The 71,011-nt window shown below is 41.2% G+C and overlaps 6 protein-coding genes across 7 annotated transcripts in view; 4 read left to right on the top strand and 2 right to left on the bottom strand.

Annotated features, from left to right (window-relative positions):
• Positions 1-2,650, bottom strand: part of LOC109624118 (forkhead box protein P2-like) — an 11,700-nt gene extending 9,050 nt beyond the window's left edge. The window contains exon 1 of the mRNA XM_069528464.1: positions 2,488-2,650. Coding sequence (XP_069384565.1) covers positions 2,488-2,646 — 159 coding nt within the window. The 5' untranslated portion in view covers positions 2,647-2,650. The remainder of the gene's footprint in view (positions 1-2,487) is intronic.
• A 2,932-nt stretch (positions 2,651-5,582) lies between these two features.
• Positions 5,583-11,997, top strand: ppp1r3ab (protein phosphatase 1, regulatory subunit 3Ab). The gene is made up of 4 exons (XM_020078510.2): positions 5,583-7,466; positions 7,877-7,947; positions 8,040-8,119; positions 8,602-11,997. The coding sequence occupies exons 1-4, from the start codon at positions 6,586-6,588 to the stop codon at positions 11,632-11,634; spliced, it is 4,065 nt and encodes a 1,354-aa protein (XP_019934069.2). The 5' UTR covers positions 5,583-6,585; the 3' UTR covers positions 11,635-11,997.
• A 3,755-nt stretch (positions 11,998-15,752) lies between these two features.
• On the top strand, positions 15,753-24,603 carry samtor (S-adenosylmethionine sensor upstream of mTORC1). Of its 2 annotated transcripts, none has more exons than XM_020078988.2 (5): positions 15,753-16,021; positions 19,704-19,845; positions 19,961-20,089; positions 21,225-21,339; positions 22,110-24,603. In XM_020078988.2, exons 1-5 carry the CDS (start codon positions 15,862-15,864, stop codon positions 22,740-22,742), a joined length of 1,179 nt encoding a protein of 392 aa, XP_019934547.2. In that variant the 5' UTR covers positions 15,753-15,861; the 3' UTR covers positions 22,743-24,603. The 2 variants fall into 2 exon arrangements, with proteins under 2 accessions (XP_019934547.2, XP_069385098.1); XM_069528997.1 differs by lacking the exon at positions 15,753-16,021 and adding an exon at positions 19,084-19,504.
• A 182-nt stretch (positions 24,604-24,785) lies between these two features.
• On the top strand, positions 24,786-31,308 carry LOC109624380 (transmembrane protein 168-like). Its single transcript, XM_020078987.2, has 4 exons — positions 24,786-27,186; positions 27,807-27,949; positions 28,377-28,651; positions 29,707-31,308. Exons 1-4 carry the CDS (start codon positions 26,062-26,064, stop codon positions 30,252-30,254), a joined length of 2,091 nt encoding a protein of 696 aa, XP_019934546.1. The 5' UTR covers positions 24,786-26,061; the 3' UTR covers positions 30,255-31,308.
• Positions 31,309-32,318: 1,010 nt separating this feature from the next.
• Positions 32,319-52,413, bottom strand: ptdss2 (phosphatidylserine synthase 2). The gene is made up of 13 exons (XM_020079200.2): positions 52,186-52,413; positions 51,343-51,707; positions 46,679-46,780; positions 45,126-45,208; positions 42,959-43,026; positions 42,028-42,162; positions 40,977-41,027; positions 39,965-40,078; positions 38,679-38,797; positions 37,996-38,110; positions 37,356-37,501; positions 36,316-36,501; positions 32,319-35,553 (listed from the first exon to the last, which is right to left on the bottom strand). Exons 2-13 carry the CDS (start codon positions 51,573-51,575, stop codon positions 35,400-35,402), a joined length of 1,506 nt encoding a protein of 501 aa, XP_019934759.1. The 5' UTR covers positions 51,576-51,707; positions 52,186-52,413; the 3' UTR covers positions 32,319-35,399.
• Positions 52,414-59,838: 7,425 nt separating this feature from the next.
• Positions 59,839-62,165, top strand: cdkn1cb (cyclin dependent kinase inhibitor 1Cb). Its single transcript, XM_020078410.2, has 3 exons — positions 59,839-60,688; positions 60,845-60,962; positions 61,443-62,165. Exons 1-2 carry the CDS (start codon positions 60,157-60,159, stop codon positions 60,958-60,960), a joined length of 648 nt encoding a protein of 215 aa, XP_019933969.1. The 5' UTR covers positions 59,839-60,156; the 3' UTR covers positions 60,961-60,962; positions 61,443-62,165.
• The last annotated feature ends 8,846 nt before the right edge of the window (positions 62,166-71,011 follow it).

The raw sequence follows: 71,011 nt of genomic DNA, 5'->3' as shown, positions 1-71,011 counted from the left end.
ATCATAATGTCGGATTGTGTCATTGACCCCAAATGAGATGGGAGATGGGCTGACCAGTTAATTAGCAACACAATTACACGCTTGTTGTGACTCTTAATAGAAGTGTATGGGTATTAATAAAGGCAAACACTGGCAGAATAATAACTGATCTGCACTGTTACTGATTGAGCGTCAAATAACAGAATGATTGTCTCCGTCTCCTGTTTTAGTCAAACAGAGGCAGCGGCAATTGCCATGACAGCATTTTCAAAACAACAAAAGGTGCTTACAAATTTGATATATTGTATTACAAATAATCCTAAGAAATAGTACAAATATAGAATAGAATAGTTGTTTGCTACCAATTTATTTATTGGAAAAATAGAGGTTATTATTTTATTAGTTTAAATTATAAATATCTCTTTATTTCCACACATAAAATCCAATTTTCTGTGCATATGTGCAGAGGCTGTGACCTGATTATGTTCTTCATAGGTTTCAGTAAAAACTCACTTTATCTCTATTGGTGTAAAATCTTGGATGTAATAAAATAAGATGTTTTTGAGATAATCCCACAGAAACAACACTAACAGTAAATCAGATTATAGATCTGCTGTTTCAGCACACACAGTATCTGAGTATCTGAATGACCTGTATCTGTTATTCATGATTTGGTCATATTTAAGATAACAATTGTTATCTTATATTGTTATTGTTAACAATTGTTATATTGATTAATGCACTGATCAACTAAAGAAAATCAAGCAACAACAGTGTTAATGAGTTTTATAGTTTCATGAAGCATTTACAGCCAATTATATTTGATTGATTTATTTTTATTCTTGTGTGGTAAATTTACCATTATATAGAAGAAGAACAAAAAAGAAAGAAGGAAAACAAAGCATCAATATTAATACTAAACAAATGCAAGCACACCAGAACATTTCTGCTTTTGAAAGGTAATTTAATGTAATCAATAATTTTAACTCATTATAATAAAGGCAAAACAGAAGAAAATGTGATTCATTCTGAACCTCTCTCAATTCACACAACCTGTTGACTTCAAGGTCAAAGGACGGAATACTGTTCTAGCTGTGCAACTCAACACCTATGACTCTTTAATACATCTGCTATAACACAAAATATCTTTTAACTATTCTTCTTCAAATGTGGCAAGTCACTTTCTTCTAATTGTGTTCAAACTGCATGTTAAATTATTACTATACATATGTTGTAATCATCTTTTCTCAAAAACAGCAGTAAGATCTGTTGCCAATGAAGAATTGTGTGATCAATTGCAGTATTTATTCAACTATTTAAAGTGTATATGTACACAAAAACTGTTCTCTACATGTTGGGGGAACAGGAAATCGTTTTTTTACCTAATTTAATATAACCAAATTTACCCAAATCATCTCATCTCAATAAACATCATCGCTACAATATAAATAATCACGTTATTAATTATCATAGTACTGGTTGCACCAGTCAACAAACCTGGTGTTTCTACCAGAAGTTAGCAACATGTATGAAAATGTGCAGGGTAGTGTAACTGAACCCAACAACTACTTTAAAGATGCTGCCTTAGACTGGGGAAACGGTGGTGGACAGTTTTATACATTTTGTGTATCTAATGTATCAGGAAAAAAAACAGCTGCAGGTTTAATCTTTTACTTTCTGTGTCTCTCCTGAATTTTCTTTTACGCAAAGTTTTAAATAAGGCACTGATACCATTTAAATGTGTGGTGTGCGACACAACACATTACACAATGAGGCCCTGCTCTTTTATGAGAGAAGCCCACTCTTCATTGGCAAAAGTGTAACACTGTAACATTTTAGGGTTTAACATTGAAAAACGTTCATATCACAAGTCATTATTATGCTTTGAAGACTGGAATCACGACAGACAGCATCGTCAACCGTGGCAACCATTAAGATGAAACCATTAGTTTTGCACAGGAGCAATATTTTTTTAATATTGTTCAAATATTTGAAGGTGTTTGAAGTTTAAGGCCTTTACAAGTCCAGGTTTTCAAAGTGAATTAGGAGAACAGGATGAGACTGTCAGGATGAGGAGCAGTCTGAAGGAGACGGAGACGACCACACACTCATTATCTTGTTGTTTCAATGATCCCTGAGAGTAAGATGCCCAGGGATGGAATCGACACAGAAAACCATAAAATGATCTTTGGCCATGCTCACTGCACTTTTCACTGCCACTTGTTTGGCAGAGGTCTGTGGACAGTCACTCCTCCAGGCTCTGACATGCAAACTAATAATTAAGTACAAACAGAGTTGTCTGCATGTCACCTCCCAGCTTGGATCAGATCTCAAATAAATTCCCTGTCACTGTCCACAGAACTGCAAGCTTGTGTTTGGTGTCCTGTCAGAGCGTGTCCAATGTGGAGCTGACTGGTTTGTTTTTCTCCTGACATCTGTTTGCCAAAGACTGGGCTATTTCTCGCTTATGAAGAGGAGGAAGGAAAAAGAAGAGCAGGATGAAGGTACCTGTTTATGGTGGAGACTCTGCCAGTTTTCACCACTCACTCCACGGCAGGAGTCCCCATTAGCAACTCTCTCTGCCGCACTGTTGTCTGTGTGACTGAGCAGGCTGCTGGCTGCTGGAGTTTGACGGGCTGCCGTGGGACTGAGAGGAGACTCAGGCATCCCAGCTCAGGTCCTGAAAGAAAATATTCAACATTAAATCACCGAAAGACATCGATGATACACTTCAGCATAGCTGCTACGTCACACCTTCATGTGGCTTTGCACTGAACACAAGGCAAGAAAAAATATAGACTTTGTGATATTTAAAAATACAAAGCAGGGCAGTTCTATAATTGGCAAACAAAGAGAAAGAAAAAGAATATTTGCACAATTGAAACAAATAATGTAAGGTTTGAAATGTAATGACATGCTGTGGATATAGTTTAAAGAACCACACATATGAGCAATAAAATCCAACCTCTCACATCTTAGACTGGGCACAAACAGGAGTTTTACAACACAAGAAGAAACCGTCATCACATGTCCATAACAGAGAGCGCTGTGATGCCTTTAAATCTCCCAGAATAACATTATAAACACACTCACCATTTAGTCGAAGGCAGAGCAGCCGGGCAGAGTTGGTGTCTCCCACTCATACGGTTTGGAGTGAGGATGGGGGAGAAAGTGCTCCTGCTGTGTGTCTACCTGAGAGGGAGGAGCCACAGCTTCAGTCACTGGATTAGACAGACAGAGAAAAGAAGTTGATCACCAGGTTGTGAAAAAAGATGGTTAAAAATCAGCCTGAGCTGCAGATCATTTTTTTTTATTTTGGGGCTTGAAATCATTAAAATAAGAGAGTGCACCTGGTGAGTAGTGGAGATTTTTTACATTCAAGCTTCCCTAGAAATTCACACAAATCAATACACAGCACATCTAAATAATACAAAACATAATTTATATTGTAGCATGACAACATTATCATTAACTTTTGTGTATGTATAATTGCATGAGCAGAGGTGTATGTGGAGGACTGACCTAGTTGTTTATCTAAAAGGGCAACTTTAGGTTTATGATGATAGCTTAAGAAACTTTATAGCCTTGAGAAACCACAACTTTATGCTATCTCTTGGTATCTCTGGTTGGGATCTCACTTCAGGGGTCATCCACAAACATGTAAACAACGTAAAGACAGGAAGTGTCCTCCACTGAGTGAAACAACGGGAGGGTAATAAATACCTTTGCATGCTTAGAGGAAGAGGGCTGCATGTGAGTTATAAGTACACAGATTCTCCTATGTTCTTTGCTCATTTATACATGTCATTCAGGTGATGTGTACAGTGAGTCCATCTGCAGATGCTGAATTAAACTAACGGAAAGAAGTATTTGACTTTGTGCTTGTTTCACAGAAATTTTCCACCATAGAATGCATTCATTTTCTTTGTTGATATTCATAGACGTATGCAATCAGGTAACAAATATCCTCAATCTGAGCATCGTTTATAGTCTTTAATGGTTAAAAGAAAGGGCCCTTTGAGAAAAGACAAGTATAGTTGTCTGTGACTTTATTTAGACATAAGAAATTTAAACAACAAAAAGCTCTGAGGCTTCAACTGTCAAACTGTTATCAAAGAGCTATTTACAGTAGGGTAGTGCACTTTTACTTGAACAGCACATTAATGTGTCTTCGACAAACAAATACAAATATGTTACTCAGACCGCTGATAAACACCTGGAGTGCAGAAGCTCAACACAGACACCTGAAACGACTCTGATATAATAAAACTTGTTCATGCTTTTATATTTGTTTAGAATTTTTCATTCTCTTGTATTCTTCTATGTACTATTATGTATTGGGGTGGCTGTGGCTCAGGAGGTAGAGCGGGTCGTCGACTAACCAGAAGCTCAGCAGTGCAGTTTGATCCCAGTCTCCCCCATTCTGCGTATCCAAGTGTCCATGGGCAAGAAACTGAATTCCAAACGGCCCCTGAGTGTAAGAGTAACATGTGATAGAGAAGGTGCTTCATATAGATGCACTGTATGAGTCGTGTGTGCATGGGTGAATGGCAAAAACTGGTCTGCAAAGAGCTAAATAAATACAGACCATTTATTTTTACTTTTCTTTTATGCAAACCTATAGCTGTTTTTCTTTTAACGTCAGCTCTTTATTGTGGAGCATGTTTTACAGACTGCAGGTGCAGCAGAGGCCAGGCTGTTCTAACATCAAGACTCGTTCTCCTCTGCGGAGATGAGAGGGATATCAAGGTAAGGAACAGAAGCCTTGAATACATTATTTTCATTTCACATGCTTTTATATTTCCGTGTTTATTTCTTGTCGTAGTGCAAGTATGCACAAACAACATAAATATACAGAGTAATATCTCGATCACATGTCAAAGATTAAACTATTTTTATTATGTATGTATTTATGTAAGAGACAGTTGAACATTGAGGCCAAAATGTTTTTTTCTCTGTTTGTTCGAGCAGATATTAGAGCAATTAATGATTGAAATGTAGATATTGTTACCAAGGTAACTTTCTGCCACCTACTGGATCAGTATTTACCTGTCCTGAGGCATTTATTAGAAGAAAAAAGTAGCACAGTGTGTTCAGTGTATTCAGCCGCAAGGATAAAAACCTTGCTGAGCAGCTCAAGGGGTGAAATTAAAAGTTGACTCTGTGAGGCAAAGGTTTGATTGACTCTTTCGGGATGAGGGTCACACATCAGCAGCCAGGAGTCCTGCAGGGTTGTCCCGGTGGTGTTGTGATGTTATTTGTCTTCATACAGTGCAGTTAGGAAGGCACGGGTTGACTGTTGTGTGTTGTCCCAGTTGTATATTGCCACATCAGTATGGTTGACAGAAAAACAGCACTGTCTCATTCAGCTGGGGGGATGTACCCAGCCCACATGGACGCTCCAGGGCAGACAGCACGGTTGAGTCCAGTCCTATGAACTCAGCTGATACCTCCAAGGTTCCTGCAGAGGGCTCCAGAAAACCCAAACACCTCATCTCACAGATCTTCCCCACAAAGCAGCCGCTCTCCATTCAACCCTGTCACTATGTTATCCCTCCTCCCTCCTCCCACAGCGTTCCTGTGCCGCCTGAAGTCTCTCAAGTGAGTTTGGTGGCGACCTCAGAGATGGCCCTGCAGAGGCTCACCTTCACAAAGGAACCTCTCCACCATTGGAGAGGATGACTGTGGTGATACGAGCAGCATAGGAGAGCGAAGGTGAACGGCTGTGTATTCTTAGGAGAAGGATTGTCTGAGGAGCTATTCGTGGTCTCTGGAGGATGGACTGGGTCTGTGAGGAAACTCCCATAGGTGCTGACAGCCTCTAGTATGGTTTTTTTTTTCAAAGATGGCTCCTGAGGTCGCATCCTGGTAGGACAGATAGATGTTGTCTTATTCTTCCTATCCCTAGTATTTATCTATAATTTTTACTATTTAAAGTACCCTGCCTCTATATTTTCTGTATAACTTAACATGCCTTTATACTGTTTATATCTGAGGGTGGAGGTCAGACAAAACACTGTTACTCACTATTAAAATATGCATTATATTTGCTCAGTAAGATTATGAATTAATCATTTTGGTCATGTCTTAAACTTGACATAGACAAAGGAAGTAACACAACAGTAAACTGTGTGATTCTAGCATCCACAGTTTAATCTCGATGGGAAGAGCACATTAAGGAATAAACCTATGAGGGAAAGTTTTTTCTCCCCATGTCAGACTCAGAGAGTGAGTGATTGGTCAGAGGTGAATATTTGACCTATATATTTGAGACCTGAAGAATATGTAAAGGCCATTTGGTCTGTTTTAGACCTCATGTGACCCATGGGGCAAAAGCAACAAAACACAAATAGCCATCAAGGTAAAAGACATAGGTGTCCTGCAAATACCATCCTCAGAGAGCGATCAGAGCAGTTGGGACAAAAAAACTTAAAACTTACTTTGACAGAGTTTTACAGACAGCAAATAAGATAATCATTGATCTATATTGCAGATATATCACAACGCTCTGTCTCAAAGAGGATGATATTTTCTCTTCCTGAGCTTAGATTACTAAACATAGTTTAAGTCCCCTCTGGCCTATTTATAGTGTTGGCCCTTGCAACAATGTCATCTGTAACTCGACTCCATCTGTTAAGTCAGAGCATGTTGAATGTCAGTTGCCAGAAGCAGAAGCACTGCAAGTCATTTCTTGCTGACTCTCTCACAAAGAGACCCATGGAGTTTGTGGGACAGCCGAGACTTTCCGAGACCAGTAACCTCTTAGAAGTGCCAGGCCACAGCTCCTTGGACGTAGACAGTGATGAGGGTGAAGTGGTTATCGGGATCAGGCCCAAATCCTCTCCCCTCCCACGGAGAAGGAGCTCTTCCACTGACGACGACTCAGAGCCCGAGCCACCCCCCTCCGGTTCCAGGAGAGTGTCCTTTGCAGACACCAAGGGCCTCAGTTTGGTGCAAGTGAGGGAGTTTGACACACTTAATGTACCCAAGCTGCCAGGGTACGGCACCTCTGAGGGTGAAGAGGCAGAGGAGTACTTCCTGTCTCCTCACACATTCACCCTTCCGTTGTCCACTGAGGAGCTGTTCGTCAAAGTGCGGGACCAGAGGTTGGAGCTGGAGACAATCGAGTTACTTCCGAAGACTACGATACTGAAAGGCGTTATCCGTGTCCTCAACATCTCCTTTAGTAAGGCAGTGTATGTACGAACCACGTTGGACACCTGGTCCAGCTACTTTGACCTCCTGACAGAGTACATCCCCGGTTCCAATGACGGTCTGATGGACTGCTTCTCATTCAAGCTCACCTTGGTGCCCCCGTTCGGAGAACCGGGAGCCAGAGTCGAGTTTTGTCTGCGGTACGAGACTCCTGTGGGGACGTTCTGGGCCAACAACAACAACAGGAATTATGTGCTGTTCTGTCACCAGAGAGTCAAGGATAAACCGCAGAGGGACAATGTGAACAAGAAAAGCTGCCTTAAGACAGTCAGGTGAAGAGCTGTGTGTTTAACTGTGAAGGATTTTTAATGGATGGAAGAATAGACTGCCCAATTTCTGCCATTCAAATCAAAGAATATTGGCTATTCAAGCACCCGATGAAGTTAATTGAAGTTGTTGTTGCAAGTATTGTTTGAATTTTGTTTTTTGATTAAACATTTAGATTTTATAAGCAGTTAAATTGAACATGATGTGATAAAAAAGATATATTAGGCAGGTGTATTTTAGGTTTATCTCAGATTGTTAAACTTGAGACAATGTGAAGTCTACATTTTTGTTAACGTTTGAAGCAAATTATTTCATATCGTTAAGAAAGCTCCTCTGTAGTATTGTGCATTGTCTTCGTCATGGTAGAATGGTGAGAGGCACACAGAGACATCATTTTTATTTTTTCAATTCACAGTCAGAACTTCTTTGCGGAAAACATCTCAACCATTGATGCTTCACCTGAGGAGAATACTTCAGCTATTTCAGGTGAATATTTATTTTGCTGATTTTGAACCGAAGAAAATATAAATTTATTTTGAAGAATGACAAAATAAATGTGCAATATCGCTTTTTTCCAGTTGTGTCAAAATATGCAGAGGAAGCGACTATGATGAAAGCCAAGCAAATCTCTGATGGTGAAGATGGACAAAAAATAAAGGTGAGTAAAAAAGTTTTTTCCACTATTACTTGACACAAAACATAACAAACCAGTTTACTAACACATTTAGTTTTTTGCCTTCAGACTATTAAGTTGCCAAATGCATTTTAATAAACAAGATTATACATTTCGGTTTGCAGGTTTGTTACACTAGTATCTATGAAAGGGAACTTGAACACACCATGGTGTGTTTTTGAGGGACAGGAGAAACAGAAAACTTAATATGAGCCTGGGTGCACTTTCTGAGAGAATTTCAAATGACTGTAGCAGGAGAAGCTCCAGCCGAACATCATGCACTTTGCACCAACAGGTCAATAAGTTCATGCTGTTTGCATTTCCCCTGTGTCTCATATTTGACATGCATGCATTTTTTAATTCAGTATTAGAGAAACGCTGTGTGACTTATAACTTTAAATGCGGCCCACTCCCTTTTATCAAAGCAGCATGGCCAAAATTAATCTTCTCTTGTTGTTGATGGACAGACCGAGAATAGACGATTCAGCAGCCTAAGAAGAAGTAACAGGAAGGCCGCGCGGATGGCTCGGGTGAGGGACCACTTTGCTCAAAAAAGGATGGGAGGGAGCGACACTGAAAGGGATGAAACCTCTCTAGAAGCAAAACAGGCAGCACGAGAAGAAAAGCAGGTGGAAAAGCATTCAGAGTCTCTGGAAACACTCAGCAAATCCCTCCTTGATGTTCTACATGATACGTCACTGGGGAATGACAGCGCATCTAACAGTGAGCCAGAGAAATCTGAGAGCAAAGATGTGACTGACTCTGCAACATTAACAGTTGGTGGGAGTGCCACAGATACATCAGATAACCGACTGCATTCACATGACCAGTCTGCTCCTGCAAAGTCTGTCTGCAGAGCTGAGGGTGCAACTCAGGAGCAACACACAAGTTATGAATCCACTAACAACACTGCAGTAGTGACTTCAGTAGTGACCAGCGAAGGCCTTGTTGGCCAAAACACCAGCTTCACATTTGGAACTGTGGTGGCTCCACTGTATCAGCACATGTTTGGCAGAGCGGGAAGTGAGAGTGAAAACTTAGATGAGAGGGGAAATCCTATTCGAGCAACACTGAGTATTGGAGAATCAACTTATGATTATCCTCACACTGAAGGAAAAGAGAACTGCTGCACTCCGATGAACACCCAGGAATCAAACCAAGAGTGCTTAGATGCCACTTCAAATAATCCTCCCAATGAGGAAGAGCAGGCACGTTTGTGTGAGACAGCAGGTGACATTCAGGACTGTACAGAAAATCTACAGCATCCAGGTGAGGTCGTACATTTAGATCAGGGGTGCAAAAATACATCTGATGTTCTGTCTGGAGATGCAGAAGTAAACATTTTAAATACAGATTTGTTAAGTGCACAAGTACCCACTCAGAGTTTGCATCAGCAGGAAGACACGCAGGAAGACAGTCTGTCATGTGACTTCCAAAACCAAAAAACTAAAGCAGGAGCAGCAGAGGCTCAGCCTCCAGAGAATACAAGTTCACAAACTAAAACTAATAGAGAAACAACTGAAGCTGTGAATGTCATGGCCAGCGTCAAAAGTTTGCTTCTGCCACTTCAGCCTGATGGTGATGAGACAGTCCAACAAACCAACAAGGGTGGAGAAAATGACATAAAGGATGGTCAACACACAACATTATCAACAACCAAGGCATCTCCAGTGATGGATAACCTTGTAAAACCTTTATGTGATTTGACTCCCAACCCAATCCATCATTCAGCTCCAAAGGAAACTGAGAATATCTACGTGTCTGATGATGAAGATGCTGAGGGAAATTATTTCTCAACACCCGGGAACTCTCAGGAAACTCAGACAGAATCTAGAAATGGGGAGGAACAAAACAAGTCGACTAACAATCTGTGTGAGGATGAAATAGGACATTCAGGTGAAACTGAGGTCAACAACGCGGAAGATGAGTCAATGACAAAAGCAATAATGAATGACAATGAAACATGTGACAATGATACATTTATTGAGTCGAAAGAGGAAGAGTCCTTTAAAGGTGAACCAATGACAGCAGCCTTACTGAAGGAGGATTTTAGTTTAGCAGACACTACTGAAGAGGAAAACTGGGAAATGATGGTTGCAGAGGATGAGAAGAATATTTTAGCAGATCAAGAGGAAAACAAGGCAACATGTTTAAAAGCAGACACTGAGACAGACCAAAGAGGACGGTCAGAGGACACAGAGATAGAGAAAGGATTAGAAAACAGAAATTCATCAGAGAGGGAAAAAGACCTGGCCGAGGAGCTCAGAGGTGCAGGGGAGAACGGGACTGAGGCTGATGCCGAGGGGTTTAGGGACAAGGAGAGAGATGGAGAGGAAATGTGGAAGGTGGGAGAATTAGAATATGTTCAAGCCAAAAATACAGAAGAGAAAGAAGCTGAGGAGGATGACAGAGTTGGGGATATTAAAGTGGAGAAGGAAGAGGAGATAGAGTTAGAGAAAGAAAAATACTTTGCAGAAATGAAAGAGGTCATTATCGGAAGGATAGATTTCCAAGAAGGGGAGGAAGAAATGGAGATATATTGGAACAATGGAGATGATGATGGCAGGGTGTGGGACGATCAAGTAAAACCAAGAGAGGAAAACGTAGAGGAGAAGAATCCAAATTACAAGGTGGAGATTGCAGTGGATGGAGCGAAAGACTTAAAGGTTGGAGATCCAGACTCAGAGAGCATGACAGCAGAGGATGGAGAAGATGAAGTGTCATGTTTTGAAGAGATGTTAGACGTCACACAAATCAAGGAGGAAGGTTTATCTGCTCAGATGAACCGTGTGCAGGCCAAGAGAGTAACTGACAAAGACAGGGAGGAGGGAAGTGCACACATTCCAGCTGAGATAGATCTTTACAAAGAGGAGGATTCTCAAGGCGGCGAGAATGTCACAAATAACCAATCAGAAGCTGAATGTTTGTCCTCGGCTGCCGAGGGAGACTCGTGCATTTTAACAGATGAGCCCGAAAGTCAAACAGGCCACGACAGCGCAGAGTCTGACTCAGACGACGAGGTGGAGTTGTACATGCACTGTCTCAGGGCTGTTCACACTGGGGCTCAGGCCAACAAAGATAAAAACAAAGACACAGGTTTCAGTGTGGGTAAAAGGCCGTCTGTAAGCAGGGGCAAACTGCTTTCCACGCCCATGCCCTCCATCACTGAGTCTCTGGATGAAGAACCACAACTCAGCTGTCATCAGGACATTCACGAAGACACGGATGCAGCCGATGTCCAACCTGCAGCTGCAGCTCCGTCATTGCTGAGTGGACAGGAGACCCTGAATACAAACGTTTCCTGGTGGAAAGAGACTTTTTCCTGCAGAAACATATCAAAGACTTTGTTATGCATCACATTGATGGTGGTTTTCTTTGTCGTGGCTTACCATTATGATTTTCTCGCTTGTTTTGGGCTCTACTTGATATCAGTGGTTTGGCTCTGCTGTCAAGGAGAGAGACAACCAGTGAAGAATAACAACAGAATTAGGTTGAAATAAATCATCCAAACATTAAAGCTCCACCTGAACCAGGATTCAAACCGGAAACCTTCTTGCTGTGAGGTGACACCCTGCTATACACTGAAAGTCTGTTTCATATGGGATAACGGATTTATGAGGTTTATGGATATAGAAAAGGCTGCGGTGATACCGTGGATTTTAAACTCTCCTTTTGTTCTGCACACCATCACCATCATTTCAAAGGCTCCGACAAATGTGGCTGACAAATGCGTCCTTCCATCCCTGAGAAACCATCCTTCCCAGCCCAGCCAATTCCAGAATTCATTGCACTTCGGTGATGAACCGTTTTTCAACGAGACACCCAATGCTTGAGTATCAGGCTTCAACTCACTGCCTATATCCTCCTCATTAATGGCCTCTATGAAGACTAGAAATTACGCAGTGAAAAATAATGGGCATTGATTTAAAGAATATATCAGGGTGAATCTGGTGTATTCCCCATGGGAGGATGTTCACTCTCTGTTGTCAAGAATATGAACCAATTTTCTTAATACTTCACTGTACATACAACTTAGTGTCGACTCAGCCAACAGGCTGCGGACCAGTGCTCAAACTTCTGCAGAGCATTACTGAAGTAAAACCCGTCCATTTGCTGTGTGCGTGAATGCTACCTATAATATCTTAGTATTTGTGTTAGTTATACATAATTTGGAATTAATAAAATGAACTATAGATGAATAATTTAATGTGTCGGTGACTTTTTATTATTGTTGGTGGTCACAGCTCTTATAAAAGACTAATGATAGCAGCCACCTGAGAGTGAATAAAGTACGTGATTTAATTTAAAGTTGTGCAGTTAATTCTATATTTGCTCTTAGATTTACTTGCTTACAAAAACAAGCAGGATTTGTATCCCTGGGATATTTTTCTCTAAAGGACTTGTTTGGCATCAAGCTGAAGAACATGAATATTAACCTGTATTTTAGATGCTGTGGGGTTTTCAAGATGAAAGTTGATATTTGGACATTGAAATATAAGCTCCAGGGACAAAGTAGGAAATAGTTTTTTTTTTATGAATTATGCGTCATCTTATTCTATCTTTTTTTATCTTTCTCTGGGAAAGAATGTCAGGCGGCTTTCCAGGCTGAAGTTGTTCCAAGTTGAGGATAGACCCTGAGCCAAGTCTGTGCACATTTCCGACATGTCTGTCTGTTGAGTGTTAATCCTCAACATTAAATCTAGCAAAGGGTTAGCAGAGAGTTCACCTCTGACAGCTTCAAACGCCTGTTCAGAGTACAGGTTGGTGATTATTTTGTCTCAGAATAAATCAATGCAGTCAAATACAGTCACTTGCTGCTGAAGCACGTAGTCTCTGCTCCCTGTTTAAACTCTGGACACAGCTGCAGTAATGTACTCGCCTGGGGATTCCAGGGCAGCCCGCCATGAGGATTACCACTGGCTTTTGCCAGAAAAACATATTTTAGTCTCCCAAAGAAACACACCAACATTTCTGACAAGACTGGACACAGAAAGGACGTGTTTATCTGTTCAAATAGAATGAATGAATGTTTCATACCTTCATTATTGTTTTAATTCCAAATGAAGCCTTCAGGTTATGCAAATACACTTTTTAATATATATTTGATATCTGTGACTTGAGTCCTATAATTCAACACAGCTGGTGTTTCTGCTGTCTTATTTAAACCATGATGGTTTAAAGAGCAGTGTCAGATCACACACAGAGAAACAAACTTCTGTTGGTCTGGTTGTACAGTTGAGTTAATTTTTTGTGCGCTGAGTTAGCTGCAAACAGGTTATTGTTGTGTGTGTGTGTTTGTTTGTGTGTTTGTTTGTCAGTTGGGATTTGCTGGATGGAGGGATTATTGAAATATAAAAAAATCTATACAGCATACATATACATACACATACAGTAGGTGCATTACTTGTTTTATACTTTTCATTAAACATGAAATCATCCTGTTATTTGACCTGATACAATTTGTTTTTGGTATTGCAGTAATCATTATTCTTTATTTGGTCACGTATCATTAGAGCATGTTGGCTGAACCCAACACTAATCAGATTACATATACAGCCAACTGTCTGTATGACCTCTTTTCATACTCGAGTTCAGTGATAAATCAAATGTACCGTGAGTATATAGACCAACGTTCACAGTCAGACAGTATTATAGTTCCACCTTCAACATATTGAGCTTAAGAGACTATTTCATGTCAATCAAATTAAATATTCACACTAAAATACGTGATTTATGGTCTGAGCTACACTGTGAACAGAAAAATTCTAATTAATACAATAAAAATATACAGGCTACAATGTTAACCAGTGATATAAATTATAACTTATAAGGGAAATCTCATTTCTTTTCCTGCTTACCACAAGCAGCCTTTATGTAAGACCTCACATGATGAGGCTCCATTAATACCTAGAATAGCGTTATGGTGTAATTACATCCACCACAGCATCACAGAGAAAGATGCAGGCCTACTATATGTGTGAACAGTCCAGTGGCAGTCATGTGCTATTTGACTATTAATAATCATTTGTAACTTAACTCTGGATAAGAGATAATCACAGTTGTCCTAAGTTCAACTCTTAAATCAGGACAAAAGCACTGTTGGAAGAAAAACTCCATTCATAAATAAAGAACTATACCATATTTTCACAGCTGTAACAAGTGAACCACTTAAACATTGTCAACCTGATTTTTTTTGATGAACGTGGAATGTGTACAGAGATATGAACATGGCCTAAGTAGAATGATGAAGAGGACAAATATCGCGAGATGTGTGTTTGAAAATGTAGGGTCCACACATGACAAATAAAACTGAATTCATTTGGATAAAACAACAAACACAGATAACACAAGTCAAGAATGAAATACAATTCTCATTTATGGTTTTTACATTTCTCAGACTGAATGTAAGATGTTTGATTCAACTTTTGCAATTACAATTTCTTATTATTTATCACTGTATTGAATGCACATGGTAAATGGGTCCCTTTTTTATAATTTGTTTTAGTGCAGGTGTTCTACAGCTTCCCCCAGAAGTCATTGCCTCAGAGACAGAGCTTTCCTGTAAACAGCAGTGTTCCTAATTTTGTTGGCAGCCTATAATTTATCCAGCTGTTTTGATGCCGGTAGCTTGTTTATATTAAACTCAGTCAGGAGACAGAAATCCCAGATGACAGACTGATGGTGACTTTTTCCAAAGCTTTTCATGTGATGTCAACATCCTGTCGTCTCCATCCATCCACTATACTGCTTATCCTTTGAGGGTCATAGCCAACAGCTGACATTAGAGGGAGCGGACGTTGAAAGGTTTTCCAGCATATTGCAGGGCTGACATATACAGACAAACATCCATTCACGCTTGCATTCACACCTACAGACAATTTCCAGACACGTTTCCAATTAACTTAGCTTCATGTCTTTGGTCTATGTGAGGAATCTAGAGCTCCGGCTGAACTGGGATTTGAACCAGGAACCTTCACATTGACAGTGCTTACCGCTCTTGTGCCAGCACTTTAAGTTTCCCTAACTCAAAGTCATATTTGCTTGTTATACTCTTGTCCTCTTGTTAGGCAACTTTCAAATGATCAAATAATAATCATCCTTTTTCAAGGATGTCTAATGCACCTGAATAATATGAACCTCATGCCAAACATAATACTATGAGAGGACTTTCCAATGGCCTCTCTGCACACTATCCCATTTCACATATAGAAAGCATCATGTTCATGTCTAGTCACACTCTCTCAAATCTGTTGTGTGGACATCATCCATTTCTGGGCCTAATCTGATTATCTCACTTGCAGTTCACCAATGTCTTTCTGATGTAGCAGCATCTCTGCCAAATCACAGTAGGTCGTACTAAACACTTGCATGAGCATGTTTAGGACTTGCACACACAGCTTTACTTTTCTTACAAAATAAAAAAAATGCTTCACAAAAGGATAAAACAATAAATACGATTTTCATTCACACAGATATGACAGGTTTAAGGACATGAGGGAGTTGTGTGTGATTTACATAATGCATTTAAACGCGCCGTGACGCACACGCAGACCCAGGTATGTTTCCAGGCCTGTGATTGGACGACGCGCTGTCAGTTGTGCGGCATGCTCGTCAGAGTCCACCAATCAGCTTGCGTGTTGCTGGCCGGTGCGCCGGTTCGCCGGTCGTGTTGCAGCTCGGAAAAGGGGGAAGCGACCCGGCGGAGGCAGCGTCGGCGGTGCGGTGTTATGGACCCCAGGGGCAATGTCGAGACGGGGGAGACGGAGAACCAGCCGGAGCTGTTTTACTTCCCCATCCCGGAAGAAGCGCCGAGCAAGAATGAGCAGGAGAAGCTGTCGGTGGTCGTCAAAAACGTCCACAGGAAACTGCGCAGGAAATACAGAGAAGGTAAAGCAGCCTCCGTGGGCCCCTCACCCCGAATGTGGCCCTGCAGCCGAGCGGCGTTAGCTTCAGCGTCTGCATGTAATGCTGCTGCTCAGTGTGAAAACATGGCTCTGTCTCTGTAAGCCTCCAGACTGACCGGGTTGTTTGGTTGAGGACACACCGGTGAGCAGTCAGCAAGCAAGGCCTGGCTCCAAGCTGCTTAACCCTAACACGACACTTTCCAATGTTGCTGCTGTGTGTTGTCTCTCTCACCCTCCCTCTCTCTCTCTCTCCCAAACCCAGCTCACTGACAACTGAGACCTTTACAGCTGATTGCCACTAGCAGAGCCTGTCTGAGGGCAGTGAATGACTTTCTTTATTGCCAGGACATCCCTGATAAATTATGAATAGTTTTTCTGGACTTAAAAAAACACGAAATGCAACTTCTGCAACCACATTAGTTTTAATTCTCAGTACTGGGATTCAGAACTACACATCTGAAATGTTCTTATGTAATGTGATGACAAGTGCAGGGTTTAGCTGCAAGGGGTGCACAGTATGGCTAAAAATACAATAAGTTAATGCATAACATAACATGATGCCATGGGATGGCATGTGAACATCTTGAGAAACCCTCCGTAGACAAATTAACATGTTTGTTTGCTCCAGAAATACCTGACACTTCAAATCACTCCACATTGATTTAAAATTCCTTTAAAGGTTCAGTGTGTAGAATTCAGTGGCATCTAGTGGTGAAGTTACATGTTGCAGCTGAACACCCCTCACCTCACCCTCCTCTTCAAAACATGTAAGAGAACCCACGGTAGCCTTCAAGGTGCAGTGTGTAGAATTGTGTGATATCTAGTGTTGAAGTTGCATGTTGCAGCTGAACACACCTCACCCTCTCCTTCCAAACATGAAAAAGAACCTGTGGTAGCCTTTAATTGTCATAAAAACTCAAAAGGTGTTTAGTTTGTCCAGTCTGGAATACTGTAAAAAACATGGCGGCCTCCGTAGAGAGGGTCCCCTTGATGTAAATATAAAGTATTTAAATATAAAGGGCCTTTTCTAGGGTAAAGAAAACAACAATTTGTACAATTTAGATGAAACACACTACTGAAAACATCAATAGGATTATTTTATATTCAATTTCTGCCGATTGATCCCTTTCACCTAAATCTTACACACTGAACCATTAAATCCAATGTTGCCTCCAGAAAGCAGGTTATACTTATTGACTTGATCATTTCCCTCAACAGCCCAATGTGACCAGAGAGGTTAAGAACACAATCTGGTAGACAAGTGTCTGTTACATCATAGTATAAAGCACAATATTGACCAACACTGTCTGCTGCAGTCTATTCCAAAACATGGGTCTGCAGAGAACATGAAGTCTGGCTTCATATTAGTGAAGAATTTTCACATGCTTCCAGACAGAGTTGGTTTGTAATGGATTACATGCAGATAGGATCAAGTAATCAACTCAAATTTTGCAAATGTGATTAACCCACATTATATATGAAAAGATGTATAACGAGATTGTAGGTAAATTGCCAAGACATGCATGATTTCATTTTGATATGTCTTAACATTTTTTGAATGACAAAATATCCAAATCTACTAGCTAATAAAATGTTTGTCTGACACACAAGGTTTCTTAGATAAGTGCTTCGCTTTATGAAAATCTCACCAAAGAACATCTATGCAAATCGTGTAAACCAGAAATAAAATTGCTGCTCACTGCGAAAACCTCAAGAAACACTCACTTCAGTCTCTTCCTCATTTTTGTCGCAGATATAACATCTGAGATGGAATTTGCTTTAGCTTGAATTTCATTTCAACCATTTTTGCTGCGGTGCTCATGACCTAATTTAGATCAGCCACAGTTATATGGTGAGGTGATGTTTTTATTAGCTCATTTTATCTTCTACTGAAATGTGTTTACTGTATTCAACAGACTTTATTACTAGACAAGTGGATAGAGTGTGGTAGTCAGAGAGTCAAGAATCATGGTATGTTGGGTACCACAGGGTAGTGTACCGGGCCCTTTATTTTTTCCAGATAATTCGTAATTTGTTCAGTGTATAAGATTTTGTGACTGTTGACATTGCTACACTTCCTCTGCTATATGTCTGCTGTTTATATGTTGAATCATCTTCACTTGCTCTCTTTTTGTTTGTCTGTTCATTATCCTGTGCTGTGTGAAGTGTCATTCTAGGGGAGTGCTGTGTGACATAGGAATTTCAATATATCCAAGTCTTACTTTAAAGTAATCTAAAATAATTCAAATAAAATTACATATTTGTTGTAATTCAGTGGATTAGGTTGCTAATTTCAAAAAAACATGGGATTTCTTTTCAGTAACTAAATATCAAAGTAATTTGACCCAACACTGCCTCTAGAAGGTAAATTCAAGAGTCTGTGTTAGTTCATCAGCAGCCATCTTTCCTGAGAGCTTTTAAACTTGTTTCCTCTTATGAGTCAGTCTGTACAGGAGCATGTAAAACGGGAAGTTTGGAAAAACCCTTTGTCAACACCTTGGCACTGCTGAACAACATCTGAGCTTCAGATTGCTCAAAAAAATATACTCAGTGGTTCAAGCATAGCACCAGTATTAGTGTGCCCTGGATTTAAACAGTTGCCACAATGCTGACCCCCACAGAGGCTTTGTGCTGTTGTTGCACTTTGTCTCATTTTCTCTTCCTGAGGAAGTCCTACTGCACACTGGCAAATTCATGACAGGTGCAAAGTCTTTATCTTGGTATTAGTGCATAGTCCTCTTATGATTCTAGCTGAACAGAATTTTTGGGCGATGGCATATGACTTAGTTCCAGTAATATTCTTTGAGCTGCAGCAAATTCTCTGGTATCAGTTGTGTAGTAAGAAGGTTTTGCTGTTATTTTCTCTGGGGTTTTTCTAATTTTTCCACATTAAAAACACTACACAACTATGAATACAGCGCTTTTAATCAATTTTGGATCAAGTCATGTTTTGAACAAAGCATGTTGAATCAGAAATGATTCAGAGTGTGAGAGACTAACTGGTTGTTTTGGAGACCAGAGCAGCACAGAGAAGTCCGTCCTGCTAACCGACCTTACGATTGGTTAATAAGTAAAGCATGATCTGGTAGGCTTGGCATTGAATCACAGTGGTCATGCTTCCAGAGCGCCGCTGTTTACCACCACTCCTCTTGTTGTCCTTTCATTTCTGCAAATCAGATAGTGAGTTTTTCCTTGTGGTCATGGGATTTCTCCCTTATCAGCATGTTTGCCTGCGCTACGGGCTGTAAACTTCTGAGCAGCTGTGGAGATATGCTGAAGGGAATTTTTGTGGACATTATTATTACCATGAAATGCATTTTTGAGTTTGATTTTTAGGGATAGAAATCCACTTCTGTGCTGCCAGAGACGAGTGAACATGGAGAGGGCTGAGTGTTTTTTTCATCATTTTTTTTCCAGAGCTGTAAAATAATGTTTTGGTTCAAAGTTGGATGACCACAACTGGCAAGTAGGTTGAAAATGTTTGTGACTCGATATGGATTGACATGTTGGACTTGAAGAATACAAAATTAGTTCAGGCAGGAAAAAATGAGTGATGGCAGTAACTGGATCTAACTTTGACAGTCTTGCTTTATTCATCTAAGTTGTGAGTTCAGATACATTTTTGTTGTTAGTTTTGTCCTGATTTAATTTCTTTATTTTCTTAGTGGGTGACTTTGACAAGATCTGGCGTGAGCACTGTGAGGACGAGCAGACACTGAGCGAGTACGCGCTGGCCATGAAGAATCTCGCAGACAACCACTGGACCAAGAACTGCGAGGGAGAGGGACGTATTGAATGGTGTCGCAGGTATGGCAGACTTAAGATGTCTTCTCCTTGCATTGTTTGGACCTCATGACAGTGATATTAGAAGTGACAAGTCATCCTCACTTTCACAGTAATGTGATGTTTTCCACTCCTTCAGTGTTTGTCAAGAATATTTTCTGGATGGGGGGATAAAACGAATGTTAGAAAAGGATGAGAAAAGTGCCACGCTCGCCATGAGTCTGACTGCAGCATCTGTAAATGCCCAACCACACAGCACTATCCCGAGGTAAGTTAGTGTTCTTATATATCTACTTTCTCTAACATAGCATTTATGTCCTGATTCCATACTAATTATATAACAATTATAAACAATATATACTAGTCTTTATAGTATTGTTTAATAGAACAGAAAATTGTGAAATACATGCATTGTCTGATGTCAGCCTAACTACAACTTTGGAATTTCACTGATAAAATCAATGTTTCTGTTTTTGAAGCTATTTTACCAATATAATATTTGAAATATTTTTATCTCTAAATTTCACAATATTAAAGTGAACAACAAGAGTACACTCCCACCAACTTTAAGGATACTTCCTTTTACCAGTATGAACACACCACACCCTCAAAAGCTGCAAGACTGTCTGTTCTAAAGCCAATCTATGCCAAAGCAGGGAGATATGTTCAAAGCCTTTGTTTAGTAGGCGTTTCATTCTTATTTATAAATGCCTCTTAAAGGTACAGTGTGTAGATTTTTGTGATATCTAGTGTTGTAATTGCATGTTGCAGCTGAACACCCCTCACCTCACCTCACCCTCTCCTTCCAACCACACATTCTTTTTCTTGGATAAAGAAAACCACAATTCATACGATTTAGATGAAATGAACTAGTGAAAACATCATGAGGATTATTCTACATTAAATATCTGCCAATAGATCCCTTTCACCTAAATTTTACACACTGGACCTTTAAATGCTTTGCAAATCAGATGTGTGTGGACACATAATTATACATGTACATATATGTCACTGGGTGTAGAACATAGTCCATCTGTAGTATTTCTGATAATTGAAATGGTTGTTTTCATATTCAGCAAGTATCTTAAAAACATGCTCCTCGCCACAATAATATTTTATGCTATATTTATGCAATATTTTCAGTTTATTTCTTTAAAAGATAATTTCTGTAACATGTAGCAGACAGTAAATGCATTTATCTGTTGCATATAATGTTCATAAAAACATCACAAATCAATTAATCATTACAATTTAAATAGTCACACTATTGATGTGTCTATTAGAACTGGATACTGAAGTAACTTGTTTGTTTGCCAATAAGCTGCTTTTAAAAAACACACATTGTGTGCTGGGATGATTATGTTTTTGCTTCAGTTGACACTTCTTCCACATCTGTGTTTCAGTTCAATCTCTCATCTGGGAAAGATGCGTCTTCTTGACGTGGGCAGCTGCTTCAACCCGTTCTTAAAGTTTGATGAGTTCCTCACAGTTGGTATCGACATAGTGCCTGCAGTCGAGGTACGAGTGTTCCTTCTTACTTTTGACAATATCATTTAAATAGTTAACACATTAGGATTTCCTGTCTGGTGTCTCTGTGTTGGCATTACAGAGCAAAGCAAGAGCCAAGATGACTTAAACAGGGGTGTCAGCCTTGTGTGTGTCTATGCGCTTGTGTGCGTAAAGAGTGTGTTCAGCAGAAAGCAGAACAAAAAGTGCCATACATCCTGTAGCTGCCAGTAATGAAACTCAATTTTCAGACACGAATTCTGTAATATGTTTGCACAATTGACATTTTCCGGAGTTTGCCTTTCACATATGAACAATGCAGCTGGAGATACTCTGCTCAGACACGTCCACAACAGAGAGTTGTCCTTCCAAGTTGACATCTTTATCTGTGTCTGTTACATGTATGCCAACTCTCTTTCATCCCTGAGTTGTATTCTCTTTTTTCAGTTTCGCATCTGTTGCATATTAAGAAAGTCATCACACTCCCACTTGCACACGATGAACCCTCCTGATAATCTAGTACTGTATTCTCACATGGGCTCACTTGGACATTCTCCAGAGTTTTTCTAGGTAGCTGGCAGGAGAAACCTCAGAGAATGAATGCATCAACTGATTCAGACATTTATGTTCTCACATACAGTTCCTCTGCATGATTTCAGGAGATGGTCTGGAGTTCAGTGCATGTCTGAAGCAGCTTAGCAGGGGTTACATTGGTGGTGGTGGTAAAAGATCACCTTTGAACCATGATTTGCACTAATTGTTCTGCTTTTTCTCTCCTTCAGAGTGTGTACAAGTGTGACTTCCTCAACCTCCAGCTCCAGCAGCCTCTCCAGCTGGCAGGCGACGCGGTCGACGCCTTCCTCCGCCAGCTCCACAACCCCATCGACGCCTTGCCAGGCCAGCTGTTCCATGTGGTGGTTTTCTCACTGCTCCTCTCGTACTTTCCTTCACCGTACCAGCGCTGGATCTGCTGCAAGAAAGCTCACGAGCTGCTCGAGCTGCATGGCCTGCTGCTCATCATCACGCCCGACTCGTCCCACCAAAACCGCCACGCCCTCATGATGCGCAGCTGGCGCGTGGCGGTGGAATCGCTGGGCTTCAAGCGCTACAAGTACATAAAGTACTCCCACATGCATCTCATCGCCTTCCGCAAGGTGTCACTGGCCACCACCAGTGACCTTGTTTCGCACAACTACCCGGAGATGCTCTACATCCCTCAGGACTTCAACTCCAATGAGGAGGACGACTGTGCCGACGTGCCAGTGCAGGTGCGCTCCGAGTTCGAGGATGACCAGCTGGCTTGGGGCTTCATGGAGCTACCTGACACGCCCTACGATTCTGATTCTGGAGAGAGCCAGAGCAGCTCGGTGCCTGGCTTTCACGAGCTAGAGGACCCCATACTGCTTCAAAGCTAGGCTAAACCAGCGACTCCCCCTCCTCCACCATCACCTTACCTTCAAACTGCTGCGCTGCCAAATTTAACCTGCTGCATTCTCTTCCACCTGATCCTCCCTCTCCTCCAATGCAGTTTGCACAGTGTGATAGAGAGTTTACAGATTACTTTCTCATATACACACACTTCTCTGAAAGTGCACACACACACACACGCACGCACACACACACACACACACACACACACACACACGAAGATGGATATATTTTGATAAATAGTTAGGTTTTTTAAGAGTCTTAAGAGTTGGAAAGTGAATTCCCTTACGATATCTTTACTCCCTGCTCCTCAATTTCCACCCCATTTTCAAATCAATAACAAAAGTCAGCTTGTCTGCATTCTGTACTCAGTCTCTGTTTGAATAAGCTAGTGTGGCAGGCTGCTTAGTATAAATGCCAAATACAGCAACCCGAGCAGTCTGGTAGTCCGATTGCACTGGAGGGACTGAGGTGGAATGACAGGACTTGGTACGCTTGCTTCTGTCACAGTCATGCAGCTCGACTTTCTGATAATCCTTGATGTGCATTTAGTTTTTTCCAAGACAGAAGAAGAAGTTGATCGTTTTGAAATCTATATTCTCAACAGTCAGAACATTGGTGTTGTCCAGTGTAAAAGTGTGGCAATGCCATTTTAACTTGGGATCCTCTGAATGATTTGTGTATCTTTTACAAGAACGTTGTATTTGTAGCATTTTGAACATTTTCAGAACCGTACAGTAGGAGTATTACTAGGTTTACTAATGTGAAACTGTAACTGTGTTTACTCATCGTGTAACAAGGTACGATTATTTCAAAGTAGGTTCTTCTCTCCTCCTTATTGTCCTCAGAAATATCAACGATGAATTATCTCCTGTTAGATTTCCAGTATATTTTTACTCTCAAGCAGAGGAGCGTGGTACAACACTGTGTGTCAGTGACCATTTCAGCACCAGTATCCTTTGACACAGTTTTGTAACTTGGATGTGAAAATACAGCAAGCACTCTGCCTCTGAAAACATCTCAATCTGATCTCACCACAGTCAGAAAATTCACCTTGACAGAAGAAATTTGCACTAATTTATTGTTTTGTCGTAACTGAACCTCTGAACCAGGTGACATACTGTAGATTTTAGCAATAGCCAGCAAGATACGAAGACACTACCAGGTGAAACGTTAGCGTGTGTTCCCGCCTGTCCTTGAGCAGGCCCAATGTGTGACTGTGGTTGGGTTTGTCAGCGTGAATGAAGGAATACATTTACGTGATGTTTTTTTTCTTTTTTCGCCTGTGGCACTTTATCATTGATCACAAAGGGTGTCACAAAATGTAATTATTTTCCTACGATGATGGTTTACAACCAATATGATGGGCCCATAACATGATGCCAGTGAGTCTAAGGTGCCTTCTTTGTTCACATTTCTGTTGCATTCCCACTTTCATACCCTTGTTGAAAATTAACCTCACATATTTTCAACACAAGATATCAAGCATATTTGGCCCATAACAATGTACACAAACTATTCAGTTCTTCTTTTGTCATATTAACGGTTAACAAGGAACAGTTCCAGTGTTGGTGTAATGCAGTGTGTTGTTGCCATTTCCATATCATTTTCTAGTAATGCACATCTCTCTGTTGAAAAAGAAAAAAAACATTTTACAGTAACCACACATACTCAAGACTCTGAAGGGTGTTTTGTGACTGATTTTGGTGCATTTGTCTTCCAGTGTTTCTTTTAGCCAATTTGCATGAGATGGTTCATCTTCATTATCAACATATTTTCAACAATGCAGAACAATGTGTGCTTGTAGTACGGTTGTATCTTTCTTTTATAAATGAATGTAGATGTGAAGTGTCCGTGTGAGTATTTTTTGTGTATTGTGCCTTTATTTTTTTATATTTATTTACTGCTGATGAAGTTTGGAAGCAGTAATAGTGGCTCAAGTGGATCACTGGCTGAACATATTAGAGATTGAAAACATGAATAGAGCAGGGGTCAGTATCTTGAGGCAGGAAGAAGAAGAAGTAGAAGACAATATACTTTTATTGATCCCCCATGGGGGAAATTCTTTTTACAATCATTTTTATTTATACACGCAGTTTTTAACCCACAATCCCACACACACACAAGGGGCTCATAGACATGCAAATATGGAGAGAGATGGTAGAGTGATGGGCAGCCCTGGAGAAGCGCCCTGCGAGCAATTGGTGAGTTTGGTGCCTTGCTCAAGGGCACCTCAGCAGTGCTACTGCTGCCCACAGGATTACTTCATGTAGTAATACTGCACATTAGAATGAGACCATTTCCACAGGTACCAGACTGTATGGGTACATTGGAATACTTGCGTTTGGTACACAGAATCAGCTTTTGTAGGAGAAGCTGGCAAACAGGCAAATTAAAATAGCAGCACAAAACTATAAATACTCAAAATACAGTGAAAAAAAATAAATATTGTTTTTAATTGTCATTTGTCTGGTGATTTTCTGTTTCTTCTTGTTTTGTGACCTGCTTGTTGTGTCATATCTCTTTGAGGCTAGTTTTCTGTGTCCATGTGACCATTTTGTGTCTCAATTGACATTTTGTGTGTCTGTGGTCCTTTTTTGTATCTTTCTGGTCATTTTGTGTAATTCGTGTCAATTGCCATTTGTCGGCTCTTCTGTATAGTTTACGTGTGTCTTTGAGGACATATAGTGTCTTTATGGTCATTGTCTGTGTCTATAAAGCTTTATTTGTGTCTGTGTCATTTTCCATCCCGTTGTCCTCACTGTTTGATCATTTGACAAAGTTGAGGTCAATCCATGCTCTTTCACTGACCTCGAATAGTTTCTAACAAGAAACATCGACGATCGCTTCATACAGAAGACATATTTCAACCAAATTCTATTAAACTTACATATTTATAACATATCAGACATTTGAAATAAATTTAAAAAACTCCGATTTGACTGATGACTTTCACTTGTTGACCCTCTGCGCTTGCCGTAGTCAGAGCGTGTCATGGCGACTTTGATCAGATCAAAACTTTTAGCGTCCCAAACTTTTTGACCTGATGTGTTCCCCGCGGTCCTGACAGCTGCACCCTGCTCCCTCCGGCCTGTGTCCAGTGAAGCGGATGAAACGATGACAGAGCTGCGGTCTTCAGGATGTCAGTGTTGAAGATGCTCCGCTGAGAGCTAGCTGTAGCTAAGCTAGCCACGCAGCAGCTCAACTTGTTGCGGAAGTCAGTCGCGGGGTTTGTAATGTCTCCCCGGGCTGTGAACAGACTATAGCCCGCCAAAGTGCCGGTTTATTTCGGTCTTAAATATCAGAATGTCTCGATTCCTTCGCTATTGTGTCAGCCACTGCCTCCACACAACCATGGCCCGACTGGGGGAGGTTAGCATGTGGTCGCCGGTGCAGTGGCTCGGGTACCTGCCCAGGCTCACCCTGCTGCTCGCCCTGTGCCTGGGGATGTACGCCCGCTGGGAGAGGACCGCGGACTCCACGTTCCTCGTCATCTTCGTGCTGGCTCTGGTCGTCCCGGGGGTGGCCAGCATACTGTACTTCTACTTCAGCACGGAGCGGGTGAGCCGCAGCATCCTCTACCTGTGTTTCGGCTTCCTGCTGGGGCAGCTGTGCCTCCTCAACAGCCCGGCTCCGCAGGGCGACGTGAAGGAGCAGGCGGCCGACTACCTGCTGCTGGCCAGCGTGGTTCTGAGGACGCTGTGTGCGCTGCTGGAGAGGCTGCTGGGGTGCGCCCGGTACCGACCCGCCTTCCTCACCTCGGCGGAGCTGCTGGAGCTGGTGGGCTTCGCCGCCGCCAGCACCGCGCTGCTCCCCCGGGAGTCCCTGAGCGTGATGGTGCTGGTCGTGGCGCTGGCCGCCGTCATAATCGCCCTCCGGATGAAAGCGCTGCTGGCTCTCTTAAACCTGGGGTTCTTCTCCGCCGTCACCGCGGTGTGGTTCTTTAAGTCGCTGGAAGTCACCACCAACCCGTTCGCCCTCGCCTGCTTCTTCAGCCAGCTCATCTGCGACCCCCTGCTGGATGTCTACTTCAGCGGCCTCTCCGTGACCGAGCGCTGGCAGCCCTTCCTGCTGTGGAGGGGGCTGTGGCGGCGGCTGTCCCTGCTGCCTCTTCTGGCGGTGGAGGTGACCTTCATCGTCCTGGCCGGCCGGAAGCTCACGGACCGGGACCGGTGGTACTTCATGATCCCAGGATTTGTGGTGTGTCTGATCTTCTGGTGCATCTCCCACCTGGTGTTTGTCATCACTGTGTGGGGCTTCAACACCAAGCTCAGTGAGTGCCAGAGGCTGGGCCTGTCCCAGGGGTCAGGGGTCAGCAGACTGGACAAGATCATGGCCTCCAGGGGCATGAGACACTTCTGCCTCATCTCTGAGCGCCTGGTGAGCCTGGCCCTGGTCGCTACTGCTGCTGTTGCTGCTCTTTGTTGGCAGGTATGAGACAACACATGTAGAGGCATCACATACACGATTATCTCTCTATCGTAGGGCAGTATGGTGGCATGTTCAAAAGAGAAATCATGCTACAGATAATGATTAAAAAAATCAATAATACAAGCATCAATACAGAATTATATGTTGCTGAAGTCCAACAAAATCACAAACATTTTCAACAGTGTTTTACATGAATTGAGGTGAATCAATGTTCAAGATAAGCATTGACACAACATTTCAAGTCTAAAACATTCCTGAAAGATGTGTCCGTGTTTAAGATGCACTGCCTTAGGGCTGTGACTGTTTTTTTCCATTAAACTTGAAACTATTTTTCAAAAGTTAAAGAAATTTGGAAACAAGGATGAAGAACACACCACAGTCTCACAGATCCCTTTTCCCCCTAATACATAGTTGAAATAAATAATGCCTGTTTTTTTTAATAAGAAGAATTATTTAGGAGCATACTCTCATCCTGACCTGAACTTGAGAGTTTTGCTGAGTAGTTGTGATCAAGATTCATGTTAAAACGTCTGTGCTGTCGTCTTGCACAGAAGTTTTCTTCTTGTCCATCTAATGCTAAACCAGTGTTTGAATGACTGACTGATAACTGTGCTGTGCAGGCCTCCAGCAGCCTCTTCTTGAGCGTGGTTCTGCTGGTCTTTCCTCTCGAGTCTCTGTTCCATGGGCTTTTCTATGAGCTGGGGAGCTGCCTGGGAGGAACCTGTGTGGGCTACGCGCTGGTCATTCCCACCAACTACTGCAGGTACAGTGTGACGCTTTACCACTTGCGAGGGGTGGTAAATAAACTACCAGACATGTTTAAGTTGACTGCGATGATCGAGAATATAAGATATTCAAAGGAAACAAATCATTTAGGGAACTGATAACTATGAGTGTGTGAAATTTGGTGCAGCTCGATTGAATTTAAGTGGACTGTTGGGCCTTGGCAGAGATATGTGCTCTACCTAGTGACATTCTAGTTTTTGCTTTGTGTCTTTATTATATTTTTGTGCATCTGGCCACACAAAAATAAGACACAACTGGATTGTGCTATTTCCTGGACATGATTAAAATCTTGTTGGCAGGAAAACATCACATACAATACAACATGTCAGAAGTCAGGTGTTGCTCTGGCCTGTGTGTAGACATGCTTCATTCACTCCTCTGTGTTGTTTGTATTTGTGCTGTAGCCCCGACGGTCAGCCCATGCTGCTGCCTCCGGACCAGGTGCAAGATCTGAACAGACGCTCCACAGGCATGTTGAACAGCGTGCAGCGCTTCTTCGCCCACCACCTGATCGAGACTTTCGGCTGTGACTATTCCACCAGCGGCGTGACTCTCGAGGCCCTGCAGGTCAAGATCAAATCCTTCTTGGACCTCCGCACGGAAGACGGGCCTCGCCACGACACCTACGTGATCTACTACAGCGGTCATACCCACAGAAGTGGAGAGTGGGCGCTGGCAGGTGAGACGGCTATCAGGCTCATACTCTTAATACAAAAATAAGTCAGGGTGCACAATTAGCTGTGCTGTTACTGTGATCGTAAGATTGTCTTCAACCACTGTTTTTGTAGGTGCTTTATTGTGAAGAAATGAGATGCTTTGAGTTTTGTTACATGAGCAACTTTAAACTAAAAATACAGTCACATTTTTTTTTTCTTACTCTGGAAAATTGGTTCCAGACATTTCTTGAGTTCTCTTCCTTCACATATAAAGAATGCAACAGGAGATCATGCAGGTGGGAGGCCATGACGTATATATTCCACTGCGATAAGCAAGTGTTTTTGTTTGCAGCACATTGACCCCAGCGTTGGCCCTTTATCATCAAAAGATCTTGAATCTCGTTGTCTTTCCAAGTTGAAATCTTTGTTGGCATATTCTACTTGTATGACATCTCTTTTTCTTCCTGAGATCTTTCTTTGTTTTTTCACTTTTATGTCCGTGTGTTAAATTCATCAACACGCCCACTTGTTTGCTGTGAGTTTTCCTGCTGTATTCTTACACTCGGGACATTTTCTGAACTTTGTACCACGGGGTTGGCAGGAAAATTTCTGAAAGTGATTTGGACCTCAGTGCTTGTCTGAAAGCGGCTTTGGTTGAATGATGTCGTTATGATGTAGGCATTATTAATACACTGTAGTTAGAATTTGTGATTAACCTTAAATAATGACAATTAGTCATTTTTGTCAATTGTAAATCATAAGTTTTGTTCAATGATGAATACTCCTGATAAACAATTGTATTTTCAACATAGTCAACTCATTGCATTATTATTCTAAGCATAAATGCACAGTTCTATGAGGATCTAATGTTGCTCATGTGTCTAACATTTAATGCCTTTAGAACACTTTAGACCAGGATGATTAAACTAGATGTTATAGGTGATGTTGGCAGCTGCTGTAGTAAAGATGATTTGATCGCAGTTTATAGTTATGTATATATTATGTTTAATCTCTTCAGTAATCCCTGGCAAGTATCTTATTCTCTTTGTTTTCAATGTTATTCTTTTGTGGTCATCAGGAGGAGACACTCTTCGCTTGGAGCACATCTTGGAGTGGTGGCGGGAGAAGAACAGCAGATTCTGCTCACGCCTCATTCTGGTGCTGGACTGTGACAACTCGTTGCAATGGGTGAAGGGGATCCAGAAGGTGGAGGGCCCGTACATAGCGGTGCAGGGAGCGACGCTCGCCAGGGTGCCAGATGTGGAGCTGCAGGACACACCGCAGCTAGGAGACTTTACCTCTCAGTGGGTGGAGTATAACTGCAACTCGAACAGCAACATCCAGTGGTCTGGGAGTGGCAGGGTGGTCTCTGCCATATACGGAATCTCCAAACACTGGAGTGACTACAAGCTGCACCTGCCAACCGGAAACGACGTCACCAACCACTTGAGCATGTACTATCCCGAGATGACGCACCCGGTGGTGCAGTTGGTTATGGGGTGCGACAGAATGAATGAGGTGTCGATCTGCGGCACCTGCCTGCAATGCTTCAAGAGGCTCAAACTCAACTGGTTCCCACCAGCGATACTGGACACAGGTCTAGGCTTCAAACTGGTCAGATCTTAGAAACACAAACAGGGAATTTCTTATTTCTAGAATTCACACAACATTTTTCTAAAACACGTAAAAAAAAACATATCCCTAACCAGTATTGTTTTTTGTTACAGCTAAACTAATCACAGTTACTGATTCATTGATTTCAAAGGTTTGTCTCTTTAGTACCAGTTTTCTACTCTTTGCAGATTATTTTATAGATGTGTTTTTTTAGCTTTGAGATCCCAGTTCATTTTGAGACTGAGCACATTTACAAATATGCACATTATTGCCTTGTATTTACTGTTATGGATTCTTGTGCACATTCGCAAGGTGCCATTTACCACAGAAGCACCAAAGAACATCGAACTCTAAAACCGTAAACCAAAGAGGCTGTGGTACATGTTCAGACGACGATCTCAGGCGTAAATGAAAGTCTAAGCGGTCTGTTTCTAGAGCTTAAAATCGTATATTTTGGTAGCGAAATGATTTTTATTACACTCCGGTGTTCTATGCACTGCTTTGCTAATGCTTGATATCCACTGTAGCTGCTTCAGGGAGTCCAGAGAGTATTTTATCTGTACTGATTAATCCAGTACTGAAGTAATGTGTGAGAATGACAGTAGTTACATCTGCGTTAACCCCAGAATGGGTTCACTGCAGTGCACTGGGCTTGTTGAGGGATTAGCTGAAGGACAGTGACTGAAGAATGGATGAAACTATGCAATTAAAGACAAGTGGGACACTGCTCCACTTGTTCATTTAATAGGCCTCTATAAAACACTTTGCCTTAAACTAAGTGAAGCAGGTTAATTCATGTGTTACATAGAGATAAACAACATAAATCCAATCTTCCATTCACAACTAAAATGCTCTGCACTAGGGAAACACTTTATGGGGCTTGGTATTTCTTAAAAACTTTCTTAAAAGTCACCTGAAAATAAATAATGTAAAATTATGATTGTTGTATTGAAACTGCACATGTAATGTAAAGTTTGGCTGGGTTCTAACATCTTTGCTGAATTTCTGGAATGAAGTGCTCCTTTTAAACCACCTGTCATTCCTTTTAAAGAACAAAGAAACTAAACATTGTGTCTCTTTCGTCTGTTCACACGTCATTGAAGGAAACCCTCAGTGGAAGAAGAGTTGAAGTAAAGCTGCTGACACACAAACAGGTCGGTGAATGTACTTATTACAGAAACAAGTTAAAATAACGCTATGTGGCCAGGACAAAATTAATTTTGTTTTGTGTTGGTATGTGTTTGAAAACATTAATTTAGTGGTGGACAAGATGTGTCACACAAGCGCTGTAACGGAAAACACGACTACAAAAGCTATTTCATGGTCAACAACCGTTGTCGCTCACTTCAGTTGAGATTGTGTTTCCGTCGTGTGGCTTCTGTATTTAACTTGTGGCTCTTGTTGTGTGTTGCGTTAATGCTCTTGTGTGAGACGTCTCTGCCAACGTACTGGAGAAGGATCTAATCAACTAATCAATCAATGTGTAGTGAAAGGTTTTAATAGTTTCATCACCAACTCATCTGCTTGATGTGACAGGTCATCTATGACCACGTGGGTTTCTGCAAGTTTCAACAATTTCAACTGAAGGCTTTTTAATATAATGAATCTAATATAAGATCCATGCCCAGTTTGACAGATATGAAGGAATATCAGTGCCTGAATTACTTACACTTTCCCATATTTTAAGATAAGGTGAAGTCTAAACATGTAAATTACAGCAGACAGAGGGTGTTGTCTTTTCTACAGTGAAGCTGATTGTAGTGAGATCAATTGTGAGAGTTTTTTTCCATGTTTGTAGTTTTATTACACAATGCTATCTGCACAAAACCAACTGCATGTTCCCCAAACTAATTTTAAAGTGCAGCATAAGTAATGTTAAACAAAAGTTTACACAAGCGCTACGTAAATGTATTAAATACATATTACATAGTATTTTAACATATTTAAGTTTTTAAAGCCTTAGATTCAAACTATTACATGTTAGACTTTTTCAGGGGTTCTTTTAGTGGATCACATAACCACAATAGAAGGTGTTTGATAATTATTTTGTAAAAACGACAAAGAGCTGAGCTCGAGTCAGGTTTTCATTTGATTTTATTGAAAACATTATAAAATTATGTGGTGCAGCAGCATATTTCTTTTCTCTGATCATTAATATGTTTCACATTTACACAAACCAAAATTAAAAATGGCTTTTAACTGCAAGTTGCCAATGATCATTGTCATGGAGACAAAAACACAGGGCAGGGCCAGCAGCAAATCAACAAATCATTTACCACCCCCATGTGTCCGCAAGTGAAACTACAAATTCTTTAAACAGTAAAGGATAAGGTCCCGTTTATTTATTATTATTATTTTTGGCCAGTTCCCGTTTCAGTCTCTGAATTTACTCTTTAGTGATTTCAGAGCTGATGTGCAAATATATGCACTTCAACCAATCTAAGACATGAACACAGTAACAAAGTGAATCCCCCAGCCCCACGTCTAAATCCATTTGATTTAAGAAGGAAAAAAGCAAACTCTCTGGACTTCTACAAAGTTCTCAAGCCACTGAACCAGGACAGCACAGAAAAACGAGCAGTTTTACACATCAGCTAGAGGTTTTAAGGGTTTTTAATTTGCACAGCAATCTGTTCAAAAAAAGAGGGTGAAGTATTTCAAAAGCCTGGCTGAGAATGAATTAGTTTTGTATATGTGACATACGTCAGGACTTCTAAATGATGATCATCCCTCTCTTTTGAAAAACAGATTCTGCTGGATTACATTCACAAGAAAAGGACTTTATCTTTATACAGCAGCCAAGTTTACAACAAGATCATTAGGAGCTAGTCACGGATGTTGCACGTGCATACGCGCACAAGCACACACACGAGTTAACCACTGATTCTCTGACCTAAAGAGACTAAAGCTTTTTTTGTTGATAGTGGAGATTCAGCAAGATCAGAACGCGAAAGGTGTTATTTTCAGTTTGCTTATTGTGTTGTATGATTATGACATTTCTGGATCATTTATTTTAAATGACGGCAAGAACTGCATCTCTTTGGCCAAGTGTCTGGTGTCAGATGGTAGTGACGATGAGGCTACTCACTTGGTTTTCCAGGTTTGGGTCAGGCAGTTTATTTTTAACGAACAAACTTTTGTGATTGATTAATCAGTTGCTCAATTTTCAACTAATTGATTGGTCTGTAAAATGTCAGAAAATGGTGGAAAAGTCAATCAACTTCAATGTACTTGTTTTGTCCAGTAGCTGAGACCTAAGGGTCTTCAGCTGACTACCACAGAAGCTGCTGCCAGAGAATATTTGACAAATTTAATTGAAAAATGACTAAAAATATCAACTGATTTTCAAAAAAGCTGTGGATTTATCTTCTGTTGATGAACGATTCAAGGACTAAAGGTTTAAAACTTTAAAACTGAAGGAAATCAGAAGCACCTGACACGAGATACCCAGTGTGACAGAAATGAGGTGAGATCTCCAACTTACTGACATACTGTCAGAATTTAGATTCCAGGTGTCAAGTGAAGTTTGGAACATAAAAAACCGTTTACTGAGGCGACTCACTCCAGTGGCTTTGAAATTCGGCTTTGCTTCAAATCAAAAGGAATCTACGTGAGGTTTAACAGCAGTTGGAGCGGCTCAGGTGGGTCTGTGCGGCTTTTATGGCTTTAACAAGAATGAGATCTAAGCTTTGGCTGATTGCATGTGCAATATGGCAACTCCCCCCAACACACACACACACGCGAGGGGTTCTCTTCCAAATTAACTCAACATTAAACCTTCATTTCTTTCGAAAAATTAAATGAATTCAACTGGAAAAAGAGATTTGGCATTAAAAAGAATCAGGTATTAAATTTCCATTCTGATGTGACTGAATGGGCCAACAGTTCAGCAAAGCCTCAACCATGACAGTGTAGATTCATGACTGTGCTACATGGGAGCCAACGTCAGAGAGGACAGTGAGCACAGCTTCCTGTCAGCGTGATTGTCGTGGATCGGTTCATGAGAATGCTGCAGATTTCTCTGCACCACATTTACCAAAGAAAAAAGAGCTTGAGCAAAATCTAGTGTTCAGAATCGATTCACCCTAAAGAAATAACAGTGACAACAAAACATCTACAAAAAAATACCCAGACTATATCTCATACATCATGTGTAGTATCAGAAGTTAAATACCTAGAATATGGTACATCTTGATTTTCTTGTTGTTGTATTTTACAAACTCGTCCTTTTCAAGAACAAAGCGTGAGAGGAGAGAACCACTTTGGACGGTTTTCCTCTCCTCTCTGTGACGGAGGGAGGATCCCGCAGCAGTTTTAAGGACCTCCAGGGTCAGCGCTTCCAAGAATCAAATACCTGAACTGTAAATGAAAAGCTGATAACATTTCAACATGTTAACATATTTATATAAATAAAAAAAAAATCAGACCAAATTTAAGAACAGAGTACAATCTATTAAAAACTTATGGAAATCAATAGACCAAAAAGTCCTTTTAACTGAAGGTAACAGAAATTTGTTGTTACTGACAAGCTTAGTTTTAACTGCTGCTCGGCAATAGTGTGGCCAAACTCCTAAAGATACTGAAGACTGCGCAGCAATGGACAATGAATGGAATCCAGATCAGTCATAACATCAAGAAATTACTCTCCATTTGTCTCATCAGCACTGAATGACACAGAACAAAGCATATTTACAGAGGCCGACATGATCTTGATGCTTGTTTTCTAAGACAAAGTGCAGCTGAGAAAATGGAATCTGCTTTCAGTTATTGGTCGAGTCACTGGTCACCTCTATCCCTCCTTCCACTACTCTGCATAAGCTCCCCCCCCCTTATCATTCACATGTATAAATAACACGTCACGTGCATGATTGCGCAAATGTTCTTTAAAAATAGAATGAGGTAAATCCGTGTAGTATGACAATTACTAGACGATGCACCGAATGAAAACAGCCCCTTCCACCCTCACCTGTCTGAACGACTACTGGTTTCATGTAGGCACAGAAACAGTCTACACAGCAAATCCGTGTCCATCCGTGTGTCTCTGCTGTGTCACCATTCTCCATTACTCATTTTATTTATTTTCCCATCAAACCTTGTCCTTTCTCCTTCAGCAGCTGCTGAGTGAGTGGCTCCGACCCACACACCCCCTCTCCTCCTTCAGGATTTCCTCTGCCTCACAGTCTCGGAGCTGCCATTCAGTTTGCTGCGCCCGGAGGGGGCGATGGTGCCGCCATTGCCTAGAGGGCGGTCCCAGTCAGCAGGCACTTCCTGTTTGCGTCGACAGGTTTCTTTGTAACGGAGCGTGATGTCACTGTGAGAGGATTAAAGGAAAATAGACAACCTGTTAATAGAAAATTCACCTGGAGGAACACTTCTATGCTGTCTGTCCTCTGAAACGCTTCACTGATGGCCACTGAGACCAAAAATAAGATGCAAAGTGCCGTGGAGATGGATCTGGGTTGAGCAACATCAGTAAAGCTGCTGTATGCAATGCACTGGAGTCCAGATATTGGTGTGGCTGTTTGTGAGTCCAAGAAAGTTAATGCAGACATTTTCTGGAGCTTTTTCTACCAGCCCCATTTTAAAGTGTCAGAAAAATGTTAGCCAATAGACCTCAGAGGAGCCATACATGTAGAAGATGCAGACGAAAATATGTAGCGACACAGACCTGAGAGCTTTTGGTAATAAGGGCTGACGTTGGTGTCTATGTGCCTAAATGTTTCAGAAACAGTCCTGTTGTTGTGAACGAGTCTGACTCAGACAATCTCCTGCTGCGTTCGTCATAGGTGAAAGGCAAACTCATGTCTAAAAACGGATGTGTCAAGAGGAGCTCAATGTAGGAAAAGAAACACGGCTGACAGGAGGGAGTGGACAGGGCCAAACACCTCTCTCCTGTGCCCACCACAATGGATATGAATATTACTGATGAGCATGAGTGGGAGGGACTAGGAGGGTCAGAGGAGGAGGTGTGAGAAATCGATGTCTTATATTTTTAAATTAGCCTTTTAAAACTAATTTTCTTGTCTTAATTCCAAGTTATTACCGCAACCCAGAGACCCAGCCTACTTCTTACCGGATGAAAAACCTCCACAGAGTCCAGATGAAGATGAGGAGGATTCCTAACAACCAGCACTGCATGATGAAGAAGGGGATGGGCAGCATGATGGTGGTGGGGTCATACTTGACCACTATGAGGAACTCCGTCACTGTGATTGCTGCCACCAGCCATGCCTGCTGGCCCAGCTTCTTGTGGAACTTCCTGATGTGAAAATTACATAAGGTGTTATTACGGAACAGTAAAATAACAGGGAGGCCATTGTTTCTCCTTAAAGGGGAAGCATATTATGTTCCCTACACCGTAAGTTAAAATAGCACTCAAGGTCAGTGTTACTCATACAGCTTCACAATGACAATTACACAGCTAGACTGTTAGCTCACTAAAATACTGATGGGAGACAACACAGGAAGCTAACTTCAATATTTACACACCAGTTTGCCTCCACTGCCATCTGAAACACAGACTACACACTACACTGACTTCCACTGAACTGTTTTGGTTGGATTCTGCTACAAGTAATGCCAGTAATGCTTCAGTGTGTGTGTGTGTGTGTGTGTGTGTGTGTGTGTGTGTGTGTGTGTGTGTGTGTGTGTGTGTGTGTGTGTGTGTGTGTGTGTGTGTGTGTGTGTGTGTGTGTGTGTGTTTCCTCAAAGATACCCTGATGTGCTTGTTTTCCGCAAGCAGATATGATAAGAAGCTTACATCATCAGCCAGGTCAATAAATACGCTCACTCCTTAAGCCAACCTGAAGTCTTGCCAACAACAACCTAACATAGGGCACATAGTGATGCAGGATTTCTCCCTTCACACTGAACTGGAACATATGAGTTTGAATGACCTACAATGAACTGAATGTCCACATACAATGACTGAAAGCTGCCTCAGTGCTGTTAGAATAACACACTAATACACTATGTGCACTCAAACCTGGTTTGTCTTACCATAACATTAGAGTTACCTGCTGTGTGAGAGTGAATGTCAGTGAGTAACTTGTACATATTAGCCCGGCTAATCCCTCACACTATCCAGCATTCAACTCATGGGTGAATACTCACGGGTCGTCCATGAAGTCGTAGATCTCCCTCATGGCGACACCGCCCACGTTGACAAAAAAGACCAGGCGGAGCAGCACCAGGTAGTGTTCAGGAGGCATCCACAACACACACTTCAGGTAAAATGTGTTCAGCTCTGCCAGGAGGAACTGAGAAGAGGCGAAAAGACAACAATAACACACCTCTACTCTAGCTGCTGCGATGAAATTATAATTTAATCAAATAAAACAGAAGAGGACATTTATATTGTGTGCAGAGCATGTTTTCATATACAGTTAAGATTTCTTATTTAAGTAAGAAAAGAGCTATTACTGATATTCAAAGTCAATATATTCAACATGAAAATAATCTATTCTTATATAAGTCTTACATAAGCCAATTATATAACCAACAATCAAGAATGTAAGCATCCTTCAATAAGAAATAGAGAACAACATTTTTTGAGAGCTACATATACTTTAAATCTGACATGAATCAGAAAACATTGGGCGCAATATTTAGTTGAAAAAACTTTAGCTGTGTCGATACTGTGAGAATAATGAGGAAATATGACTAAATCTCCATATTTTTCCATTTAAAGTCATTTTATTCTTTATTGCCATTACAACCATCTCATGCAAATAAAATACAGGATATTGCTTACCATGAATATTATTCCTAACACAGCGAGCCAGCGTCGAAGGTTGGAGGCGGGCTTCCACTCAAACTTCACCCAACTGTATGGTGTGAACTGGAATGCTATACGCTTTATCTTCCCCCTGAGAAGCACACAGCAAAGACACGGTTAGAATTAGACATATATAAAGATCAAAGATGAAGTTCTGTTAAAAACAAGACACTTTTTAATTGTGAATATTCTACCTATAAATCTGTCATACAACAGAGAAGAAGAAATAGAAACTAGTTATATGCCTCTGCCAACTAGAGCAGTTTCAGTCCACACACTGTTTTTCCAAGACTCATATGAGGTCACCATGACCTTTGACCACCAGAATCGAATGATTCTATCTGTGAGCCTAAGTGAACATTTGTGCCAAGATTGAAAGATTCTCTCAAGGCAACAAATTGTTTTGCGGGTGACCCTGACATAAGAACACTAAAACTGAATCAATGGACTCAAATGTTCTCAATGCGTTCCTGAGATAACGTGTTCACAAGAGTGGAACGGACAAACAACCCGAAAACATCAGGCCTCCAGCCACTGAGTGTCGCAGTGACATAAGAATAGTCTAATTTGTGAGGATTCAATTCTATTAGAGCAGAGTTCTGAATCAAATTCGGGTTAATACAGGTAGTTGTTCTCAGCAGAAACTTGGAAAGTCGTACTTGTATGTGGGAATGTTCCACAGGCCCTGCCACTGGTAGGGCTTCATTGACAGCCAGGCCAGGGTCTTCATGCCACAGTAGATTCCCAGGCCGTTACACACCAAAACATCCATGATCCACTGCAGAGAGAAAACGTACAAATGTTATCAAAGGGTTAAACAGGGCGCAGCAATGCTCTTACACAACTGTGATCAACCTTCACTAGTGTGTAAGATTAGACCTTTTGTTAGGACTGTGTTTGTGTACACAGCTTGAGCTGGCCTTAAACCTCATCCCTCTCCTTTTAGTTGTGTTGCCTCCTATGGGAAAGTACAACTGACACTGTATCCGTCCTGTAAGACTTTGAGGACATCCTGCTCTTCCTCAAACCTTAAACCCGATGGGTTTTGTTAGAGAGAATGAAATGAAAACATTGCATAGTGCATGTACGTCTTCTGAGCCACCATAATCTTTTGTTTGGAGTGTATTTTTAGTAGATATTCATATTCAAATGTAGCCCATAAACTTAAACTATGATCCATATTTACTGTAAGTAATCAAAAGTTTGTATAAGAACTTAAGTAACTACTCATACTTCTTACTTACTCTTAATTTGTTTGTACCATCAACACCTTATCTTACAATTCCCCAAATGTTTGTGTCTGTTTACACTCACTCATTTTGTTGTGAACACTTGCTCTCATTTGTGATGCTCAAACTACACCGCAGAGAGTTTCCCACCGGTGAAATGAAAGGTTACTATCATATAAACAAATGGGAATCTAATTACTGTCATAAATCTCAATAGCAACATTTAAATTGCTTTAATACATCAGGCAAATGGATATTTAAAAAATCAATTCTGAAGTGGAACGCTGCAGCAGTCTGTCCTTGCAAAGAGTTGCACGTGCTTACTTCCAGCAGGTTAGCTGCACCAGTTAGCTTATTTATGCAAAATTCAGACGCGTTCAATTCACCCCAGTCCTCCGACAGCTTTTATGGGTCAACAAGTATAAGTAGTCATGTTTCTTTTTGTGTTTACTTTCACAGTTATACTCCATTTTGTCTACTTGTCTTCAATGAATGTGTGTTCAGATGGCGGCTCACAGGGATCTTCAACTAAAGGCAAATTTATAGTTTCTTGAGTGGGCGAGCAGGCTTGTGTTTAACGTTTTATATCTTCTGACTTTCATTTACTTTCATTGACTTAGTATTAGATTTGTCATGAGACATGATAACGACAGTAGTTTGAAACTGTGCAGCACAGCATGTGAGAAAAGAAGACGATCAGTATTATATACACGTACGTGGTCCCACCAGCACTCAGAGAAGTTAGGTAACTGGTGCTCCAGGCTGTATTCCAGGAACTCGAACATGACACTGATTATCATACACATCCACCAATCCCGGATCATCAGAGTCTGAAGAAGAAAACAGAGCACAAGGTTTGGGTGAGTAGGAGGAGGAGAATGACGAGGAGTAGGAGGAGGAGAATGACGAGGAGTAGGAGGAGGTCAGGAAGATATTTAGAAAGAAATCTAAAATTCTACATGGTTAACAAATACAACAAAACAGCACAATAGAGACTGCTTCTGAGTCTATTAGGACAGATTTTTTTTTAAACATGTCGATCATCAGAGAGTCATCCGATTACAAACTGAGACTATTTCAATTATCCAGGCTGATTTTTAATGTGTAAATAAATTGCATATTCCCAATATTGTAATAAACTCAGCAGCGCAATTGATTCAGACATGTCCAAATCCATTTTTATGAGCTTAACAGAAGGAAAATGTTGGTCAATCGTGCAATCACGGTCTACAGCCTAAAGACAATAACAAGGTGTAGTAAATGCAACCGAGCACTTCATTTTAAGGCCTCAGACACTCGGTCCTTATTCTGTTAGAAATGATCCCATTCTGTCATGTTTACTCTCCTCTATGTTTGTTTGTGTTGGCTTCATGTTGTTTTCCTTTCTTTTTCCATGCCAAGTGGAAGAAGGCACAGCCACACAGAAATGACACAATAAAATAAATGACAGAACATAATGGTTTTTCTATTATCACATGGTATATACTGTTATATCACACCCACTCATTTTTTTATCTGTAACTTCTGACTACTAGGTGTTGTCATTTTCAGTATGTCAAGGACCAATGCTGCAAATAGACAAATACTCTGACTATGAGTTCTATGTCACTTGCTCAACTCCTCTCATGATGACACAAATGAAGAGTTTGTTTTGAAAGTTGGAGTCAGTCAGTCAGTGCATATTACTGCTCAGTCATGGTCAGCGTGTTATGAAATCTGCACACTCACCTTTATATACCATCCCAGGAAGTGAGCTGGAACAAAGCCATCCATCTTGTCCTGTAGAAACAATCCAACGTTTTTCTTTAACACGTTCTCATCATTGTTACGTGTCTGATCTCAGCTGGTGAGTCATCTCAAGAGTTAAGTGTCTAAGCCTTTTGGGACAAATTGAGCTCTTGAAACTATACTAGCTGATCTAAAATTATCACAAACAATTTTGTATCATTTTAGTATTTTTTCCAACATTTTGTAGATTTAGTTGAGAAAATCAAGTGATGACAAATCGTTTGTATAATTTTTTCTTCCATTCCTCGTAATCTGGTACATTTCAGTGAATTATGTTCTTTTAATGAGAAGCCAAAATCTATTTTATTTGGGTTATTTATTTCTAAACATCTGTCCATAATTAGACATTTTAAAAAGGCTTTTCACATAGCTTGGTTGTAATTTAATGGTGCTATGTTGGTTTGACCCACTCTGAGAGGCTGAGATCATTCTGACAGAAGAGACAGGGCCAGCTCACGCATAACAGCAGCAGCAGCATCAGACCATCTCCACAGGGGGAAGAAGGCCTGTTTGTAACTGATGGACTATAAACTGCATTAGGCACAACCCTTTGGTGCCAGTCAGCATCCAGTCACACTAACTGTGTGTTTGTGTGTGTATGCAGAGAAGGGAGATGGAAAGCACAAAAGAAAGAGACCGTGAAGGTGAACTGAGGGAGTGTGAATGTGTGAATTAGTGAGTGAAAGCAAAAGAGGGAAAGTGAGGATTCTGTCAGTTTCACAGCACCTCTGAGGAATGTATATAGACTCCTTTATTTTAGATCTGGGTCATTCACTCATCAGTAATAACTGAGGATAAAAGTAGACCATAATATAAATAACAGCACCAGGACAGAAATATCACTTCTTGCTGTAGTCTGAGTGGTTCTGCATATACTCAAGTCTGCTTCTAACAGAAATGTGTAGATGTTTTCCCAATGAGACGCAGTCATGCAAACCTCCATAACATGTGATATAGAGTCAAATTAGGGGAATCAAATGAATAGTCTCACCCAGATGTTGTGGAAGGGGTCAGTGGTGTTGCCTGGGTCATACATGAGGCAGTTTCCTCCATAGTCGCGCTCTGGGAGGGGAACCCCTAGTTTGGGGTCAATGTACTTCATGAACTGCCGTCCATCATGCACCGTCTGGAAAACAGAAGACAGAGGGGGAAGTACAGAAAGTGTCAGCACTTGTTCTTCCTGAAAAGTGGTTTCATTGGGACACAGAGGTAAACTGAGATCACAAGACAGATGTAGGGATTACTCACCGAAGAAAAGTGACATTCAGCTTAATGAAATGCTGTCGCTATATTACAGGGTCTCACTCAGTGATAAACATTTGAATTAAAGCTCGGGTGTGAAGTCCTCTGTAAAACTAGGTGCAGAGGCAGATCCCACTAGAACCAGTGAATGGAGTGGAACTTTCAAAAACTATGGGACGGATTACCATGACAAGGAAAAAGACACAACATTTTGATGTGGGTGTGGATCTGGATCAAGGATTTTCATTGACTTTCTTTAACATAGTGAACTAGCATTTTTCCAATATTTTCCTTGATTTCTGAGAGAATAATTCATGGGTCTTGAATTAAACAATCTGACATGTTCAGGGGTCTGATATTTATGAGGTTGTGTAATTTGATGCAAATCCAAATATCTAGTGTATTTAAATGTGGTTTCATAAGAAAACCATTGGGCCTTGGTTAAGGTATACACTCTACTGAGTGCCATTCTTTACAACTACTGTCCCTTGTAAATAAAAACATGAGAAAAAAGTGAGGAATAAATACAGACACCAGTATACAAATACACAATTAAATAAAGGACAAAACACATTTCACTCAATTCCAATTAAATGTCTTTTCATGAATGCATGCCCCACTGAATGTTTAAATGTGAATGTTTCAGTCAATCATGGCATCACCACCATCAGTGGACCCACCTGGAATAGGATGAAGATGAGGAAGAGCTCGTAGACAACAGTGACACAAAGCCAGAACCGCCAGTAAGCTGCAGCGAGAGAGTAAGAGTGAGAGGGTGGGAGAAACTGTTGCAACAATATGTACTGCACATCAGCTGCGTGACTTCAAAAAAGAAATACTGAAGACTGGGACTGAATATCAGTTTTAGTCTCTCTGTAAAGTGAAGATGTACCCTTCTGAAATGAGGCCAAAGCATCAATCTAAGATGTCCTGGTTTGACTTATTTAGTAGAACCAGGAACCAATTTCCTACAAAAGAATGTAGCTTTTTAAATTCAAGTGTTACTCTTAAAGTAGTATCTCTTGTAAACAAATTTTTTACGCTGAGTTTCATGTGAGACTCCCAGCCGCTCGTCCAGGGGGAGTTGCAGGTTATAAATCTAAAACTCCCTCCCGGTCGTTTTCCCAAGATACAAACGTATGGAGCTTCAGCACAACTGCAACAACATGAACAACAACAACTGAACCTACTCTGCTGGTTCAACAGGTCAGGGTGTATGACACACTCCCTACACACTTTAACACAAAATACAGAAACCCCTTGTCTTTCAATTCACAAAAGGAGGCTGCAAGAAGGCACAAGCAAAGCAACAACGACTTCATGTCAACAACAACCGACAATATTAAGTGCGTGACTCAGTGCATGACGGTCCTCCACACCCTGTTATCTTCCTTCCTTTCTTGCTTTCCCCTCTGGAATACGTAGTGTGTTGTGTGAGAAAAGAGATGTGTCTCCATACAGAAGCTGGTTAAACTTAAAATAACAAACTACTTAAATATACACGATGATGTCAAAACCAGCAAACAACAAATAGGACAAATCAGTTCACAAGAACAACAACAAATAAACTAACAACTGCATCATTCAATGTTCAAGCACTCATGCCACAGTGCTTCTGCTGCATTAAGGCACCATACAGTTCATTTTCTATGGTTACCTTAAGCTCAGGGTTATCTGTCGAGACATAGCAAGCAGTGATTACAGGTATGGTTAATAAACCTTGAGTTTAAGTTCAAGTGCTTAAACAGGCCTCCAATTTCTGTGATTTCTGTGTAAAACTTGAGCATGAATTAGTGGAGAATATTGTCTGATAAGTCACTTCTCCTCTCCCCTTCCTCTCTCGGCTCTGCCCTCGTATCCATCAGCTTCTTTGTTGTGATATTTCATGGGGTTTAGTAGCTTTCTGATTTTAATTTCCAATCTACTGAGCACTTTGTTCCACAACAAAGTGCTCAGTAGTATAAAAAATAATTATTTTTTATTTTTTAAATAGGTTCTCTATCCTTAATCTACCATCCAGATTCACACAAACATCCAAGGTGTTCTCTATTAAATTTACATGGCTTTTACAAATCATATATTTTTGTTTTATTGGCAACACAAAAAACCGAAGCTCAGAGATCACTAATTAAGAATCAGTGTTGCTGTTCCTACCTGCATGCACTTTAAATGCTGACATATTCAATTAGAATAATAATCACCTGCATCATAATCTGCTATTATACTATTTAGTTACAACAACACTTATCCGTGGTCATGTAATGACAACTATGTAAAACACCACACCTGCTTTCATCTGAATTCTTAATCAGGCCAGACATCTCCTTTACTTTGTTAACTACATGTAACCTTTGTGTAAATTGATTCCCAGCACTCACAGGACCTGAATATCTTATCAGAGACTAACATGGACTGTTGAGCGATGCAGTGGTTACAGCTCACAGGTTAGCAAAGCTGTTAATAGATGCATTTCAGCCTCCTCACTTACACAGGGCAAACAAGCGGATGTGATGCAAAGGATGAATGCAACAGCTCTGTAACATGAATTATTAATTAATGTGTAATTCATTGACAACTTCTTAACTTTTTTTTTAGTGTTTCTGTGGCATTTTAGCCTTTATTAACCAGCTGATAATATACAGACAAACACAATACAAGATAGGAGAGAGATGGGTTTGAAATGAAACAAGGTTCCCCAGATATATGGGGAAAAGGGATTTCACTGAGATCAAAGGCATAAAGATAAAAAATGTCACACTGGGGTTAGGGTAGAGCAGACTAGGTCAACACACTAGAGACGTCAGTCCATTGACCCTTTAATTTATGTGATAAATGTACACGTCTTACCTGGATGTGGTCTGGTGAATGGTCCATCTTTGGCCTGTGTCACTCCAAAACAGAGAAACACAAGAATGCTGGCTACAATCCCCCTAGAGGAGAACAATAAGAGAGAGGATGAGTGAAGATGACGGTGTGTGAATGAGTATATGACAGAGACAAGGACAGCGAGTGTGTGTGTGTGTGTGTGTGTGTGTGTGTGTGTGTGTGTGTGTGTGTGTGTGTGTGTTTTAATTCCAGGAAGAAGCTCTAGGGTCTTTATCCCAACAAGCCCAACTGCGCTGACTGCAGCAAATCCTGTTATGCACAATCCCACAACACACACATAATTTATGCAGCCTTCTCATGATTAAGCTATCCTATCAATGCTATTAGTTAAATAGCGAATTAAACTAAAAATATCAAAGCAACTCAAAATAATTAAAGTAAGCAACATATTGTTGGTTAATATGATCCGTTAAAAAAAAAGTTGGCATTTCCGTTGTTTACATCTCCACACATTCATCTGAGCCTGGTTCTTGGCAACAGAAAGGAGCTTATGGAACATGAACCAACTCAACTGGCTCCTTTCCACACGAAGGAGTGGCAGCTCTAATCAGACGTCTCACAGATGTCTGACCTTCTAGCTGTGTCTCTAAAGGTGAGTCCAGCCACCTTACTGACCTCATTTTGGAGGCTTGTATTCATCATTTCTCTCCTCCAGTCACTAGCCCCATGTCAATGTTACTGTACCAATCTGCCTGTTGATCTCTGTTGAAGATGCTTAAACTCCTTCATCGAAACTTGCTCCCAAGTTGAACTTCATGTTTAAAAACAGAGGCCTAGAGTAACATGTCGAATCTAAGAACAAACCAATGCCACTTTACCTCAAAGGGATCTGAGACCACATCCACAAACACACCTGCATTTACAATACCAGAATTCCTCATTGAAATTAATTGACTTCAGGTTATATGGAATAATCTGTGGATTTGCTCATTGTAAACGTATGCTTATGATTTCACATTAAAGTGTTCATTAATGAACCACCCTGGCAGTTGAGAGGTAATGAGGTAAGGTGTGTCTGTAAGTCTCTATAGCTCAGTGTAACATACTGGCTTGCACATTTTCTCTAGAGTAAAGAGAATAAAACACATGCAAAATGTAATGCAATGAAAGCCTGAGATTCATGTTCTTCTCTTTCATACTCATCAGGGTTTTATTTTTCTGCCAAAGGTTTCATCGAGCAACATGTGGCCTTGAAGACTTGCATTGAATTCTACTGAATATGGAAATTATCCAATTTTGAATGATGAATTCTGGCTCTCATCCATATACTTTCATGCTAAATTATGTGATTAATGATTTAGCTATTGGCAAATATAGAAAGAGAACCAGGGAGAGAAAGATAAATATACTACAAATGCTGCAAAACAAATTATCTCAAGCTAAACTGCTGCCAAAACTCTTTTATCAAACTTTAGTACAATCAAAAGGCAACAGTGGAAATAAATTGACCTTTTTTGGGCGGCCAGCAGGGTCCTGGAGGGACACAGAGGAAATGACGAGAACAGCCTACTGACCTTTTGGTGTTGTAGGCCGTGTCCTGGGGGGTTTCTTCCAACAGCGTGACGTAGACCAACGCACAAGTCAGAATGAACAGTACTGTGACAGTATGGGCTCGCCTGGAGAAAGACAAACAGAGAGGGGGGATGTTAATATAAAAACATGAAAAATAAAACTGTTGCTATCTGAAACCACAGAGGGAGAATGTTCAGCAGGATGAATGCATCGTAAATCTGCCAGTAACATTCACATTAATATGTTTTAGTTCTGAAACCTTTAAAAATACTCTGTCAACCCAGTAGTATTAATGGAAAAATAGGCGGAGAACATACAGGAGGTTGATAAACAAAGTGTCTTAACAGAGATTTCAGACATCCTGCTTGGGACCAAACTTTTTTCTGGTCATCAAAAGTAAACAGAGTAAAATATAAGTAATGAAAAATGAAATGGAGATGAGATGAAATAGGTTTCTGTTGGGAAAGTGGGTCAGTTCGGCTGAAGATAGTAACAAAACATTGTGCAACAACCAAAACAAATATACACTTTGAGATCAGCACTTTAGGACCAAGTTTCACATTTTCCTTCATATAAAGTTAAGAAGAAATACAATGTATTGTCTGTCTTGGGACCTGTCTGATCGTGGACTGACCTCACCTAAGGCTGTATATCGCCTCTTGAACTAAAAACAATAATTCACTTTGGTTGACAAGTTGAACTTCAGGTTTCATGTCGTGCTATTGGCCACAGGCTCATATCTCCACATCACGCCATAGCATGGAACAAACCTTGGCCTTTGTCAACAGTTGGACAGTATGGTAGCTAGATAAATGTATGCTATCTGTAGGATTTATCTCAACACAGGGTGCAAATGTATGAGTCAAAGGAACATACAATAATTAATAGCTCAAGCATGACGTGTGATGTTTACATTGATCAAATGACCAGTAGTTATTATTATTCAGGATGTACAAACGAAATAGCGAACAGTATTGATTTAAATCACCAGTCAGTGTCAAAAGTCTGACCTATTGCAGATCTTATATTTGTTCAAGCTACATCTTGTTGATGCCCCATCAACTTAGTCTAAACTCTGACCAAACAGTATCGTGAGCAAGTTAAGTAAACAGCAAAAACAGGGTGATGTGCTTAAAAAGTAGACACTTGCTGCTTTTGAAGGGCATGTCTGTCGAGTGCATACCTACACAAAGGCCCAACAGTCCTCTTATGAAACCACATTAGTTCTGGATTTTCATGCCTGATTTCGTTCATCAAGATTTAGGAATTATTGTTTGAGAAATTAATGAAAATGAAGAAAAACAATCTCACAGTGTCAAAGAAAAATGTTTTTAAATCTGGGATCAACCTCAAAATTGTAAGGGTTCTTCCTTGGGTCATGCTCAACCCCTCTGCCAAATTTCAGAAATCTGTTCAGGTGTTCTGCATAATCCTGCTAAATAAACAAACAAATGGAAAGGGCTGAAAACAGGTAAGTATGCAACATATCTTTCTGTCCTGTAATTTCTTGTTGTTTTTTGACAGACATTTTTATGCAAAAACTTCTGGGATGAACAAAGAGTGTAAATCATTTTAATGATACAGGTACTGTGTCTTGATCAGACTCTGGATAAGATATTTCCTCATACGTAAGAAGAGACAAAAATAGAACTAAGTGTCAAGATATGGGGGCATGTGTCAGCATCAGAGAACATGATCGCTAACAAGTACTTCTGAACAGTCTCTAAATGTACTGATGTGCAGTGGCTGTGTATCAGTCAGCTCATCTGAATGTTGTTTTGCTCTTCAGAGGCTGAAAAAAAATTCATGTAACTTTTCATAATAAACGCTGGAAGGGCCTGATCTACTAAAGGTTTGCACATGTAAAACCATGTGCAAACTGGATTTTGCCTGCAAAAACACATGCAAACTGATCTACTAACAGTGCGCACTGAGGATTGCATGCAGAATAAAACGCTCAGTCCGTTTAGAATGTTTGCCTTAATGAATATGCAATATCAGGCGTTTCTACCGGAGCATGCAAAATATTGGGAGGAGTAGATGAAACTTTAATTTAGCACACACATTGTGATTGACAGAGCCTGAAAAAAATTGAGGTGCTTGTGACTGCATCTATATTTATTATGTTTGAAAGGTAGGTGCTACACACTCACAGATGGCTGCAGTTATTGTGGTGAGGAGGAGACAGCATGGAAGACGGAGAGAACAGTTTTTTCAGAAGGTGAGCTGCACCTGCTGTTTATTGGTATACAATATACCAACGTCTGACCAATATTGGTCAGAGGCATCTCCTCCACCAGCCCCCCACCTGTTTTATTTGCCGAGGTTTTATTATGAGCAATTCTTCTTCTTCTTATGTCTTGCCACCTCCTCTTTACTTAATTGGTTTTTGTTTTACCCACAGCATTTACTCTCTCGCAGATACTCTCCTATATTGCATTTGTTTGAGTTAAATTAATATTTCTTTGCTGTTTGCCTCTTCCACTAACACCTCCAATTCCACGGCATTCAATTTCGCTTTGGGCTTGCGGCCACTCTGCTCTCCAGAATGCTCCATTTTCTCCATGTTCCTTGACCTTATCCAACCTGTTTGGCAGGACACACAGGGGAGGACCTGGCTTCTCTCTTGCCTAACAACCACAGAACATCACCGGGAATGACAAGACGCAGTGGAAAGACCAGTCTTGTGCAACTGAGAGACATGCTAAGCTTAGACTGAAGCTTGCCACTAATAATATGGTGATAATTATAGTCTGTGTATGTAGAAATATTCTGATGTTGTCCTGAGGTGGACAGTGATGCTGAAACAGGTTTTTTAGAAATAAATCCTGACTAACCATCTTGGATTCGCTTAATATTTTATATCCAGCCACTAGTGTGCAAAACTTTCTGTTGGTTTCTGTTCTAGTTTCAGAGATATGGAGGTTTTAAATGGAGGGGGGCGCATGTCTGAAAAAAAATCAAACCAATGTGGTTATTCCTGTTTGGTTCTCACTGTGTAATAAAGCCCTTATGCTTGACCTGAGGCCTGTACTGTGGAGCAAGATTTATGGTTAGCGAGGTAACAGCTGATTTAACCTTGGGTGTTGAAGGTTAAGATGGTGGATTGTTTTTTACCAGGGTACATCGCTATGGTAACTTATGCTGCACATTCACAATAGATTAAATTCCACAACAAGCAACCAACTTTTTCCTGCTCGTGTATGGTTTGATTAACAGACACTTTTTTCACTATGAGTTAGTCAGCTCCTAAAAAATGGTCAATTGTGGTTTAATTTGAGTTTAATTAACTTAAAAAAAAACAAAAATATGGTGACTTCTGTCAGAAAAGACTAAGATACTACGCATTTTCACTTTTATTTTGCTTCTTGATTTCAATGTGCTTGTGCCTGCATTAATAGATCTTCAGTGTCATATGACTCACACTGTCCACAAAGCCATTCTTCATCATTAGTTCTCCATTATATCCACAGTGGGAGCGCCAACAAACCACTGTGAGAGCACATTCCTTTACAGAAATAACCTACATCACATGCAGCATTACATAGAGTTGGACATCACACTGACTCAACAGTTTGACAAAATCATGACATTTTGATACATCTTCATATTTCATCATGGGATTTTCAACACTCAGTTCCCAGGTTAATAGGTGCAACTAGATAAATGAATACTTTCTAATGCCACAAATATAAACATGGTAAATCCTACCTCCATGAAGGCTACAATCTGTTGGAACTGGTTTATTCAGCTACATGGTCACTATGCCAGATGTAGTTTGTGCTGCCGTTATTATGAATCATACCCACCAACACCCATTAATAGAGATGTACTAGGGAGGACCAGTTTCTTCTGCTGCCAAAGATAGAGCTTAGCAGATTTTTTAATGCCCCCTGCTTTCAGCGCAAAGAAGAGCCGGGACACACACACACACACACACACACACACACACACACACACACACACACACTTAATCAGGCTTAAATATTCCTAGAGTAACAGGTTGAAGGGCCACAATAGCTGCAAATTAACGAAAGCTGCAGGAGAGAATGTCACTTTTCCAGACCGGCTTCATGCCCTCACCCAAATGCACCTGCACATGTCAACGAGCTGTCTCTTGTCAGTGCATGCATTACTCACTTGTTCAGTTTACCGCATGGACAGTGAGGACAGATATCCATGGATTGCATGGATGGCTGTCTTAACTTTAAGTCTGTCATTGATTTCTTTCTGCTGTGCAGGCTGGGATACTAACTATTCTCCTGTCAGCAACAAGCTCTGGTTGTGCAGTGCGACTTACAGCGAACGTGAGCAGAGCACATCAGAATCCTTGTGGAGTAACCTTTGGTGATTCCCTGCGATTATTTTGCATTGGAACACCTAACTGTACATCGGCCCGACCTCAGACTTCCTCTGTGAGTCTTAAAGCACTGGAACAGGATCAAAATATTGGTGTGATTAATGGAGGTCTCTTGGGCCTGTCTTTCAGTTCACCTTGAAACCTGTCACACCATGCTGTCACCAGACACATGCATCTTCCTGCAGCATCTTCCTGAATGTGAACTAAATTCGTGTATGTGCTGCACTTCACCTTCACACCTTCACTTCTCGTGATGCAGCATTCATTTTGACATTTACATTGTTGACACTGTCAGCAAGCACTCACCAGAAGAAGGTGTTGGTCCCGTCGTCGTACACTTCGCACTCGGTGTTCCTCCGGTACAAGCTCTCCCTGGAGCTCTGCTTCATCACCTTGGCTTTGATCGGGGCGCTCTGACCCGGACAGCCCGGCTCGACCGTGCCGTCGTTGACCTGCTCGCTGGCGGATGCGGCTGTGGCGCACTTCCCGGCGGGGTTGATCGCAGCCGAGCCGCTTCTCCTCGACTCGGGCTTGGTCATGGCTTGGCTTCGCACGGACCGACCGCCCCTGGCTGCTTTAAAGTAATCCTGAGCGGGTTAGGTTTGTATCGCTGAGCTCCGCTCCCGTGCACCGTCATCCGCGTCAGCCCCACCCAGGTGACTGTCAGCATCCTGTGGGTGGTCGGAGGGAAGAGATCGTTACAAGGACGAGGGCGGAGGGAACAACCTGAAAATCACGTCCTGCTGTTGGGTGAGAGGTTGAACAGCACCTAGCAACACTCAGAACCACAGTGTCACAGCACAGCACAGCACAACACAACACAGACATGCAGAGCTCAACACTGTCAGGTAGCAACAATGCTAACCCCTGTGTAACATAGCTACTGTACAAGTGTCACCTTAATGAGTATCTGCTGCTCAACAAACCACAATATCTCTCCTGCGAGGACTGAAGCCTCCCTGTCATTAACTTCGCTAACTATCTAGCTAGCTATCTGTAGCAGGCTAACCAACCATGCTTAGAAGGCTTAGTTCACTGACAGTCCCGTTAGCAACTAGCCGGCGTCCACCCAGCATTGTTACATCAGACACCATTCAACCATTTCACGTGTTAGACAATGACGTTACATTTAATCTTAGCATCACTCACCAGCTGAATGTATGGGATTACTGAGTGGAGGAGTTGAGGAGATGCTAACGCTACATTAGCACACACGCTTCAAACTGGCTGCATGGAACAGAAAGGAAGAATAATGTGGTGACTGTCGCACTGAGCCCGGATCAGTGACACAAACACTCCGAGCGCGAACTGTGTGATCGCACCAGACACATCACATGGACATGCTTCACTCACTGTCAAGGTAAGGGTGCAAACTACATCATATCCGGTCTACCGCCGTCAAACTAAAAACGCTCATATACCACCTCGCAGTAAAAGGCTTTTATTTTGAAATAAAAATATCCAAATCGGAAGCTCTATGTGTGCTACTTCCCGGTGCTTTGTGAAGGTGACAGCCTGACCTATCTGGCGGGTTTAGCAGAGGATCAGCTTTGTTGACAACAGCTGAAGACATCGAGTTAGAGTCCGAGCCTCCCACAGTGACAGCAGGCACAATGAAAGCCACTCTGCAGCAGAACGAGTCTTTACTGGGCCACTTTGTAAAACCATGAGGTCGAAAACTGCGTCCGTACAACCATGTTTCCAGTCACTTCTGTCGTCACTTCCGTGTGACTGCGCCTCATACGTCAGACCGATTAGTTAAGTACAAATACAACCAATTACATTATTCACTTTAATGCATTTTATAGAAATCATAGGTGATAAATGTTTAGGAAGAATCATCAATAGCTTTTTATTTCAACACATTCAATGAAAATGATTTGATCAAATGAGCAGCAGAGGGATATTATATTATATTATATTATATTATATTATATTATATTATATTATATTGATATAGTAGATATAAGCCACCTCCTTGTTGTCTGGGTTTATGCATAAATGTTGGTTATCCATTGAAATAATTCCTTAGGTTTTATTCATAGCTGGTTTAAACATCAGGTCTCCAGTTGTAAATGTTAGGTAAGGCTGATCAATTTTTTTTTATTTAAAGTTTATATTCTTTGCAGCACTTTAATAATGATAATAAGTTGTCTGTTCGAACATTGCAGGGGACTTTCTGATGAACAACAGAGATAAACAGATGAAGTTAAATTTTTTATTAACATGAAAACCAGTCAAATGTTCCAAATGGAGACAAAAAACGTTGTTTAATTAAGAAAATTCTGATCTGTAATGGTTTTATTAACCATGGATATAGATGTTATAGTTACACATTATGAAACCATAATTATATAATTATTATAATAATTCATACCTTTTCTTTCTCTCTTTTGAAGTTTGCACCATAGCACCATCCTCAGGGTATGGAGCCACTTTCTGTTCTGTAACAACTGTTACAGGGGCTGTTAATGGTTTTCTGAGCAGTCACTGCTCAGCCAAATGATCTTTGTCTGGATTACATCATGGATTTTGCTGAATGAGATCCATTCAGAGGCTCGTCCTCGAGACTTGATTTCATGGCCGGGAAAAACCCTCAGCTGACAACGCAGGGCAAAACCTACTTTATCTCTCTCTTGTGTAACTAGAGTTATGGACCCCAGCTCAGAAGGAAAAGACTAGAGGATTTCCAGTTTGGAAAATTCCCCATTTTTACTCAGCTGTATCTTGGAGGAAAATGTACTTTTTAGATTTGTGGGGGTCAAAGATCATGACCTTTGAGCAGTTGGTAATTAAACAGTATCCTAACATACATTACATTTATGTACTTGGATCCATAAGTGAACACTCAAGGAACCATTCTTAAAAATACTTTTACATTTATAATAATAATAATCGATTCAACCTCTAAATTTCTGGGGGGGGGGATTTGAGGAGAAAGAACAGGGTGATTGGGTGCCATTTGGTCACCTGTTTTTTATATGCGTGTGTCTGCAACATTCTCCACAGGCTGGATGGGCCATTGTTGATCATAAAGTGTGAGGACAGAGGTTTAGTGATTGGGAGGGTAAATGAATAGCAGGAGTAGCCTCGGGCTTTTTAGTATTTGTTTGACCTCGTTTCACTTTATGATGTTTGACTGCATGCCATATAAAACAATTTGCATTCACACACAAAAACACATTTGTTTGCTTTATAGGTATTTATTGTTTCTAACCAATAAATATTTATAATACGTTGACAACCTCTCTGATTCAGAGCTATAGCACAGTGCCTCTTTAAATCCCATTATCACAGGGAAATTCATATAATTCACTATAAAGCTTCCTTCAACATAACTAATCTGACCTTTACAGACCACAAAACCCAGCTGAAATAATGGAGAGGCAAAGTTCAAATCTAGTTCAAGTGTCTTCGAGACAAAAGCACACAGCTGTAGAGTCTTATCTTGAAAGGAACAGCACGAGTTCAGTGCAGGCGATGCACGGCTGCCTTTTCAACTGAGATTCTCATTTAGCTCTCTAACCCTATTATATTATTATTTATCTAAGAATTATTTTTACCACTACAAAATAGTCTCACAGATTTAAGATTTTCTTCATTGTCATTTTCTCATGTACAAGCGTACAATCAAAAGAGAAATGTTCCTCTGTTCCTCCTCTACCAACTGTTTTACATAAATACAAAGAGAATATAGCAAAGGAACATAACTGTACAGTGCAAAAACACAGAACACCCAATGCAACATAGTAAAAGGTGTTTCTCAGAGATTTTTCACAGAATTATTTATGAATCTTGATGAAAAAAATGTGTGAAAAAGAGTATATATCCAATTAAAAATCCAGATGAGTGAATGAATGTTACTATTGTTTCTCAAGGAGACTTTTGGGCCTTGGTGGTGATCTGCAATCTTCTGAGTGACATTCTACTTGAATGATTATTTCATATTGAAGTTAAATGCAAGATATAACATGCAACTGGCTTTTGGAGGAAGCTTCTGCTTTATTTGAAACATCTTCCATTGAAAAGCATATTTTATTGGATGAACTGCTTCATCTTTCTATAATTCGACACAACAGATCAGTCAGCTGCTCTGTGGATTCTGTATTTAACTGAGTTAGCAGTGCAAATGTATCAGTCGCACAGCTGAGGTTTCAGCCTATAAGACATAATCATATCATATTCAAGTTTTCTCTCTGGAATATTGCTCAAATTAGATCAATTTTAAAATGTACAGATGCAGAAATGGTCATACATTCTTTGATTCGTCCCACCTTGATTATTGCAACCTGACACCAGGCTATGTTTAGGTTTTTTTAATTGCATATTTAGCTATACGTGGCTTACAATCTTCAGGCAAGAGTCTACTGTCAATCCCTGAATCTAGGCTTAAAGAGTGTTGCCATCACGACCCCAAGGCTCTGGTATGAATTGCCTGATGAAATAAAATGTCTGTTAAATGTACTCTTTCAGAAGGCATATTTCAGAATTTACTTGGGTGCCACACTGTGATAGATCTTTTATCGCTATTATTGTTATTACCATTATTATTGATGCACTTCTTTCTATATTAACAATTTGTTTTCTTGTTATCCAGCACTTTGTGCTTTATATTGAAAAGAGCTCTATGAATAAAGTAATTATTTAATCTTTCTGCACTGCTCCCTGCTGCTTTAAAAATACTGCATGTCTTTGATGTTCTTAAAGATACACACACACAGACATATATAATTTGATGGCGTGCATGATTAGGCAGGAAATAAATAGCTAAAAACCAGGAAGTCATTGCAGCTGGGTGTGTCAAGCGATTGGCCGGCTTCAAGCATAAATGCAGCTCACAGAGAAACAGTTTTATATGTGTCGCTTTGGATGGTGGGATCAAATGACCATTTAGCTCCACGGTGTTGCCTGCAGCCCCTCTGTCACATCAAAAGGATGAGTTTGCTCAGGTGAGGGGTCTCGGTGGGGGTGGGGAGCAACACCCTGGAAATGGCCCTTTTTGGTTAATGCTTTTATTGGTCAAAAACAACAGCACCCACCCACAGCAGGACCACAAAACAGTAAACTGTGCAGACAAGGGACAAAATGTGGTTTAAAAATGGTTAAAAAAGTTAAATGTTACCATACTTCAGATCTTTTTTCTCTTTAGGTATTTTCTGGAGAATTTTTATCATTAAGGCCTGCACATATACATGCATATACAACAACCATCTTTAGTTTAATATGACACCTGGAAACAAATTGGAAAAAGACAAGAACAAAACAATATTCTGAGACCAAACATGACTTTTGTTTGACTTAAACATTTCCTTCTATATTTCACAGAAGTCTATATAATTACAAACTAAGGTGTTGCAGTGACGTAGCAGCATAACTAAGGGATGCTTCAGGACTCACCTGATCCAGAACTAACTATAGGCTAAGTTGCCTATTTAAGTATAACCTTAAATATAGAGATGGTTTCTGACTCCCAAGCCAAGAGTGGGAGCTGGTTCCACAGGAGAGGAGCCTGGTAGCTGAAGCCTCTACCTCTTGTTCTACTCTTACAGACTCCAGGAACCACAAGAGAGTCTGTATTTTGGGAGCTCTTTTGATCTAAATCTAGATCTATTTGGACAATACAGTGAGATAAGCTCTTTTAAAGGGCTTAATTGTTAAGGGCTCTGTATGTGAGGAGCAGGATTTTGAAAGAAGAAAGCTGTCCTGGAGACTTGTTTTATATGACGGTCAACATGTCCTGGTCAAACATGACTCCAAGGTTCCTCACAGTGGAGCTGGGGGCCAAACAATCCATCCAAGGTGACTATCTGGTCAGACAGTGTTTCTCTGAGATGTTTAGGGCCAATTACAATGACCTCAGTTTAGTCTGAATTTAAGTAAAACGCTGTGGCTCATCCAGGCCCTTGATGTTCTTGAGACATTCCAAAGTTGAACTAAGTGATTAGATTCATCACGCTGCTGCAAACGGGTCAGAGGACATCAGATTAGAGTCGACTGACCCGTTGCTATCGTGAAATCTGCAAGATAATCTTCCCCCTTTTTAAAAAATAATTGACAAAGACTTTCTCTGTGCAGTCTCCTGTATTTTCTACACCAGCTGATATTATCTGTTTGAAAGAGAAAATCCTGCCACAGATTCTATTTGTTTAGAGGAAAAACTCTCCCCCAAGTTAATCAGTAACCAACTTCACACTAATGAGATGTTACATGTTTGTGTTTTGAACAGTGTTTTATACAAAGACATTATACAAACAAAAGCAGTCTTCTAATCAAACTGATTAACAGTTCGTCATCATCATCTATAATCCATTCAAGAGCTTAATATGTATACTCTTTATTGATTAGGATGGGAATATTAATATCGTCAACGGGGTGTTTAATTGAATTATTCACATGAACACTTTGTAATGAGATAAACATTTTCTGTATACATATACTGCTAATTACACTGACAACAGCAAGGCCAAGTTTTAGTACGTGCCTTTTACCACTAGAGGGAGCTAACGTGCCATGCTAAAATTTCTACCAGCTTTGAGCACAGAAAATGAAGAGGCTCATCAGGGCCTAAACGAAGACCATGATCATCAGATATTCGTGGCATTAATTGTCGCTCATCAAATTTAAACTGCTCTTTTTAATCTTTAATGAAAAGCAATACTCAAGAAGATGATTCGTTTCTTTAATCACATCAGATGAGCTGTTTAACGACGGATGTTCAGATGGTAATTTGTCAAAATGACCTCATCCAAAAACTCAGCTTGAGGAGATCAAGGAAACAGTTTTCACTGTTCTTTAAACTAAACTCCTGTCGTGCATTGTGCAGGTGAATAACCACCTTATGTATAATATGTGGATGTAGATTAATTTACACCATCACCGTAGATTGATTCACACCAGTCTGCAGAACAGAACATCACCTGGTGAGGGGGTGTCGCTTTCTGAGACCACCCGGACTTTGAAACAAACACAACACAACACAAACACAACTGTTTGAGGCAGGCTGCCATCCCCTCTCCAGGTGGTCTCACACTTGAATTTGTGGGACACTGTGACCTTATCGACTTACATGATCCACGTGTGATATCATGGTGTCACGTGACACACGAAGGTCGTGGTTTCTAACACGCTTTCTAAATCCAGGTGCAAGGTGATGTACCGAGAGCTGACCACCGGTGAGCGAATCACCTGCGACAGGAATCAACATAAGAAAAGACTGGGCTGTGAGTCACAAGTTCAAACATACACTGGAGTATGTTCCTGAGCTCATGCATTCCCACTTAACCTATATATACAGTGATGAAATACAGTATGTTTATCCTGGAGTGGAATTTTGCATAGAGCAGCACAAGAAAGAGACAAGAGACAGAAATGATTATGATAAATGTGAAGACATACACAGATAAGTCTGAAACATGAAGCCAGCATAAACAAAATGTGTAATTTCCAGCAGATCAGGATCACTACAGTTTACTAGTTAACATAACAGCAGTTGCTGCAATAAGGTCGAACATTTCACCACACAGATCAGATGTCCACTTAAAAAATGTGTTGTACATACAGAGAGAGATCTGTGGAGCCAAGGAAGTTATGTTTTCATCTGCGTTTGTTTGTTTGTTAGCAGCAATTATTAAAAACTACCAGAAGCACATTTATTTTCTTAATTTTTCTTGGCCTTTTCACTGATTGCCAAATAATTCATGAATCTTAATCAAATATGGCATATTAAGAGGACTGAGGGGTACTTCTGAGTACCACACTTGTTTTGTAGCGTTTGCACTTTTGACATGGTCTTATTGCAGTAGTAGCTTTGAACCACAGAGGGGCGCTGTGCACCATTTGTACATTGCAAGGCGTTGTCTGTGCGCACTGAGGATCCGAGGGCAGCAGAGTGGAGACTGTGCAGACAGACAGTGAAATGAATGTACACACCAAATAATGATGCTGGACCAACACTGAATAAACTGTATGCTACATACTCTAACCAATGCTCATCCTCCAAACAACACGCAGACACCATGGTGACAGTCTGATTGTGGAATGACTGGTGATCTATAGGCCTACTCTCCCACACAGTAGCCTATGAACACCTTTGTTGATTGGCACTTTGTTGATTGAGTGTGATACATGCATTAAACTTCCCCTCACTTCGGTCATGTAATTTGTTTGCCAGAACTGAAAAAGAAAACATAACTGGATTGCAGGAATCGTTTTAAAATATAAAAAGCTGTAGTTTGATTGAAAATAAAATAAAATTACAATTTTATGTTGAGAATAATTCTTGTATGTGTGTTTTTGTTCCAATCTTTATTCATGATCACTTTGAATCAGGGCTGTTCCCTTTGCCTCTGTGCGTAAAAAGCAGCTCTCTCTGAGTGTTGTTGTTGTAGATACTACATGACCCGGGGAGCTCGTGTTGTTATTGTGGTGCGAGAGACAAGGGAGTGTGTGTGTGTGTGTGTGTGTGTGTGTGTGTGTGTGCGTGTGCGTGTGCGTGCGTGTGACAGAGAGAGAGCGTAAGAGGTTCAAACATCGGGCAATTAAAATGGTCTCTCGTTTCATCACATTATAGTAAACAACATACACTGTGCAATGGTTTCACGACCATTTAACGTTTAGGTCGTACACAATAGATCCAATGTACGTCCATTATCGGACCGTGTCTGACCCATGGTGCAGGAGTTTGTGCGGATACTCAAAGGAGACCTAAAAGTGCAGCTCCAACACTTTTTCCCGCTGACACCGGGAAAGTCAGATCGGTGTTATCCCATGCACGGGTGACACCCCGAGTAAAAAACTCCAAACAGTGCAAAGCCAAATTGGCTCAGAGGGATATCTGGGTGGGGGTGGTGCGTGTGAGTGGTGATTCTGTGGAGGGTTGGACTTAAGGCAACCAATGAGAAAGTCGTGCGAGGTAGCTGCTGTGACCGAGGACTCCGGAGGTTATATACTCCAAACCTCTCTAAAGAAGGTACATTTAAACTGAAGCGTGGGGTGTGGACAGGCGTGAGAGCGAGGAGACATTTACAATAACACCCGATCGTTTCTCACCAGGGATACATCAGACACATCGGGCATCTTCCTCTTTATTTCTTGGGGAATTTGTTTGGAAACGTTTCAGAGATGTCCAATGTGCAGTTATCGTGCAGTGCGCTGGAGAGGCTGGTGGCCAGGAGAACCTTCCCTCTCCACAGGCGCACCAGCGTCTGCCGCAACCTCTTTGGGCCGGTAGATCACGACGAGCTGAGCCGGGAGATGACAGCCAAGATGCAGGAGATTTCCGAGCGCGACCAGCAGAGGTGGAACTTTAATTTCGAGGCCAACACCCCGCTGGATGGGGATTACAAGTGGGAAGAGGTGCCCGTGGATAGGACCCCGGAGTTTTACCAGGACTCTGTACAAAACGGAAGGATCCGGGTGCCCGCGACTCCCGTCAAGCAGAGGCCCTCCTCGGACTCCGCCGTGCCGGAGACGCCTATCACGGACGTGCAGGAGCGCTTGGCCGTGCCGGAGAGCAGCGGCGCTCCGTGCCAGGTGGAGGTCAACCAGGAGAACCGCACGGACAAGATCAACTCAGGGAGGACAACTCATAGACAGGTCCCGTGTGTGAGACACAAGAGGACCGGCACTACTGACAACAACACACACATCACAGGTAAATAATATATAAGACACTGACGATTCTCTCATCCAGGCTGCGCGCTTCGCTCCGGAGCTGCGCCCTGAATCCATGTCCGTCACTCTTTCGTGCGTAATCTGAATTCTATGTGGATAAACGAGAACACATCTAACGTCTTATCTTTTTTTTCAGACTTTTTCGTGAAACGAAAGAGGGCTGCTGACAGAAAACCCAGTGACACGAGTGCATGCCACCTCTCCAAGTCTCCGATCCCGGTAGAACAAACTCCGCGAAAGAGGATCCGTTGAAGGTACGAAAAAATCTCTCTAATGTATTTTTTTCAACAAAATCATAATTAAATGTCACTTAAACCAAATATATTCAAAGTGTTTCAAACAAACTGTAGCTTGTGTTCTATAGATTCTTCATCCATCGTCCAATAATGAGTTATTTCTGTTTTGTTTTTCTTGGGATGGTTGTAAAGGATTAGAGACGTGAGCCAAAAAGCGCAGGCAGGCTTATCATGGAGAGGAGGGGGGTGGGGGTGGGGCGAGGTGGGGAAATCGCAGTAGTAGTGATAGTAGAAGCTGTAGTAACACCAGTGGTTGGGGGAGGGGGACGTGTGCGTCACCCTGTGGCGGGAAAAAGTGCGTGGGTAAAGGGTGACGCCTGCTTCTGCTGAGGTTACATTTCCTGTTTCCTCGAAGCTCACACTTGCGTCTTTCTGTCGGTCTGGACTTCTGCAGAAAACTCACCGTGCCTTTTTCTCTCTTCTTCTTCTTCCCTCCAGGTGTACACTCGCACCCTGTTCGTTTTCTTGTTGCACTACTTGTCTGCGCAATTTTTTTTGTCGCTGAGGATCGAGGAGGAGGAGAAGATGGTCGGTCCACCCAAACCCCGGGGACGGTGCGGGAGAAAGGGCGCACGGCCGGGGCTCGGCTGCCTCTGCTCGGCTCAGCTCGGCGCGGCGCACCGGGACCAGACTCTCAGGGCCGCACGGTTTGGGTTCAGGGGAAATGATGAAAATTATCGCCGAGTGACATCTATCCAGTACAAATGTAGCATTCATTATTGCTTTTGCATACAGCCACTCGACAGTGTTAAATGTTTTAACATCTGTGCAATCCTAAATGACTTAATTAAAATACACTGGCCAAAAGTGTACAGCTTTATAGAGACAATAGCCTAAATAAGTGTTTTATTTCTGTTTATTTCTCTGTAAATTTATATTTTTAAGACTATTCTAACTTATAATTTATTTATGTTTCTTTATATTGGTCAAATGCCTTGTTGATTTAGCCAAAGGGCATATTTTTATTTTATTTTATTATTTACATTTGTTTTATTGTGATGTTTTGCAATCATGTAGCTTCCCCATAGTCAACACTTGAAAAATAGGTTTTCTTTGTGTTTCTGAGCCGTTTGTTTTCTGTGTTTTTTTCATACCTACAAGTGCCCTAATCATGTCTTGCAAAAAAAGATGGGAATAAAATATTTTTCACTTCAATTTAAAGCAGATTTGTTGGTTCGTTTTTTTGTCTAGTTTACCTTTTCACTTCGGGGTGTTTAGTGCGTGAACTCAATCTTGAATGCGGTTTCAGAGAAACGTCTCATGTGTAAATGTGATTTTTATAATATGAACAGTTGCTTCATTGTAGATTTATGAAATACAACCCACTGTTCAAGAGGATGTGTTACCTTTTACGCACGCATTGTTGCAAAGAAAGCATAACTAACACCACTAAGGATCCATGCAGTGTTATCGCACACTTGTTTACGACCCCTCCACCTCCGCACCGCACGCAGGTACTTCACTTTCCCGTGTAGCTCCGCCTGTGTCTGTCTGCTGCTCACGCCCGTAAACCTTGCGGGGCCAAAACACATTCAGACGCGCAGCCTCGGGCAGGCGCGGCAGCTGCGGGATATAGGCTGGGATTTAAAGGCCCTTTCGCCCCTTAAAAGAAGCAGCAGCTGCCTTTGGATCCCCGCTTTGTCCGCCACGGAGACACCCCCACATCCACCCGCACTCAACAAGCCCTCTAAAGACCCACTCTGCACACACACACTGTGTTTACCCCGCCGTGGATACACCGGGCGTGGAGGCCACCTGCCATAGCTGGAAAAAGAAAACTACTAGTCTTTGTAATTGTCCTCGTCCATTGAAACAAACCATTCAACAGGTCACACTTGCAAGTTTACCCTTTAATTGAAATAAGCCAAATGCAGCAGTGGCTGAATGCGCCTCTGCAGGGCCTGGATCCACTGTCAGGGCGCAGGCAGGAGCGAGAAAACAAAAACATGTCATCATTTTCCATAAGTTCCCCTGATTGTGTGAATGGCTCTGACTGTATGACATGAATGTTTTGATGAAAATGGAGACTTTTTGATGGCCACGGTGACTTTGTCAGCTCCGCAAAGCCATAAGCTCTGACGGCCTTGTTCTGATTTCCAACACAAAGCGCTCTCCGGCTCCATTCTTTCCTTTTTGTTGCCATATGGCAAATCCATGTAGACATAGCCAAGACCCATTCAGTCTGCCACAGAATGTCCTGCATCAGAGAACAAAGGCCACTTTGTCTGGCTGCTCTATTGATACGAATGGGAGAAAAAAAATATTATAATTAATCTATGGCTATATCCAGCTAATTAACGCCCATATGCCCACGGGGAGCTGCGGGGCTTTTCAGTGCAGTTTTAAACTCTCAATAGTTTACATGTTAAAGACAACAGCTGTTCATGTGTTACTTTAATGAAGTCCCCTCTATTTTGGGTACTGGACACATTCTGGGGATCGAGTCCCCCCTCAGAGTTAAAGGGGTCATATTCCTTTATTTGTCTCTACAGCTGTGTAACTATATAGAATTTGTCCCAATAAATAGAACCTAAAATCGCATTCGTTTTATCAAAAAGGTATTGAATCTGAGCCATTGTGAGGGAGGTCAGAGGTTAAGGCCCGAAATTCAAATGCTAAGCTTCTCTTTAAACACACACACACAAAATAAAGCCAAATAAATAAAAAAAAATTCTGCTTGTATTACAAACGTGTTCATCAATTTAATCAGGCCGTCCGTGTGTAATAAGTGGAAGTTGGTCACAAATACTATGAGCCACTGTGCCAAAGGCCTCCATGTACTGCGTCTGGGTGGGGTTTTAAAGTTTAAATGCACACGGTTTGTAACTTAATTCAACCCTGCTATGATGGACATACAGGAAAGAGATGACAGTTAACATACAGAGCTCATTAACAAGCCCTGCTGCTGCTGCTGCTGCTGCAGGAGAATATATGAGTGAACAAGCAGCTGCTGATGGAGAGAATCAACCTCATGGGGCCTTCAGTGTCCCATCTGACCTTTAAACTCACTCACATCCACTGATTTATTTCCATCAGGCATCAGTGAAATTATACAAATTTTGCTTTGACCGGTTAGACTCATGTTCTTTTGAGAGCCATGATAAAAATGTAGTACCTTTTGAAAGGTGATTTAAAATTATGAATGATACTTTAATACTTTGAGAAAATGTTTTTCTTTGAAAGCACAATACCTCATGTGAGTCATTCCCTTTTATTTCACTGACTGAAATTTTTATTGAAATCACAACACGTTTTCTTTTCTGCAAGAGGGAAAACTACTTCTATTTTGTATATTAAATTTCCAATCAACGGTATAACGTGTAATTGGATCGCTAAAACGACGAATATATTAATATTTGAAGTCATAAATTGAACTTGTTGTCACTGTAGTGAAATTACTTGATGCGTAAAGTCCATGCGTAAAGTGAATGGATCGTCAGTCCTCTGCGTGCGCTTCTGCAGAGCCTGTTAATTTTATCTTGTTCTATTAATCACATTGACTCCTATAATAAAACCTTGTCGGTCTTTATTTAGATGCAGACACTCCACATATACAAGTCACAGTGGCCTGTCGTTTTTTAAAACGACTAAAAATATAATTTCTGGGAGAGAGAGAAAAACACGTTAAAACCACTCAAAACACACAATTAACGGGACAGTCTGCAAAGGCCACAATTGAATATGGAAAGGAGGAAAATCAGCCGAGGGGAATTAGCATTTTCCATGACCATCTGGCATCGGCGCAGGCGACGGGGAACAAAGGCGAGCAGGATCGAGAGGAGAGGCGAGTGTGCCATCGCATTGACCTGCAAATGAGTCTTTGTCACCGAGTTAAAGCTCCCTGACCCCCTTTACCCCCCTCCCCCCAAAAAGACTATTTTTTTAAAAAACATATAGCGTAACGAATGAAGGCCCGCATTCAGGTCTGTGTATATTTAGAAGCTGCGGAGCAAAACTGTCCAGGAATTACTGACACGGTTTAAATAAGAAGGCAAATCTACAAAAGATTATGTCTCTGATTAATAGATAGTGTCAATATTTGGTTATCGAAAACAAGTGAGAAACACAGATGCACGTTTCCAGAAGTTTTGAGGTTAACGAAGATAAGTGGAAATAAGGCAGATGAGGCATCCCTTCGAAATTATGTGTTCAGTTGTATTAATAAACTAAATAACATAAATGACTCACATGAATAATGTTAATACTGATGTATTGTATCATGAACTGGGCTTTGACCTTTGAGGCACAGGCCTGCTGAGCCACTTTACGCACGACAAATCACAAAATGGCTCTTTTGTTTTTCTTCTGGAGTCTAATTCTCTGTAAACTCAACAAATCCTCTAATGAAAACACTAATTATTCCTGTTCGTTACTGCTTGAAGGTTGTGCTGCCTTGTGTGTGCGTGCGCGCCGCAGAGGATGTTTTGGCGGTGGTTGCAGGGTCGTTAGATTGTAGGACACCTGTGTCGCCCTCATCCACCCAACCCCCCCACTCCACTTCAAGACTGGAGTCGTAGACCCACGCGTTTGCATAAAGGTGATTGTATCCGGAGGAGGGGACCCCCCCCCCCCCCCCGACACACACACACACTGTCTCTCTCTCTTTGTGTGTGTGTGTGTGTGTGTGTGTGTGTGTGAAGAGGTGGGTTAATGATCTATGTCGAATCAGCCATAATTTATATGTGAAGGCGCATAATAGCGCGTACAAGTATAGCCGTCTACATTGAACTATAAGGAGTTTAACCTCCCTGAACAAGCAACGTCCATACACACTGTTACACAAACAGTATCTAATAGTACTACATTAGAAATATTGTCCAGAAATCCTCTAAATGTCAATATTTAGCTAAATGTATCCATCGATTCATACAAATATTAAACCAGACACTATACGTTTAAAAAACTGATGTAAATGTAAAATCACCTTTTACGCACTACTGTTTATAAAGGATTCCTCATGGATTAAAGTCTTGTTATGTGTTTGTATTATCATGTAACAGTAATGTAGATGATCTTTTCAAGAGGGGTCAGTAAAACACTTCTTCACGCAGCGCATACTGGTGACACCAGAACCAGGTCAGGCTATTTGGAGTTTGGAGTTGTCTTCCAGACACAGCCTTGCTCCGATACATTTATTTTCCTTTTGGGCCTTTTTCTTTTTTACATCCACTCAGTATTCATGCCCGGGGATAACAAAGAGCACGACTCAATCCACGCAGGAGGCGGTGTGACAGGGAACTCGTGGCAGCTTTTCACATATCTCCCCTTTTTTTTCGGTCTCCTCCTTTTCTCCGCATCTCGACTTTGGTCGCGGTTGGAAGGGAGGTGGTGGGGTGGTGGGGTGCAGATGGGGGGGTTAATCAGCCTCCCACCTCAATCTTCTAATTCACTTTGCTCTCACCACGCATCAAGGGGATCGGATTTAACGCTGTCCAGAGGAGAGAAGAAAAGCAGATCCTTTACAAATGTTACACGACGTGATGGAGCTTCAGTGTCTGTAGTGCAAACACACGCACACACACACACACACACACACTCACACACTAGACCGCATTAGAAAATGAATAGCTGATGGAGATTAAAACTTTGTTTATATGAGAAGAGTTAATCAATGGAACGTGTGGGGAATATACACTATGAGTAAATTATGACAGCCAGGTTTTATCTTAGTGTGGATGACGAGCAGAGTTTAATATTGTTTTAAAAATAGATCATGTTATTAAGTTTAATATGTGTTTATTAATGTACATTTTGTTGTCATTACTATATGACCGATATTTAAGACAGTAGTGAAAAGGCAGCAGTGAGCATTATGTTTGACCAAATATTAGTTTTAACCTATACAGTACTTATAACATACACTCCATGTTTATAAAAGTCTTTTGTGCATTTAATGTACTTTATTCTAAATTATGTTGTACTTTATTTAAAATGTCATTGAGTCTGTATAGATTTTGTATCTGAGACTATTCAGTATTGTCCTTCTGCAGTTTCCAAGAATTAAACACAATCAATACATGCACACTACAAAGTCTGTCAGTCAGCACTGACCTTGTATCACACTATTAATTGTTTATCAAGTTTTTTATTTGTAAGAAAAGGATTTGATTAAAATCACTTCGATCACCAAAGACACAAAAGTTTTAACTGCACCCACACAGTCGATGGTGGTTATGCACCTTGACTTTGTTTGCCATTTGCCAATAAATCGAATAGAGGAGAAGCAGAAGAGGTATAAACTGCTAAATGACATTTGAAACTAGACCTTCTCTCTAGTGATGCAGTAATATATGGCCTTTTGGGTGCAAAGGTAAAATGTTGGTGTCTTTAACTCAGTCTAAATACATTTTGCATGTTGGTGCACGTGAAGCTGCACAACATGCATCAACATACGTTATTTCTCACTTTACTCAGCACTAAGCAAACATCAGTTGAAGGACCATTCATGACATGTGAGAGAGGATCCACGCTGCTTAACTGCCCTTGAGAGAGATTCCCTCTTTTGATTGATCCAGTGTCTGACCCCAAACAAGCAGTCACACAAAACACTGGTGTCTCTGTGGTGCTATTGATACATCCCCATCAACATGTGGTGTGTGTGTATGTGTGTGTGTTACATTCCCACAGACGACACATATCAATGCAGCCAGTGATGCAATGCAATTATTGGATGCCTGCAAACCACAGATGTCGGGGGAATTCCGACCTGACAGACATATAAAGGTGCCTCGCAGCCACTAAAACCTTCCTTTAAATATTGATTTCACAGAGAAACTACAAAAGGCAAAGATAAAATTCAAACAGATGTGTAGAATTTGAAAGTGATGTGTTTTCTCATAAGTGGTTAAAAAACAGGCCCTTGTTATGTCTTCTAGTATTTTAAAGTTCCACCTGAAAGCTCCTTTGAAGTTTTGAAAAAAAGGAAGTATGTGTGTTTTTGCGAATGACAGTAGAGGATTTGGTCCTGCTGTGTAGCCTGCGGTCTGTGATCGACATGGCGGCATGTCAGCATTCAGAGGAAATCTTGTTGAGACAGGCAGTCGCAGCAGCGGCTCGCACTCAGCACACTGTGGCCCATGAGTTTCACACATACTGTACCAATCAAAAACCCGCACCAGGGAGTGATGGGTTTACAACCAGAGAACCATATGAGGCCTTACAGGAAGGGGCCTGCTGCATTGTGGGAGTAATTGGACAGAGAGGAGAGAGGAGGAGACACAGATAGTGCGATGACACTTGAGAAATGAGATCTAACTCCATCCCAGCGCCAGTCCTGACAGTCACAGTCCTCCACCTCCATTCTTCTGCACTCTCCCTTTGTCTGGGCTCTTTTCAGCCCCTTCGAGCCAAACCTGTTCCCCTTCACCTCCCTTCTTGCACGGGATGCTAGTCCTCTGTGGAACGGCTGCTGTCTCTGTTTTATCTGTCCATCCATCCATCTCTGACATGTCGGGTCCGCGCTCCTCTGCTCACCATCCCTCTCCACTGACCGAGCAGTTCCCTTCTCCTTCAATCATTTTGGCTCATAAAACTTGGGGAGGAGGGCGAGCAGGCTGTGTTTTCAGGGCTGGCTAAACTGCTATGGGTTCACTGACTCGGACTAATGCTATTCACGCCTCACATTTGCTCGCCAGGTCCTGTGAAAAGGGACGGCCACGGAACCCTTTATGGGACGCGCAACAAAGGGCCATCATTCATCAGACAGCAAGGAGTGGCAAGGTTTAGGTTCATCCCGCGAGTCGTCAACTGCCTATCTCTGCTAGCGTCCTTTTCGGACAGGGGTGTCTTGATGAGACGTGTAATCACTGTCAGTTTATGTTGAACAGCAGCGACCTGCAAGTTGAGAAAAGTTGATGAGGAGAAATGTTTTTACTTGTTTTGCTTTCAGAGAGCCTCCCTAGATGCTTCTGCATATATATATGTGTGTGTGTGTGTGTGTGTGTGTGTGTGTTTGTGTGTTTGTGTGTGTGTGTGAGACGGACATACAGGCCCTATGGTTGAGTGTCTGGTGGCAGTATAGATTTATAGCCATGCTCACCTTTCCTTTGCTTCTTCCTTCACACAGTGCCAGAAGCTTTAGAGTCTTGTTGGCAGCTCGCAACAATACCCAGAATGCCACGGGGCCTTGTCAGCCTGTCTCAATTTGTGACTGTGGTCCTGCTTGAATTCAGCCGCCGCTGGCTGCTTGACCTGCTGTATTCTGTTGGCAGATTAGCAACATCTTTTGGTCTCCACACGGGGCAGGGGCTGATACGCAGCCTGCAATTACACAGCAGGAAAACCCTGCTCAGACAAAACACACATGCATGCGTGCACACATACACACACATATAAATGTCTATGTATGGATGAATAGATGGAGAGTTGGCCGAGGAGGGAAGGAGAAGCAGGTGATGTGGGGGCAGGCTGCTTTGATGGGGACTTAAGAAAGAGGGAGGCTGAAGGGAAAGGGAAACTGTCTCAGTGGGTTTAAGGGTTTTGTACTTACACAGTGGGTATCCAGCCTATATTGTGTACATGGAAATCAATGTATCAAGGGATTTAGCAGCAGGTTATCTTCACAGACATGGTACTGTACGACAACGTCAGCGTCAGAATGTCAACAGATGCCTGACAGAGGTGAGAAGTGCCAAACTCTTCCAACTCAAGGGCGTCATTCATACGATGTTACACTTGTCCTATAGTGTTTTATTTAAGCAGTTCCTTCAGCAATTGGGAACTGACTGACTGTAGTAATGCAATGGCTATTATTAATTATCCATATACAGGGTTTGCTGCTAAGATCTCTTTTAGAAATGATCCTAAAATACATCAAAGTATTATTAAGGTATACCAGTTACGTGTTTTTTTCTTTTGTTAAAGAAAACCATTTCTGTGGCTTTTTTTGTCTGAGAAAATAATCCCAATGAAAGTCAATATTGAATGTATACCTTTTGATGTGGGCCACTTCAGGCAATGATGCTGCATTTCAGGCCTTATGGTCCGGACAAAATTGAGTCCAAAGTGGTCCACTAATAAAATAGCCATTATCAAATATCCCCCTAAAACTGTTGGCCTTCTTTTGCAAACATGCTGTGATTTGGGCAAGTTGTAATCTGGATGTGAACCTAGGTGGCCCATGTGGTGAATTGTTAAAAAAAAAAAGCCAGAAATAGCACAAACCAAATTCGAGCCACCTTTTGGTTCACATGCAGGAGCAGACCGCCCAAGTTCCATGCGGTATGTGGGCCAGATGACAGTATGGGCCAAATCTAGGCCAAAAAATGTTGCTATGTGGGTAAATGATGCCAACTAGTGACTCAAAGTCAGGATATTTCAGCCTCTGGACCTTTCTTGGTTTTGATATTTTTTTCATGTCACCTTTCATTATGGAAATAGAGTTTTAAATGGCCCAAAAAACTTCTTTAACTAGAATTTCACTCGCCTGTGCCTCAAAGGTCAAAATCGCATACCTCCGTCAAGACAGTCTCCAGAAATTGAATCAAACTGCACCAAATTGCACACACCCACAGATATCACTTAAGATCCATGACTTATTCCCTGGGAAATCAGTGAAAAGGTTTTTTTTTTAAATGCCTCGTCTTGTCTCACACTGTTTAAAAAGTGATAAAGAATCCCTTGACCCCCACATCCAAATATATAGCAAAGTTCACTACTCATATTTGGGTAAAATTTCTTTCTAGACAGCATTTGTCCATAGAACATTTATCACATTAGTGTTTTACAAGATGGTGCAGAGACCTGAAAAAACACATGTAAATGTCTTGCAAGCAAATATATGTGAAGAGTGCATACTTTATTGTGAAGTAAAACAAAAGGTAAATCTCAATTTCTTATGGAAAGTTCCCCCAGGGGATTTTTTAAACGACTGTTGTCACCAAACATTACTAGTGTCATGGCACCAGAAGCAGCAACAATGATGCCATGTTGAAACTGAAACAGCAACATTTCCCCCAAAAATTCCAGTCACAAGGCAGCTACAGCGTTAAACACAGTGTTTAAAAGGA

The sequence above is a fragment of the Paralichthys olivaceus genome, chromosome 7, assembly GCF_024713975.1.
Source record: "Paralichthys olivaceus isolate ysfri-2021 chromosome 7, ASM2471397v2, whole genome shotgun sequence".
NCBI classification, from domain to species: Eukaryota; Metazoa; Chordata; class Actinopteri; order Pleuronectiformes; family Paralichthyidae; genus Paralichthys; species Paralichthys olivaceus.
This window is presented reverse-complemented; position numbering and strand designations above follow the sequence as displayed.

Excerpts from the sequence above, each read along its gene's own strand:
- ppp1r3ab (XM_020078510.2), top strand. The coding sequence starts at position 6,586 with ATGTCATCTGTAACTCGACTCCATCTGTTAAGTCAGAGCATGTTGAAT. Across the intron at positions 7,948-8,039 it reads GAATACTTCAGCTATTTCAG|TTGTGTCAAAATATGCAGAG; the intron begins GTGAATATTTAT and ends GCTTTTTTCCAG. Across the intron at positions 8,120-8,601 it reads AAGATGGACAAAAAATAAAG|ACCGAGAATAGACGATTCAG; the intron begins GTGAGTAAAAAA and ends GTTGATGGACAG.
- samtor (XM_020078988.2), top strand. The coding sequence starts at position 15,862 with ATGGACCCCAGGGGCAATGTCGAGACGGGGGAGACGGAGAACCAGCCG. Across the intron at positions 16,022-19,703 it reads GCGCAGGAAATACAGAGAAG|TGGGTGACTTTGACAAGATC; the intron begins GTAAAGCAGCCT and ends TTATTTTCTTAG. Across the intron at positions 21,340-22,109 it reads ACATAGTGCCTGCAGTCGAG|AGTGTGTACAAGTGTGACTT; the intron begins GTACGAGTGTTC and ends TCTCTCCTTCAG.
- LOC109624380 (XM_020078987.2), top strand. The coding sequence starts at position 26,062 with ATGTCTCGATTCCTTCGCTATTGTGTCAGCCACTGCCTCCACACAACC. Across the intron at positions 27,950-28,376 it reads ATTCCCACCAACTACTGCAG|CCCCGACGGTCAGCCCATGC; the intron begins GTACAGTGTGAC and ends TTTGTGCTGTAG. Across the intron at positions 28,652-29,706 it reads TGGAGAGTGGGCGCTGGCAG|GAGGAGACACTCTTCGCTTG; the intron begins GTGAGACGGCTA and ends TGTGGTCATCAG.
- ptdss2 (XM_020079200.2), bottom strand. The coding sequence starts at position 51,575 with ATGACCAAGCCCGAGTCGAGGAGAAGCGGCTCGGCTGCGATCAACCCC. Across the intron at positions 42,163-42,958 it reads TCATCTTCATCCTATTCCAG|ACGGTGCATGATGGACGGCA; the intron begins GTGGGTCCACTG and ends TCTGTTTTCCAG. Across the intron at positions 37,502-37,995 it reads TGTTAGGAATAATATTCATG|TTCCTCCTGGCAGAGCTGAA; the intron begins GTAAGCAATATC and ends GCCTCTTCTCAG.
- cdkn1cb (XM_020078410.2), top strand. The coding sequence starts at position 60,157 with ATGTCCAATGTGCAGTTATCGTGCAGTGCGCTGGAGAGGCTGGTGGCC. Across the intron at positions 60,689-60,844 it reads CAACAACACACACATCACAG|ACTTTTTCGTGAAACGAAAG; the intron begins GTAAATAATATA and ends CTTTTTTTTCAG.